This window comes from Phoenix dactylifera, chromosome 11 (assembly GCF_009389715.1).
Source record: "Phoenix dactylifera cultivar Barhee BC4 chromosome 11, palm_55x_up_171113_PBpolish2nd_filt_p, whole genome shotgun sequence".
Taxonomy (NCBI): Eukaryota; Viridiplantae; Streptophyta; class Magnoliopsida; order Arecales; family Arecaceae; genus Phoenix; species Phoenix dactylifera.
The window spans coordinates 3,504,081-3,575,231 of NC_052402.1; the positions used below are offsets into that span (position 1 = coordinate 3,504,081).

Here is a 71,151-nt window from a genome sequence, read left to right on the forward strand (position 1 = left end):
GGGTAAATGTCAAGTGTCACCTACTTCGCATAGTACGAGTTAGATTTATCCTAATCACCAATCAATGCTTTCAGAGTGATCTATTAAGAATAATAAGTCTGAACATGAAGATATTCTCTAGCATACCTTTTTCCTATTTCACTGTTTTCTTTCTTAAGGTTATCTTTTTAACATCTGCAGTTTCATACAAAGCTCCGTATTCTCTTTTGAGATGTAAAAAACCCAAGAGCATGAGAAAATTAAAATGTCTGCACTTTCTTTTGTCTTCCTTTTTTTGTTTGAAATGATCATCATTCGATCCACTTCCATTTTCTTCTCCCACATTGAAAATTCTCATGAGAACAAGAGTCTTAATAATGTATCATGGAAGCTAGAGAGTGATCAAACCCATTAATTGGGAACGGAGAAGGAAACTCCCAAGTCTCGAGGAGCATGAACTCGTGGACTTCTAGGGAGCAGCTCCTCAAGAAATTAAGGCCTCTTTATGCCTTCATTTTTTTATCGATAAACTAAAGAAGGCAATGAGAAATATTGCGCTGCGGGAGTAGTGCAAAACTAATTTATTATATCCCTCGCTCCCTCACTAACTCTCCTGTTCTCTCTCCAGGAGTGACCTCCTTTGAAGTAGATTTGGAGAACAAGAAGGTGGTTGTGATGGGGGACATCACTCCTTTCGAGGTCTTGGAGAGTGTTTCCCGGGTCAAGTTTGCAGAGCTATGGGTGGCTCCTCAGTCATCTAAAAGTCAACTGCTTGACGAAGGCACCAACACAAAGTCTACCAGTTCTCACTGACAGATCATTTACTTTCATGGAACCTTGCACTTGGTCTTCTTCTCACATATCTTGTCCTGTGTCTTCTGTCTTGTTACCAAGCTTGGTTGCTTTATTTCAACCAGGGGTTTCCTTGGTGATGAAGCTAAATTTTCACATAGTTTCCCTCTTTCTTTATTTGGGAAGTGGAAAAATTCCATTGTTGGGCATCACTTTTTCGCTATAAATATCATCCGATGTGTTGTTTTGTTTTGTAGGAGGCATCTATCATTGTTGCAAGGCATATGGGATACCATGTGTCAATATTTTGAACCAGCTCTAAATAGGGGAGCCTCTGGTATAGGGCTTTGGCATGTAACTTTGGGACCATCAAACTTTTTACGTTGAGGCCTATCCCAGAAAATGGAGAAATGGTCTTCGCAAAGAGTAGTTTTGTGAGTTAAAATGGATAAATTTTGAGACATCAGGTTAGTTTGATTCCTGATTCAGCCTGGCCTGGCAAGGTGAAGGGCAGGACCCAGTCTTGCTGCTATAGGCTCTGAACCCCACTTTAAGAGAAAGATAGCCTTGCTTCTTTTATGGATAGGCCCGAGCCTGGCCTGGTTGGTTCATATTGGGCTTTGTTGGAAGGCAGATCTCACAGCTAATCTTATTCTTCTAGGGCTCTACCAAGCTTAATAGAATAAAGGCAATGTAAGTGGTTACTAGCAAGATATATGCCATACCATATCGAGCCAGATGGTATGAAATATGAGGCACTCTACTTTTGCTTGGGCATGTGGGCGCCGCACCCTTCTTTCCACCACAAATGGAATAAATTGATCTGATATACATATATAATGTAATGGTAGCCATCTAGGGCTATATAGTACTCAGCGATGCACACCATGTATGTCCACAAGCCATGATGTCTGTATGGTTAGACGATTCCTTTGAATCGCCGTACATTAATTTGACCTAGACATCGTGTAATTAGTGGAACTTGTGGATCCAATATTCAGTACAGCCCATGTTGCCTACTACGCACAAAAAAACATTTCATGCATTGAAGCTAGCACGAGCCCAAGTTATACAACATCAACTCTTGCCGCCTAGTTAACACACAATTAATCTCCCATGTTTCCGTGGGTCAAATGGTGTCATGTAGACACTTTATAGTAGAGTCTTTCTTATTTCTTGTTCTTATGCCTTCAAAGCATTCCCTTCTTCTTCCTAGACAAGGTAATATTCTTTTTCGTGTTCCCTTAAAAACTTTGATCATACAAATAAAAGCATGGTAGGTCCGCACAGAATAATCCTGTACGTTTCATGCTAGAAGTCGAGAGAGGCCCATGCAACTTTGAGATTCATGCAGTACATGAATTCACTATATCATTCACCACTTCTGAGTATAATAGAAAGAAGAAAAAAAATAGCTGTTTACATTAAAAAATGAGAAAACTAAGGATCTAAAAAGTTTGCACGTCGAGACACAAACAGTACCTGCACTGTTGAAAATAAGACTGCGCCATATCTTTGAAAATCTTATTGTATACGGCTTCAAAGCATCTTGTAGCTATCATGCAAAGACATATGCGTATATGACACGTTTTCTTCGGGGAGAGAGAGAGAGAGAGAGAGAGAGAGAGAGAGATGAGGCCATATGACACGGAACATATTAATGGGCTGAGAATGAATGCAATTTTAGTCACGACCATCGCATTCCAACGACCAATGGGCCAAATCCGAGACCACACGTCCTGTGGTCCACGGAGCACCTTTTCTGCAACGGCATGGCCCCATTCCTTCGACTGGTTCATGGGCTTGCCTCCTTCCGAGCCCGCGTGGTTTGGTCCCCAAAGAAGCCATCCCTCTCAACGCAAGAGTTTTCAAAGGCTCCAGTCACGAGGGTTGGCAAGCATTTAAATCGTTAATGCTGGATAATTTATAGTGCGAAAAGTTTGTAGATGGCATATCTGAGGTCAGAACAGTCGAAAAACGATTCTCGACTTGCTCTTCAAAGAAGTTTGGGGGAGGCTAAAAGATATCATCAGCATCGACATCATATAATTTTGACTCCATCCGTTTGCTGACAAGGCCAGGATATCGATGGAAGTTACATCGAATCTTGTTGACTAATTTAACTTTTTTTTTTCCACTTTTAACAGCATATGCATGGTCAGTTTACCATGGCATTTGAATTGATTTTTTTATAATCTATTCTAAGAATAATTTGGAGGTGTTTTGGTTTGATTCTCATAGGCTACTTGTGTAGATGCATGATACTGCTTTAAGATTAATTCCATAACTACTTCAAGATTTCACCTGAAACTTGATCAGTATATTGTCCGAATGAGTGATCATGAGTGATTACAGTTAACGATGAGTTATTAAACTGAAGAGAGACAGAAATTTGTGATCTCAAAGAGTATCCAAAAGTCCTTGGGCAATCTACCGTGGCCCCAAAACCCCTTGCAAGTTCCAAGTCTTTACTCTTTACCATGTTTTTGGACGTTGTTTCCTTTTCACTGCCTCAACGAAGGGAAAGTAGACGCATGCATGATCGCTGCTTTGGATCAGTCTCGTGCATGGTTGAGCGGTCTGAACGGCAAAGCCATCAGGCTTTATTGCTAGAAAGGGTTGCCTTTGGACGCATCTTAAAAAGGTCAAAACTAGAACACGTCCATAAAGGTTTTTGAACACGAATAGTTTCTACTTCAGGCTTTATTGCTAGAAAGGGTTGCCTTTGGACGCATCTTAAAAAGGTCAAAACTAGAACACGTCCATAAAGGTTTTTGAACACGAATAGTTCCTACTTCAGGCTTTATTGCTAGAAAGGGTTGCCTTTGGACGCATCTTAAAAAGGTCACACCTAGAACACGTCCATAAAGGCTTTTGAACACGAATAGTTCCTACTTCACTTTTTCTATGGCTGCCTTTTAGGGGCAACGAAACTAACCCTCTCCTTGTTCCTTTCGATTGAAAGTGATGATCATTATCTTCAACTCAAAGCTCGATACCCTCAAATAAGTTCCTTGATGCCCTCATCCAACGTTTAGTTCCACACGATATATAGCAGACCGAAGCATCATCCTCAAATTAGCAATTAAGATACCATTTTGAGTTAATTAATGACCTAAAAACTAAATTGATCATGAGTACTAATAAAAGTACAACAGCAGATTCTATAATTAGTACCTTGGGATCTTAAAATTAGACCTCAAAGAGTTCTCTTTTGCTTAGTGAGGACCATTTCAAGTTGACCGTGATTTAGGAGTCATGCTATCTCAGCATTTTAGTTAACGAAAATCATATCAATTCGGTTCGTTGTAGCTTATTTTCTCGGCTTCTTGGCCTGCAATTGACCCAATTGAGTATTTAAAAGTAAGATACAGATCTTTATTAATAAATTTGGGTGTCTTTTATCTCGTTTATTGTTCGAGAAATTGGGATATGAATATGATCAATCGTCCTAATGTGGAGAGTAGATCACGAGCATATTTGGTTGGAGAGAATTGGACTCTAGAATGAAAATGGAAATGAGTGACTCTTATTCCGGTTATTTGGTTAGAGGGAGTCTCATTTCCATTTCGATTCCAGAGGAGAATAGAAATGCTTCAAACTTTCAAAATCCAATCCCTATTTTTTTCTAGTATTCAAATTTAATTCAGATTCTGATCACAAAATAAATAAGTCTAAGGATATGGTTATTCCGATTTCCATTCTAATCCATTTCGATTCAGATTTTGATTTCGATCGATCACTTGCGCATGTCTGCCAAATTTAGAAAAAAAAGCTAATCATTAATTATGTGGTCAAAATTTGTTAAGGGATATTTGTTGGCTGCTAAAAGTTCCTAACTTTGGTAGCGTCTTTTCTAGGTCTCTCCGATGCACTTGCACCCTATCAAATAAAACAAGACTCTCAATTACCATGAAGTATTGGTGACTATGAAACAAAGCCGTAACTGCTGGGATCGAAATCGTAATTAGATTAATGCTTAATAATCCAATAGTCCGGTAGGCTCCAACTCTCATTACCGTCACCATAATAGCATGGATAAATTCTTTTCTGAAACAAATAAAACCTCCAATCCCTTTAAATAGCATCGGACACCCCAGCCTCCCACCATCATCTCTCGCGCGCGCGCGTGCATCTGCTCGCGATGCACAGCAACGCAAGGATCGTAGGGAATGGAGAGCAAACTGTGGTGTTCTCGCATGGCTATGGAGGGAGCCAGTCGATTTGGGACGACGTGGTCCCGCACCTGTCCCAAAGGTATCAACTCCTGCTCTTCGACTGGAACTTTTCCGGTACCGCCGACAACTCCGGCAAGGCCTTGGAGCTGGCCAAGTACTCCTCCTTCACTGCCTTCGCCGATGACCTCATCTCTCTCATCGACGAGATGAACCTCAACGGCGTCATCTTTATTGGCCACTCCATGTCCGGCATGATCGGTTGTATCGCCTCCGTTAAAAGGCCCGATCTCTTCAGCCACCTCGTGCTCATTGGAGCGTCGCCCAGGTATCGATCACCTTCATCCATGCTTTATTTGCTTTGCTCGCAAGCGCCAACCTTGCTTTCTTAATTAAAACTGTTTCTCATTTTCTTTGGTAAACAACTCTCTTTCCCCTAAATTGCTTCGGTTCTCTTTCATTTCCGTGCTCGAGAACACTGTGGGTTGGGTCTGGTCTGGATCCAGGTCCAGATCCCGTATGAATTGTACCCAACTCAGACTCGTTTGGAGCTTTTTGATCGACAAAATCATATGCTGTCAGTATAACTGCTGCTGCTGCTGCTGCTGCTGCTGCTGGTGGTAAACGTTGCTCGAATGGTTCAATTCATGAACTATTTGGCAACAGTACTCGGGAACGATGGCACATGCAAGAACGGTGCTTGAACGGGGTTGTCAGATGCATATATAGACTGCTTCCAGGAAGGAACAAAATATACGCTACATGCATGGGGGTATGCAAATGGAGCCAATAAATATGCAGTTAATAACAGAATTAGAGAACAAGAAAATATTACTTGGAACTTAAGAAGCCAAAGGAACAACTATTTTGTGACTGCTTACATGGATTCGGATGGATCCGGATGATAAATGGCCGCCGCAAGGCTTCCCGGGGATTTTTCTCTCTGAGATGTCACTGACAGGCCCTTACTATATATCTTCCTTCTAAAGTGAAGGAATTTTAAGGCAGCAGCCTGAGATGTTAAACAACCTTTAACTCCATCTTTAGGGGATAAATCCACTCTCGACAACAGTAAGACTCCACCTTTTTTCCCTTTTTTTTCTTAGCTGGCACCTGGGCTCTAACCAATTCCGTCCACACGTACGTGTTGCCGAGGCTCGGAGAGGGAACGGGTTTGGATGCTTTAGAAATAAGTGGCGGAAATTGTACTGTTCTCTTCAGGTTATCGTCCGTCATCAGCTATTCACTGGTGCGAACACATTCAGCATCACGGCATCGTTCGATGAAGAATCGCTGCGTATTAATTCACGGAGTTCATTTCTTGCAGGTACTTGAATTCGGAAGATTACGAAGGAGGATTTGAGAGAACGGAGGTGGAAAACATGTTCACCAATATCGAGTCTAATTTCCAGTCATGGGCTGAAAGCTTCGTCAGACTCGTCATCGGAGCAAATGATCACATCTTCATCGAGAAATTCAGGAGAAGCTTTCTGAAAATGAGGCCCGATATCGCGCTGTGCGCTGCGAGGATGATCTTCCTGAGTGATCTGAGGGATGTCTTGGAGGAGGTTGAGGTGGCTTGCACCATAATCCAAGGCACCAATGACGTGGTCGTGCCCACCTCCGTCGCCCATTTTATGCAGCAGGAGATGAAGGGAAAGGCGACGGTGGAGACCATAGACTCGGCCGGGCATTTTCCGCAGCTCACCGCCCACCGGATGCTACTTGAAGTTCTTGACAGGGTCTTGGCAGGAACGAAGGGACCGTAAAAACGTGGCAAGGCTTTCGATGAAGGAAGATGCTGTGAATTCTTGTGTCCTGGGGATGGGGTGATGACAGTGATGTGGGGATAGAACCTCATCCCAGTAGCTCGTTGTAATGTTTCGAATTTGAGCATGCGAATATTGTAAATTTCATGTCACTTGGATAAACTTATTGTGTCGTTTGTCGGGTTGCAAAATTGGCTATGACATGAATTACGAATCAAAGCAGCTCGGTTTTGAATCATATCGTTTGCTGTCGTAAAATACATCATAATTTGCGTAGTCGAGATCAATTAAAGTTTATTGGGACGGATGAACTATAAGAGGGTGACCGGTGAGTTGCCATGATAAATTATATAGCTGAAACCAGCTGAGTGCATAAGCTGGATATGGCCCGACCCAAAATCTGGATATGAAGGACAACTTCACAAAACATATTTAGGCTAGCCAGGTCTGCGCGCACCAGTCCTCGCATTTTGTAATAACTCAGGATCTCACTCAAAATGGCTAGCCAAAAAGTATTATTTGAGCTTTTTGATCCTATATACTATACCCAAAATTTATCCAGCGAATAATTGATATGAGACTAAATACCTGCCCATATGAGTCCTTACATATTAAGCAAAAATTTGATTGCAAATCGTATATGAAGCCATGTAAATCCGATCAGAAGAATTGATCGGCCTTATAAGTCCAACATAAATAACGAATTTTATATCTTCACTTTTTAGCATTTCCAACGTTCATGATTCATGTAGGCGTTTTCCTTCACCAAAGAAACGCATGAAATTGTCTTGTTCTAGATATATAAGACACCAGCCCCATCTCAGACTACAGGATACTGCAGTCTTCACAAGATCTCTAGCTACAATGACGTCGGTTTTTAAAACTTTTTTTCCCCAAAAATCATTAGACACTGTCACTAGGTCCCCATTATATTGTTTTAATATACTCGCGTAACCAAATCGAGATACGTGACAAGTTTCCAAGTCCCATCCTGGTTGGAACCAATCTAAATGATTGCCGAGATTGCAGATAAAATTGCATCAAGATGGAATTGCATGTGTAATATAATGCGTTTGAAATATGCATCAAGGTACCAATGCAAGTTTTTTTTAGTTTGTTATCGCTTATTTCTTTAGAAACCTACATGTTTAGAATCTCCTTTAACAATCAACACGAGTCTGACACGTTCATGCGCAAAAGTTCAAAACTCGCTTCTATGTTCAGGTCAGATTATGATATAGAGCAAATACCAAATAGAATCCGCTAAAACTTAATATGCCACCAAATCTAATAAAATTCCATTTCTCCAATTACACATTATAAATCTCCTTAGGAAATGTTTGTTTTCTAACTAGTGGTGGATCTAAAGCAGTGTTTCTAATAATGATAGGAGATAGATCTCAAACACTGTAACTTTGTGAGGCTGATCATTTTGTATGGTTTTGCTTCTAAATATCACTGCCAACAAAGTTCAGAACTTAAAGAATACTCTGGTGCATACGGCTCTCACCATTATAGAGTTTAGAAAAGGTTGGATATATACACAACCTTATTCTCATATGCTGAAAAGCTATTTTTGTATTTTGAATCCGTGGCACCAAAGCCCAGATCTGTTTGGAACCTCCTCTACAATACGTCGCCTAAAATGGTATTAATAAATATGCTGAATATTGTAACACACGCTCAAGGACTAATGACAAACAATAAATGAAGAAAAATAAAACCAATTCAAGAACTGACAACTGGTGGCAGAAGTATTGTTAGCTAACTAGTGTCTCGTGGAGTGTGCAGGTAGCTAATTATAGTTAAATCAGCTAAAGTAGACAGTAGCATAAACTGCCAAAGCAACAAAAGTCTCCTTAAAAATGCTAGAAACTTTGGAAAGTGATCTAAACAAATATTCAGGTGCTTCTCACACAGGAGGTTATACATATTAATTACTTTTTCAATTGTTTGTACTAATGGATACATTAGCCAGATTCTCCTGTTCAAAACTTCAATAAACGTGGATACCTTTATGTTCGCCATTGTCGCTGACCAAGGAAACAAGAAAATATTTTTTTATAATATAAATAATAATCATTATTTTAATTTATTATTTTTAAATAAAATATTAAATGTTGTGAAATCTAATTCATGCTAGATTTTTTGATTGCGTGGTCAAAAAATAAAAAAAATTCTTACCTAATAAAAAGTGAACAGAAAGATAGCACCTGTGATTTTTCTGTTATCACTCATTTTTTAGTTATGTCACAAAGATTATCACAGCAACTGATTTAATACATAAATTTCAAAAGCTATTTTTTGAAGGCAATAAAGCCATTATAACCGCTGTTATAAGTTTATAACGGCCATTTGTAAAATCAAAAAAAATAAATAAATAGTCATTCCACCGGTCCCTGACCAAAATACCCCTAACCTTGGACAAAGCTTGAGAGGAATGCACCGTGGCGTTTTAACCGCTAACCATGCGAGGGCAAGCACTCCTCGCTCGCCTCCACTTCCTCAAACCCTCTTATCCTCGATTCTCCCCGATCCCCCTGTCTAATCCCAAAACCCTCATCCAGAATCCCAATTCCCTCTCGTCTTTCCATCACCGCGGTGCCCTCCGCCCCTCTCGCCCCTTCGCGGCCATGGCAGGCGCTGCGGACGATTTCGTCAAGGGCACAGTCTTCCCCAATGGTGTCGCCGTTATCACCCTTGATCGCCCCAAAGCCCTCAACGCCATGAACCTCGGTCTCCTTCTACGCCCTTTCTCTGTTCTTCTTATTATTTTCCCCATCTTTTCTTTGTTTCTTTTCGCGAGTTTTTCTCGAATCTTGGTTACCTTGTTCCTTGATTCCATGCTGGAACTTAGATTCCCTGTTTATTTCTAGAGTTCACGGCTTCTTGTTTCATTGCTATGGGAATAGAAGCAGATCGAGTGAACCAGTTGATTCTTTGTATCTTCAAGAATCGAACTTCTTGCCAAGAAAGTAGAAATTTAGCCCCTCGCCCAGAATATCTAGTTGTTTTTTGTTTTCGTTACAATTTATTTTTGTCTTTTTTTCTTTTTAATAAAGACGTCTGGTTCCGTCAAAGCTGGATCAACATCAAGGCACCAGTTGAATCGCTGGTAGTTTTGCAGGAAGAAATTGAAGTTAATGTGATCCAAAAAGTCGAGCTGGGGTTTCAGAATCCCATTTCCTCTCCGAATTATTTAGCTTAACAACAATCGAAATATGATGACCTAGTTTTCCATCTGAAAAGTTAACATGCTTCCAATCTTTCAGAAGATACATCTATAATGATGGCTTGACTTTAATCACATGATTTACTCATTCATTAGTCTTCTTTTTTTGTAAAGTATCTTGGATAGATTTCATCAATCATATGCTTATGTAATCTTAGTGTACTGACCCATAATTGAAACGGTAGTGCAGAGATGGACATAAGATACAAAGGCTATCTTGACGAGTGGGAAAGTAATCCAAGTGTCAAATGTGTCCTTGTGGAGAGCAGCTCGCCTCGTGCCTTTTCAGCAGGTTTTCCTCCCTTTTCATTGCAATAACCACTAACAGGCTGATGTTCCCCCTCCCCTCTTTTTCTCAGTATACCATGAAATCATCAGCCTTTCAAGATTTCTTTATGCATTTCGCTTTACTTATCCATTTTATGGGGTCTTCAGTATGGCCTGAGGTTGAATTATGGCCCATGCAGGAATGGATATTAAGGGTGTTGTAGCTGAAATTCAAAAGGACAAAACTACACCACTCGTGAAAAAGGTCTTTCTGTAGGCATAAAGTATGTCTTGTGTTGCGAATGCCATGCATGGTTGCATAATATGCATGCTTTACTATGACATTTTATTTGTAGTGGTGCTTAAAATTTGCTTTATCATATAAGATTTTTAGAATAATATGCAGGTAATATTGTGAATCAGGTTACTATTTGATGCAAAATGCCAGAACTAATTCAGGTCTAACATTTCAAGCAGAATGCTAAGCTTTTAGAATTGTCATTGTTTTGACCATAAATCACATTAAAAAACCTTCTTGACTTATTTTTGCATGCCTTCAATATTGTACACCTGAGACACTTATTTTAGTAATTGATGCTATTTTTGGAAACTTTTTTGTAGAGATAGGAGTCTTAAAATATAAGCCTGAAGCATCGTGTCATCAACTGAACTAATATTTACAATTATGATAAAATGGTGGATTTAAGTGGCCTTTTAAATTGATGACATTCAAGTTTTCTTTTTATTGGCATCTAAGTTTCAAAATCATTTTGATCCATCATTAATTTCCCTGTTTTGCCTTCAATATCTTTGCCACTAAATATGCACATTGAGTTCTTGTTCAATTGAAGGAATTTCTTTGTTTTAGTACTTAGGGTGGGCAGCATAAAAATGCAGGGCTCTATGATGCCCGGCTTTCTCATTACAATTTGATGTACTTCTTCTCTCTAATAAATATAAACACTCTCCTTTATCAAATCTTCAGGTTTAGTCCTTAAGATCACCTCTGCCTTAATCCACCTGTAACAGAATTTGGGAATTAAGCAGTCAGGGAACTGTAACATGACATGACAATTGGAGACCTGTCTATCTAATTTTCTTGGGACAATTTGATGTATATCTTCTCTCTTATAAAGTATAAAGTATAAACACTCTTTCTTACCAAATATTCAATTTTAGTACATAAGATTACCTTCACTTAATTCATCTATATTGGAATTTGAAAACAACAGCTTATATATAATGTTTAGCTGGCATGTCCGTTAATTAGGTCACGTAAAGGTTTGTCAGAGCAGGTGGTGTTCCCTTTCAGATTTTCATATTTAATTGTATGCTTGAACATTTTGAATCTTTGATTCTTTGAATTAACACTAATGCTTGCTTTTGATTTAACAGCACTTTCTTAGAATTTGACCCCCTCTATCTCTTTTCCATGTTCAATTGTTTGTATGTGTATTTTGCTCATTTTAATTAACACTTTTGCTTGCTTTGATTAAGTAGCACTTTCTTAGAAACATGTAGTCATAAAAAGGTTGGCCCGATGCATGAGGCTCCCACCGTTTTGGAGTCTAGGGAGAGAAATATGTGCAGCCTTACCCCCGCATGTGGAGAGGCTATTTCCGTGTTTTGAACCCACGACCTCAAGGTCACAATAGCAACCTTAATGTTGCTCTTGGGTTCACCCTCTAAAACCTGCAGAGTCATGCATGAACTGAAGGTGTCAATATGCTGCGTTGGGATAAGATCTATTTGAGTCAAGCTAGGGACTCCAAGCAACATGCCATTTCCTGACTGCATAGCATCAGAGACAATTGGACATTTATTTTTAGACTTGGTGTTAGGGATGCCTGGCTGGATGGCATGTCTAACTTTGACCCAGGATATCTATCTTATGTGCTATGTGAAAATTCAATTTCATAATGATAACAGCACCTAATTTTAGACATGGCATCTCAGCAACTTGAAATTGCGAATCAAAGTAGATCATGATCTAGATGAAAAGAATAATATTGGATCGGATCCCTTACCAGAGTTGCTATGATCATGGAAGAGCCCCAATTGAAATTAGAAACAAAAGGTTACCTTGGCTTAAGAGTCCTAATGCTAGTCGGACTTGGATTTATGAATTATGGCCTAATACCATGGAATCATGAAATGATCGAAATAAGAGGTATAAAGAATACCATCTGTTGAGAGTAATGACAGGAAAAAATTAAAATTTTAATTTTTATGGGGGTATTTTTGAGGAAGAGGTATAATTTAATTATTATAGGGCATTTTTTAGGAAAAGGATATTCTGAGAATGCCAAAGTTTTCACTAGGAACATTAGCACACTTATATAGTTCTCAAAGTTTGTTTCTTTATCTGCAAGAGTCCTTACTGACTCAAAAGTTGGAAGTTCTACATGATTGATGAAGTTTATAAAGAGTAAAGAGTCCACAAAGGGTCTGTTGCATGCTGAAAAGTTTTTTGAAGAAAAGAAGGCAGTGAGCCGGCTGTTACCTCTCCATATCTCCTTATTTCTTCTCCTTTTTCTTATTCTGTATTAGTTCTCTACTGTTTTTGTTCTCTACATCATTCTCTGTTAATTGTTCAGTGCTATTATTTCATAGATTGTTGGCAGATTTCAGTTTTATTTCGATACCTTTGCTATAATGAACCACTGCGTTGAAATACCTGTTGGGTTTGACATGTTAGGACCTTCCTTGTAATATCAATAAGGATTTCAGTATTATTTTCTCTGATGTTTGATTGTTCGGATATGAAAGTTACTGCTGCCTGTTTAAATTTGTGTATTAATTCTGGAAATCTGATTATAAGTTTATAGTGAACGAGTCAATTGAACCCTAAAAAACCCCAGATCTTGATATCTCCTATCCTCCTTCACACATGAAACCTAGAGTAGGGTTATTTGATCTTTCACCTAGAAAACTAAAATTAGTTTTCTGCTGCCCTGTTATGATGTCTTGGACAGCAGGCAGTGAAGCTGCTTTAAGACCACAACTATCCTATTTCATACAATACAGGCCAACCCTAAGTGGTGCTGCATATGCCAGGTGATTCCGCTGCATCCAATAGGTTATAGGTTACAGCACTAAAAGAAGAAACTTCCTTAGTGGGCTTGCAGAACTATAAATGCAAACCTTTCAACTAGTTTGATATGCTAATACAATTTTGGAATTGAATTTATTTTACTCTAAATAACATCCTTTAAATCTACTCAGTTAGAATTTCAAAAATGTGTAGACAACTAACAAAAATTATATAGTTGCTTTTTTTTCAAGGACTAGCCAAATAGCAGTAGTGGCCATGTATAGTCATAAAATGGTTTCTATCTGACCTTGTGAACTTTGGATATTGCATATATTGCATACAATTACTGTAGAACTTTGCAAATCTTTGTTGATATCATACTATCCAAGGTTCGCAGTCTCGATACCAAACTACGTACTCGTAGGAGATCGATAACTGTACCATACCAATACCGTACTGAACTGTAACTATACACAAAAAAATATATTTTTGTTTGTAAAAGTTTTAATGTTTTTAAGCCTCCTTTATCTAGTTTTGAGGGAAAATAGGATTTTGTGAGTTTTTGATGTTTAAATGAAATATATTTAGTTTTTTTTATGTTAAATGCCTAAAGAATGTGTAACTATTAATTTAACTAAGTATGACATTGAAAATATATAATATTTATATTAAGAAATCGGAAACACAACGTACATGCATTTGTTCGATTCGAAGTTTGAGTTCGTAGTCGGGTCCTAAGACTTGAATGACTATCAGAATAATATGATACATGCTTCAAATCTGAAATATCTTTACATGCTATTGAAATTTCATGATTTTTTTTGCATTGGTAATATTTTTAATATTTTTAATAAAAATAATAGTTAATTTAAATAAAATATTAAAAATAAATTTTAATTATGTCTAATGTAGCATCTGATAGGAGGTACCATGTATATTTTTTTCAGTTCATGTTAAGCACCAATAGCCTAATTAATCTAGGAATTACTTTAAAGTTGGGTTTTATTCGTGAAGCAATTAGTATGCCAAAGATCAATCATATTGTTGTCAGCAGATAACATGCGAGATTGCGAGCATAATAGAAAGTTTTGGATTCTAACAAGTTTTTTTTTATTTTTTCTATTATTTTTATATGAAAATATATTTTACTAAAAATAAAATAAATATCAAAAAGTAAAAAAAAAATATATCATTGTGTAGATTTGACTAAGATCTTTGGCATGATTTCTCTATTTTTTAAATTTCTCCATATTTTTGGGTTGTAATAGAAAAATGGAATAGAAAAGTAGTTGGATTGGAGGAATAGCTTAAACTTCTACTCTCTCCATCTTTTTCTCCTCTCCTTCTCTCTTTCTCTCTTACCTTGAAATAGAGGGAAAAATTAAGGTTCCAGATCCCTTCTCCCCTAATTTTTGAGATCTTGAACTGGTATAGGGCTCTTACCGGGCCAAACTGCTCAAAATTGAGCAATTCTAGGTAGTTCAGCCTGATAAGGATCGATAAGTACCAATTCGGGTAAAATCCTTTATTGAGACCATGAATCGTCCATGGTTGGTATGGTACGATATGACCGAACTGGGTGGTTCGATATGATATTGCATGCCTTGATACTATCACTCCACTTGTGATTATGATAACTTTATCCATATTGTCATTAACTACTGATATATACAGCACCGTGTAGGTCCAAAAGGATCGGAGCATGTGTTTGAATCTATTGTAAGCATCACATGTTGTCTATCTTCTTTTTTCTGCTTCATTTATGGTACATCTTTGTTAAATCTTTCATCATTCAACAGGATCAAATGTGACCCTCAATTCAGTTGCTTGGATCAACTATGGCGGTAACTTTTTGCCTGTTGTTCCTTCTATATTGCCTTGTTTCACATGATAGTGAAGGGGCACGGGTTTGGTGGACCACATGGCTTGCAGTCCACCAAATCCGGCTACTACTGGAATCCAAGTTTTCCAATTAATTCATGACAGCAAACGACTATAGAAATGGAAATCTTTGACATTTCTTTAGGAATTGCTGCTTCGCCCCCCTTCGATCAGTTCCTCCAACCGCCTCTAGCATGGTTGAAAAATTATTGGCACCAGCCGTAACATTCTCTACTATTTTCTCCACTACCACTTCTCTTTTACGTCTTACCACTACCACCAATTCCCTCCATTAGGGATCTCCACTATCCTCAACTCTACCTGCCTCTCTTTCTACACCCACCACTAGCAGTTTTTCGGTGCTCCATTCTTACTTGACCATTGGAAAGGTTTGCTTCAGCTTGCCTCTCTGGGGAAGTGTCAGATTCTTCCTGTTGAGCCTCCAATATCGAAGTGCCATGGGGTATCTGAAACATTGTTGGAGTTCATAAGCAGCGGCAACAACACTGGGATCTTCCTTGTGCTTGTTGGCTTCACGGTGCACCTGCTTGTCCCCTGCTCTTGAGAGTGCTCCCTTAAGAGCCATGCCATGCGTTCCTTGGCCCACCTTCAGCCACTGCTTGGAAATTATAGGTTGCTTGTGGCAGAGGCAGCTGGTTGGCGAGGGAGGGGGAAGGACGAGGTGTCTGTGGGCCGAGGAGAAAGGTGAGGCAAGGTGGTCTAGGGGCTTCTTATTATGCATGTGACAAGTAGAGCCCGGGGGAGGAACTAGATGGAGAATGAGGGTGATGCAGCACTTCCTGAGGCAAAAAGATAAGTGACAATTTTTTTATAATTTTTTCCTCAGTTCAGAAAAGGAAATGGTTTAGATTTCATTTCCATAGCTGCTTGCTGCTGTGGATAAGTGGAAGAGATGGGATCTTAGTATTAGCTGGAAACAGTAGACTGCAAACTGCGCAGTCCAGTGGATCTGTGCCTATAGCTAGGCTTTCTAAAATAAATCATTGGTTTGTTCTGATGGTAATGGAAACAAATCACCCAAATGGTGTAATTGTTGGAGACTAGGTGTGGTTGATCACCTCTATAGAGTACCCAGGCGGTTTCTTATCATCTGCCGTTGAAAGGGACATGACATCTTATAGGAAGAATAAGATTGGGGTTTTGGATTGCTTTATAATGAAGTTGCTTATAGGGTGTGAAGTGTGAACCATTTTTTTGATCTTGGCTATTTTTGATATTGTCCTTCTTACTGTTTCTCTTATGTACTTTTTCATTTTTTTGACGCAAGACAATTCATGAGAAAAAATATGATCAATTTGATGCGAGTATCAAGAGGTTTGTAGCACTACAACTTAATCTTCTTTATGGTTTTCATGACATGTTGAGAAGGTCAGCATAGTTCTACATAACTGATGAACACCATTTTGCATACATCAGCACATAACTTCTAGGCAATTAATGTTACCCTGCCTGTATTTTTTTTTTTTTTTTGTATTTTGTGCCCTTGTCTGTAAAATACCATGCATTCTTTTCCTTGCTTCTGTTGTCATGATAATGTCATGCTTACTGGAAAAGAGAAGAAACTCCTTGTGGATAAATGCTTTATTTTTTTAGGAAAATTTCTTTTGCCACCACTGATGTTAAATTGCTCCCAAGCATGACCATAGGAAGATTAGAAATATGATCAGCTTATCAAATATGAGTTTTCCTCATGTTTTACTTGCATTTGTCTTGTATAAAGACTGTATATAGTTTGATCCTGCCTAAAGTTGTTATTTGGATGTTGAAAGATGACTGCTTTCAAAAAGTTGTTCAGAGCTTCACAGATATCTCTCTTCTTTTGCTAGATCTGTAATAGGCAACTGACATGACACTAGACTTTAGATGTCATGTGCATGAAACTTCTTGTTTTGCACACGTATCTTCTTGATTTTTTTTAACAATTAATATAACTATATTTTGGATCCATGTAATAGATAATAGTTGATTTAAGTCCTTATTCAGTTGAACTGTGCTATTCTTCTTTAAGCTTACGCCATGATTCTGTTGTAGGTTTTCGCTGCGGAATATTCTCTGATATGTAAAATTTTTGGATATCAAAAGCCTTACATTTGTTTCATGGATGGTGTCGCAATGGGGTTTGGGATTGGGCTGTCTGGACATGGCCACTACCGAATTGTCACTGAGGTGCATATCTTTCTTCAAGACAGGGATGTTGTTAAGTGATATCTTCGACTTTTCTGTATGTATGCTTGTACGAAAATTGATTTTAATCCTCTACTTGATTTTATATGGTTTCGTGCCAGAGAACACTACTTGCCATGCCGGAAAATGGAATTGGCTTGTTCCCAGATGTTGGCTTTGCTTATATAGCTGCAGAGAGTCCGGGAGAAGGGGCAGTCGGTATGTCCTTTCAAAAAATTCCTTCACATTCATCACTCAACTGATCTTCATAACCGCACATCAACTTGCTTGATTTCTCAAATTATGCATCATAATTTAAACCCCCCAAAAAAATCTTACTGAATCTTGTGATAGATATTTGGTTTCTGGCGTATAGACAAGGTGGGGTCCTCCTTATCTTTGGTATTCATTGAATTGTATGTCAAGCATTAGTCTATATTCTTCTGTGTGTCATCACGATGGTCAAAATGCTGCAGTATGTGGGGGATAGATATCGATTTTGATTTTTTTTTTTTGAAGGTTTGCTTGCATTAATTTTCATGAGAGAAATACTACTTTCACTTTTACTTTCTACCCTTGAAGGTAGTTTGACCTTCCAGTTTTTTGTTAAGGTCATATAGTATAGTGCGTATTGTTGTTGTCTTCTATTATAGAGCATCAAAGAAATGATAATATGTTGTTGCTTGTTTCCAAGCATAGTTCGCCGTACTGGCCCGAACCGGCAGTACGGAATGTACTATACCGTACCAATTCGAAATCAGTATCCGGTACGGATGGCGTGCTGACACTTGGTATGTCAGAAAAAATTTCGTACCGTATTATACCGATACTGTGCTAGTATGGCACTGGTATGAGGTCCGGTATTAAGACGGCGAACTTTGCTTCCAAGTAACAATAACTTACGATATTAGGGCAGTAAGTCAAGGAAGAGGCACAAAAAATAAAAGTATCTAGAAACTACTTCTGACCATGAATTGCCATACTTTATCTTGCTTACCTTGCATGCGCAACAGCGTCCCTGTAACTCAAACGATCTTGAATAGTCTTTTCTCAGAGATCAGAAGATCTTGTAAACCATAACCAGAACTTTTAACCATTACATCTTATTCATACTTAACTGTATATATAGTTAGCATGAAGTAATCACATCAGCCAATACTTGAAAATAAATAATCAAATAATGAACCACATGGATTGGCTTTCATTTCTAAGGAATCCTAGGGTTCTTTGTCCTTTAAAACATGCAGGCTAGTATACATGCAGGAAAAAGATGTTAAAGAAAACCATTGGAAGAAGAAATGGGTAGATGTATCAAAAATCATAAACTTATTATTCTAATCAAGGAAGGCGGAACCGTCTCAAACTGCCCGGTTCGGGGCGTACCGAGCCATACCAGCGGTCGACCAAGACGGTTCCAACAATAAAATCGAGAAACCGGCGAGGGAGGGGGAGAGGGAGAAGGAAAGAGAGGAAGAGGGGGGAGAGAGAAGAAGAAAGCCCTCCCTCCCCCCTCTCTCAGCTTGTTTCGGTGGCCACCGCTCACTGCCGCCCTATCCCTCTCTCTTCCTCCCTCCCTCTCTCTCTCTTTTTCTTTCTTTCCTTCTCCCTCTCCCCCTCCCTCTGCCTCTCTCTCCGATGCGCTCTCGCGCTTTCTCCCTCTATTCCTCTCTCTCTCCCTCTTCCTTTTCCTCCTTCCCTCCCCTTTTCTCTCTCTCTTTTCCTGTCTCTCCTTCTTACTCTCCCCCTCCTTTGTTGGTTTCCCTGTCGGTTCACGCCATAATGACATGGCACAAAGGCATGCCGTACCATCCCGCTGGCCTACCAACACGGTGTTGGTTCCGGTACTGTAGACCTTGGCTTTAATACTGTGTAAAATTGCAACATTATCATTTTGTAAACAAAAGGCATCTTTTTTTCTTTTTTCTTTTTTTCTTTTGGTTATGTGTGTGTGTGTAAGGTGGTGGGGGAGGGCTAGGGGGTGGGGGGAATGAAGAAGAGGTGCACAGCTTGCCGGACTTGTTCAACGCCCAATACTAATTTATTGGCACGGTTAATTGAGCAGAGGAGAATAAGAGTTAATGGTGAAACTGATCTAAGTACATCAAATTTAAATATCTGCAATGCAAGGACAGCTGCAGAACCATCTAGGGTTTAAACCACTACTCTATTGGGTGCCTTTGTTCTCTAATAACCTTGATGCATAATTTGTGTTTTGGAGTCATCAGTATGCTGCATAATTTGTGAACTAATGCAATGTTTGTTAGCAAGTATAGCTTCATAGATTTATTAAGCATGATGTTTTTTAGAAGCTTGTTTGTTTTGGTGCCAGTTCATGGGTATATCATTGTTCTCAAACATGTAACCTTATTCATAAAGTTTTTCTTTAGCCCAACATTTTAACCCTTGCAGCACTGCTAACTCTTGAAATTTTTATTTTCATGCCATCTATCCTGCTCTGATCCTATTAATTTTTTTCTTCACTCTATCCTTGTGTAAACAGGATTTGAAATGAAACAGATAACTATTTTTGAGGATTTCTTGATTATCAATTTTAGCAAGACTTTGTTTTTCACCTGCATATTATTGTTTTAGTAAGGTTTAACATTTCATATTTCTACAGATTTTATGACCCTTAACTTCAAAATTTTATATATCAACTTAAATCCTTTTTCCTCGTTTCCATCTTTTGTATGTGTGCATGCATGTGGCCTGACTATAAATCTTTTTAAAGGCCTTTCTGTCCTCTTTGTTGACTCATTAGACAATTATGAGCTTATAACCTTGCTAGAACTGGCCTCAGATCTTTGCTGGACTTGTCCTTAGCATTTTAATTTGCCACAACTCTCTCCTAAACCTTTGCCTCCTATCTTTCTGTCATGTACTTGTCATTACCCTTTTCTTCTTGCTTTTATAAAGCCAACTTTTGACATCTGTGTGCCACTAAGCTTATGCTTTGACAGTCTTTATTGTCCAACAGTATCAACCATGCAACAATGTTGGCCCTTGCATACAAAATCATTTTGATGGAAGTAAATCCATAAAGATGAAGAGAGCTGCTTTAGTGATGTGATGTAGACATTTTACATGTACTGCTGTTTGTGCACATGTATGTGCATTCTTGAGAGGAAATTGCTTGAGACGACATTCATATACCATGTATATAGTATCTCCAAAATTATTAAGAGGTGGTCTGCAATCTTTTGTTAACAAGAAAACACATTACGTTATGCCATCTTTATTCTTTGATACATAAAAGAAATTGTGTCAATAACAGAATGTGAGCACAATACAAATGCATCTTATTTATTTATATTGTTGTTTGTAAAAATAAAACCTTGGGTACCTAAAGTGGGTGAGGGTGCAATGCGGGGAAGCGGGTCTCCTGAAAATATTATGAATAAGAAAACACTTACAAAGCAGGTGCAGGGACTGGTTTCTGGATAGATTTTGAAGTGGGTGCCTCATTCTAAGTGGAAGCTTCCTGCTCCTAAGGATAAAACTATCTTTTTTGAGTTAAAAAGGATTGACCTTTGGCATTTCAACTTTGTTTCTATGATGACATCGACAGTATCCAGAGCTCCTATCTTGCTTATTAGTATCACTTTTTAGGTGTTCAAAAATCTTGGGTTATCCAGAAATCTATATTCTATACATCCATGTGTCTTGATGCTGCCCTTTAAAGTTAGATAAGGTATACTGATCTATGCTGATCTATGCTAATATTAGAATCAATCTCCCAGGAGCCATTCTAGGGGCCAGATCCCAGACCTTATAACCATCCATCTCTAGTTGCTAAAACTACAACTCAAAATAGATATACCCAAAATTGTTTACTTGCGAGGGAGCTATATGAATAGAAAGAATATTTTAGTCATACTGGGATTACTCAGCCATCCATAGTTCTCTCATGCACATCGCATGTGTCAGACTCTAGTAATGTAAACTGCAAGGTGGTGCATTTTAAGCTATTGGAGGAGTTGAAATGTGCAACGCATCATCCTCTTCGATTAAGAACATGCTAATTGGGATTTCATACTTCATTGCTAGAACTTTTATTGCTTTTGGTTGGACGTTTCAGAGTTGAAGGCATTTTTCTCAGTGGTTATCTTTTAACAGGTTTATTTGAATGTCTTGTTAATTTATCTTATTTTAAGTCTGATATTCAAGAGTCTAAATGCTGTGCAACAAAGTTGATAACTCGATATCATGAGTATTATTCTATTTTGGCGCAGGCAAAATCAAGAAGACATCTATCGATTATTTTCACTCAACATTCTGTATATACTCTTCTATGCTAAAATCTTTTTTTTGAAAGTATTTGCTGTATTTTTTTTGAAAGTGTTGGCGATGCCTTCTGTTGTACTCCATTCCATATTTAGTCATACTTGTTAACTTCTTTCTGTGTTATATTATAAATGTCTATTTACTTATTACAGTCAAATGTTCTGTTATATTTATAGAGTAACATAATCAAGGAGGGGGAGAGCTTTAATCCCTTGTAACAAAAGTAAAGTTGCATTGCCTATTTTTTACGTTGTGATCTTCTAAGGTTGGTTTTCTTTTTATTCCTTTTTTTGTTTGTTTGCTAAACTCTAGAAGTTCCTTTGCAGGGGCTTACCTTGGAATGACTGGGAAAAGGATTTCATCTCCTGCTGATGCATTATATGTGGGCTTGGGAACTCATTATGTGCCTTCTGGAAACTTAGGATCCCTTAAGGGAGCACTTCTATCAATCAACTTGTATATTTCTGATCATTCTTTATTTGTATCTTGTGCTGAACTTTTATCAGAAACTATATCTTCTTGTGCTTCAACACCTGAGGAACTTGAAAAGAGTTCTTGTGCTGCTATTCCTTCATTTCCATGGAGATCCAGTATATGATTAATTTTGAAATTTACACTTGGTGGGTTGACTTTTGTGAGTAAAAATTTGCTTTCTTATGTTATAATTAATTGGTTATTATGATTTGAGATAGTTGGTGAAGCTAGCGCAATCAATAAAATACATATCTTTACATTTCTTATTATGTAGATCATATTTGATACGAAGTGGTTATTTGGGCAAACTTATTTCCATTGAGCTGGAAAACAAAGCACAAAGTGCTTGCTTTGTGCCTTTGTGCTATTTATTTATGGCTCTTTCAGTTTATTGATCGTGACAATGATTCTATATGTAATTTGTTTTGTTTGTTTGTTAATGATCATCAAATGCTGTTCGAGAATTTAGTCAACAAATTAACCTTGACTTTGAATCTGGAATTTAATGGATACCCAATTTCTTAGTCAATATTATTGAATTTATTAATTTAATCAACAGACTGTCCCATCAATATGGTGTCGATTTTAAGGATCAATGTGTTGTCTAAGTTTGAGGATGTTCTAGGACCAGCTCTCAACATGATGTCAGTCCTCTTGATTGGTGTTAGATCTTGGTTAAGGCATATTTGGAGTGGATTAGTGTCTGCTAAAACTTGGTTAAGGCATATTCGGACTGGATAAATGTCTGCTAGGGGACCTAGAAGGCCTGTTAGGCAGGAAACCTACTCTCTTGGCTATGGAGGTTGAGGTCATGTCACCAAACAACCACCTTCCAATATTTTCTAGACTTGGAAGAGTCTAGGTAAAGAATAAAGAAGGCCCCACATACTTTACTATACTGAAGTAACAGAACCAACCCCATTAATCTGATGAGGCAGAAATTATGAACTGAAGAATCAGGATTTTGAACTTTAGACAACCTCCCTCCCTCCCTCCCTCCTGTAGAATAACACAAACACAAGAAAAGTCCTTCATCTTCCCTTTATTATTTTTCTTATTTCATTCATTTTACTCATTACTCGCCCTTCTTCTAATCTTTCTTGATAAAAAAATGTACTGATCTTTCATGCAATGCATTGGATTTTTTTCCCAAAAAAATTCCAGCAAGCGCTTGATTTCAATTATTTTTTTTAATTTCACAAACCCTTAAAAATCTCAATTTAAACCGTAGATTCCTCAACCTAAGTTAAATAGTAGTCATTTGTTACCTATTTCTCAAAAAAATATTGCCTTGCTAGTTCAGTTTTATTGAAAACTTGGGTCTTAACCTGAAATTCCAGCACCTTGTAGGTCTCAGTTCTTTTCCTAAACCCTCAAACAAAGGTCTCTTCCTAGGTCTGTCCTGCATCAAAGGTTTTCTTAATTTTTCTCATTCTACCAAAAATGTTACATCATGATCAATCTTAGGTATTGCTAGTGTGTTGAAATCAAGGATTGCCGAACTGGTACCGAATGCTGTACCGGTCGGCGCCCGGTCCGGTTTGAACCGGACGGAACCATCCGGCCAGTTCGGTTTGCCCCGAACCGGGCGGTACGGCTTGGTTCGGCAATCCTTGGTTGAAATATAATTACGAAACCTTGATCTTGATCATGTCATGGGCTTGTTTAGATACTCATAATGTTTGATTTAAAATGGTTGCAAATGTATGTGAATTAATACATGAGAATGTTCTAGTATTTTTGAAAAATTTGTAGTTTTTTCTCAACAGAAGTTCTTTGGTACCTCTGCAGTGCAGCGTAAATAGATGCTACCGTGCAAAATTGTGTCATACATTTGTTTATTAGATTTGTGAAGATTTATTTAGTTCAACTGTTTTTTTTTTAATTTTTTGGACACTGCTTTTAAATTGGGTAATGAGTACAGCTTGAATTATAGATTATGGACATGCTTTATGTTTCACAAATGCGTTTCAGGATCATACCTTGTTTCATATTTCACCAAATTCCCATTGAATGTTAGGTTGTCTTGACTTGCATATTTTGCACATGCAGCTCTGATGACCCTCACAAAGATGTCGTGTCATTACTAGCACAATATAAGAAGGAACCTGAATCAGAGGCTCAACTGAAGTTGCTTTTACCTCACATAGTATCATCTTTTGGTGGACGTAAATCAGTCTCCAAAATCATAGAAGAGTTGGAGAAGTCTCGGTCGAATACTGATGTTGCAGGTATACCTTTCTACCATATACTTTTAAAGAAAGGAATGCTTGATATTGGAAAACCAACTTCTGCCAGTGATGCTGAGTTGCTGTGCTGTGGGACATATAGTTCTTGTTGGTTTTCCAATTCTGCTGTACTGCCATAGCCCACTACTATGATACTTTTAGTAGTACTGATAGTTGTCATGCCCTTTAAGGGACAAAACTGGGGAAGATAGTGAGATATTGCCTAGGTAGGCAACACATCTCTTTGTTAATTGTATAAATTCTAAATTTCTTTCTCCAAGCTGCTATTTCGATGTTATGAAAGTATTCCTATGTGATGGCGGACCACCACAGGGAGAAGAGAGAAAGAGGAAGAAGAAAGGAAAGAGGAGGAAGAAGAGGTTATAGAGATGCAGGAAGAAGATGTTATAAAGACGCAGGAAGAAGAGAAGAGGAAAAAGAAGAAGCAGAAAAGAGGCTAGGGTTTTTTATTCAATCATTCAATTTCCTAATTCATGAGCGGGGTGGTCTTTATATAGGCCTTACATCAGGTCAAACAATTGACGACATACCAAACTTGGATCTTCAATCAATTGACTAAGTCAGCCGATTGATTACATACCAAAATCGATCCAATGACTCAACAGCTAACCCAATTGACTTCAATAACAAATAACTGACCAAATTGATTTGACTAAACAAAAACAAATGACCAAATTGATTCGATGACTTCAATAACAAACAATTGACCAAATTGACTTGACTAAACAAAAACAAATGACCAAATTGACTCGATCAAATAAAAGCAAAATGCTGAAAATAAAAAATGATGCAAATTAGATTAGACCCAATTCGGGGCCCGACTCAATCTGGTGGCTCAAGAGTATCTCCCAGCCACAATGATGCGAATCTCTAGTGTGGCCACAATCGAGTCGCTCTGATGTCTCCATGAACTCCCGGGTGGAAAAAACTCGACCCCGTCGAGTGCAGGTTTGGTCGGCTATCATACTGCTCCAGAAAGTTAGGGTCAAGGCATTGCAACTCGGCTCTGAAAATTCACGTTACATCAGACTTTGGTCGGCTTTCCACCGGACAAGATAACATTGGTATCCACCGTTCCTGGTTGACATAACCTACTTATCCAATATATGTTCTATTTGTTCTCTGCGTGCATGAAATTTTGGAGGTGAGGCTCAACAATAGGTACCAGGTTAGGGTGATCAATAAGGGTAGATGTGTCAACAAAGAGGTCAGAATGAATAATTGTTGTCTTTTTGTAGGAGATTAAATCTTTAATATTAAATGTCGCACTAATCCCATAGTCCTCAGAAAGATTCACAACATAAGCATTCGAACTGATTGTCATAGGACTTTGAACGGTCCCACACTATGAGCTTGCAATTTCGTAAACGTTTTCGAAGAAAGTCGTTCAATCCTAATTCTTATCATGACGTAACCTCCTTCACTTAGCTCTTTATAACGTCTTGTGTAAATCAGCAATGGATTTATATTTTAAGTTATCAGAGTAAATGCATTTGCTAATTTCTTGATGCAATGAATGTGGGTGCGATGCGAATGATTGTGTAGACTCGGACACTCTATACTAATGAGACATGGAGATCAGGTCTATGGGCTGCCTAGGTTTGTAATCATGCACCATTTCAAATGGACTCATGCCTATGGACTTAGTAACCGAACTATCATATGCAAACTTAACTGTCGGTAACATTAAATCACGGGTCCTAGCATGTTCGTTCGGGTTGAGCCTATGACGTGAAAAGTTAGGTAGACATGCTTCAGGAACTAAATCAATTGCGTGTTGGATATCACGCATCGGAGGAAGTGCATCCGGAAGATTATCAGGGACTACAGAATGAAACTCCTCTGAAAACTACTATAGGGGAATGCTCAAGGTTGGATTTCACATTGATATCTTTAGCCATAAGTGCCAACACAGGTGACTGGCTTTCGATATCTTTGACTACCTTTTTCAAAGTAGTGATATGAAGTGGTTTGGTTGTACTTAGGTCAATAGTTTTCCTTTGAGAATCATTCTGAACAAATTCTAATCCGGTGGATTCGTCTTGAAAGTCTTCGTCTTCAAAATCTTCTACATAATCTTTTATATTTGGTTCATAGACTTCTTCGATATATTCGGCCTGTTGGTTTCCAGCTTCTGGTTCAGTATTCAGGTAGGTTTTAGTGGAACATTGGGACGCTATGTGGCCGAATTGTTGACACCTAGAACATTGGGTTTGGTTCCTAGGGGGTATGGGAAAGGACTATAAGTGGTGCAGCCAAACCGATTTTAGGTTGGGTTGCAACGGAGGTTGGCAGTTTAGGGGTCCTAAAGTTTCGCATGAACTCACGGACCTCTTGTCTGATTTCTTTCCTTTCAGCTCGTATGGCAGCGAACTGGTCCTTGAGGAATTTCAGAATTTTGGAGTCCATGGTAGCTAAGGGGACTTTAAGTTGATCGGCTTGGTACTCCTTATCACTACGAGTTGACATGCAATGTTAACACAATGTATGATGATGTGAGATGCAATGTCAATAATGAAACCCTAATAAATATGTAGGACAACCTATCAATGCAACCTACTATGATTTCAGAGATCAACAAGCTTTCACAAATTAACTTAAAATATACATGTTGCTGATTTTAACTTCGGTTATTTTAGAGTTAGGGTATGAGATTAATCAAGTTAAGAAATTAGGTTGCAATCAAGAATTACGGTTGTTCTGATCCTAAAGTAATCTGATCGTAGGATGTTGAAAAACGTTTTGTTGCTAGGGTGTGCTAATTTAATAACAAAATTTTTAAAAGGTGAATAGGACGGGTTTGGTGGTAGATGTTCTAGGTTCTGAATTTTTGACAGCAAAGTAAATTTTCAAAAATATGGCTATCATGCAAGAGAACTAGAACATAATTAAATGAACAAGCTCAAGAAAAGTGAAAACCTTATTACCTGTCGTGAAGCAGACAACCAGAATTGTTCGCTCGAATCGGGCTGGGGCGACGATCAGAGACACGGTTGCAGCTGATGGACCCTTCAATTGGCTTCAACTTGGGTCTGATCACAACAAATTGGCAAACCTGATCTCAACAACTCGTTGGTTCTGAAAAATTTTGGGGGCCTTGATGATAGGGCCTGATTGAGTAGAAGGGATTGATCAGATCTAATGGGCCTGCAATTTGCGGGCCTAATGAAAAATGAAAGGATGGCTAGGTGGGGTGGTGGCATGTTGGGCCGGAAATTGAGGAGGGTGCGGATGAGATGGGCGTGGGTGGTGGCTGTGGACCGGGTTGGACTGGGTCTGTTGGACCCAAACACCGGATGCGAAGAGGCCTTGGGGATGGGCATGTTGTAAAGCCAAAACACCTGAGGAAAATGAGGGAGAAGGGAACTCGTGGGTTGGAGAAGAGGGGTGGGGGTGTGGGAGTGCGGTGGAGCACGGATTGAGCAGGAGATGTGGCCGACAAAGGAGCAGCAGAGGGAGAGGAGATGAGGGGGAAGAGGGGAGGTGGAGGGGCAGTGGGCTCGTGAGAGGGCTCGGAGGAGGAAGCGAGGAGGAGCAACGGCTGACGGGGCGGGGGAGGCCGAAGATGCAATGAAAGGGGGGGCGAAGGGGTGGAGCTCAACGGCGGCAAAGGAAGAGGGCGGAGGTGGTGGTGGTTCTCGGGCGGAAGGCGACGGTGGATGGCGGTGGCATTTGGGGCAACGGGCGGTGGCAAGCGGGCCGGGAAGCGGGACCAGCCGGGGATGAATACGGCGAAGGCGGAGGCGATCGATGGCGGAGCGGCGCTGCGGACGCAGCGAACGGTGGCGGTGAACCGAAAGAAGGAAGAAGAACAAGTATTTTTCTTTTCTTTTTTCTAACTCGGATCCGTTAGGATTCGGGTTATCGGGTTGGACCCGATCCGATGCCCGTTACGGTCCGTCATGTGCAAGTCATGTGCATTCTTTTTTTTTCAGAGATCCGGGTTACCGGGATGTGGGTTAACGGGTTTGACTCTTACCTGTTAATCCGATTGTCTTCAACCTCTCAATGAGTTAGGGAGGATGCTCCGACCTCTGTGGGGCTCCGTGGATGTTGGCAGCCGGTCACGGCTCCGGGATGGAATAGTCAACGGGCGGCGGCCGGTTACGGCAGCGAGCGATTCTTCTCCGAGCGGTGCGGCACGCGCGTAGAGGCGACAAACCGGGTTTTTCCGATTCTTCACGGGCGGCGTTGGCCGGCGCGGTCGATCCGGCGGTGGCGGCACGAGGGTGAGGGTGGCTTCGGCTGTGATGGCGGGTGGGACGAATTGAGGAAGGGGGGGCTTAAAGGGAGGAAGGGGAGAGGGGGGGTTTCTGTGGTGCAGCCTGTAGAGTCGGGGAGGGTTGGAAGCTTTTGGAAGGGGGTGAGTGGGGGTGCAAGAAGAGAAACGGCACCCACGGCCCTCGTTCCTTCTCTCTTGCTCTACTTTTGATGCGATGGGGCTTGGGAGAAGACACCCAAAACCTTCTGAGCCCACCACGTGAAGAAGGAAGAAGAAACTGGATCATGGCTTTGGCAGCAGGGGCAAAGCCGAGCTGCTCTGATACCAAGCTGATGGCGGACCACTACAGGGAGAAGAGAGAAAGAGAAAGAAGAAGGGGAGGAGGAAGAAGAGGTTATAGAGACGTAGAAAGAAGAGGTTATAGAGATGCAGGAAGAAGAGAAGAGGAGGAAGAAGCAGAAAGAAGGCTAGAATTTTTTATTCAATCATCAATTTTCTAATTCATAAGCGGGGTGGCCTTTATATAGGCCTTACATCAGTTCAAACAATTGACGACATGCCAAACTTGGATCCTCAATCAATTGACTAAGTCAACCGATTGATTACATACCAAAATCGATCCAATAACTCAACAGCTAACCCAATTGACTTCAATAACAAACAATTTACCAAATTGACTTGACTAAACAAAAGCAAATGACCAAATTGACTCAATCAAACAATAGCAAAATGTTGAAAATAAAAAATGACGCAAACTAGATTGGACTCAATTCGGGGTTCGACTCAATCTGATGGCTCAAGAGCATCTCCCAACCACAATGATGCCAATATCTGGTGTGGCCGCAATCGAGTCACTCTGATGTCCCCATCACTATGTTAGCTATCAGAATAGTGTGGCGGAGGGATGATGTATTTTTTAGTATTAGATCATATATCTCATATTTATGGAAGAAGGATTTCTTTTGGTGGTATCATGGCCTAGAGAAAGGATCGTTGTACCAGTTGCCCATGCTATGCCCACACCAATACAACAGAGAGGGGGGGGGGAGGGAGAACGGGAGAGAGGAAAAGAGAGAGTGGGCGAGGGAGGTAGAGGGAGAGGGAGGAAGGGGGAGAGGGAGGAAGGGAGAGAGAAGGCCAACGGAGCCAGCCTAACATAGCAGAGAGGGCGGGGGAGAGGGAGAACGGAAGAGAGGAAAAGCGAGAGAGAAGGAGGGGAGGGAGAGGGAGGAAGGGAAGGTGGCGGGCAGACAGCCGACAAGGGGCAACGGAGGGGCGTGGAGGGGTTGTACCCTCCTGTTTTCTTGTTTCGTTCGAAACAAAAATTTCGGAGGCCTTTTTTTTTAATTTGGAAGAATCTAAGTGAAGTCGGTAACCACCTTGTCAACTTCACATAATTTTTTTCAAAATTAAAAGCCTTTTTATTTTGACAAAATTAAGTAAAGTCGGTAAGGGGTTGCCAATTTCACTTAAAACTTGTCAAAATAAAAAAAAAAAAGGCTCCACTCTGGAATTCTTGTTTTGTACGAAACAGGAAAAATGAAGGGTGGAGCCTATCTAATGCCCCTCCACGCCCCCTTCCGGCAATCCGCCGGCCATCCATGACCCTTCCTTTCCCACCCGCTGCCACTCCCTCCCTCCCCATTTTCCTTTCTCTTTTCCTCTCTTTTCTTCTCCCTCTCCCCCTTCTTCGCCGGTTTCTTAATTTGAAGGCTGAAATCATCTTGGTCCGCCACCAATATTGCTCAATATGCACTGAACCGAGTGGTTCGAGACGGTTCCATCAATATTGGCCTAGAGCATCATAGCTTTCAATTATATAAATCAATGTTGCATTCACATGTTCAAACTTCTTCTAGAAATGGTGATCTGTGTCTGATGACCCAGGACTTCACAAAAAAAGCTGGCTAGAAATTGTAACTTGGAGTTCTTGGCCCTGCTTAGGCACCCAAGATCTCTCTAACACACGCACGCACGCACGCACGTGCAAACATGATGTAGAACTAAATACATGCCTGTGCAGGTCCTCACATTGCACGTAACTATGTACACAAAGGTACAATTTTATGTTGATGAAATCAGAAATTAGTAATGTGAAGCTCATGCATTCTTGATAATATTGCAGGTCTGTATAATTGGTTGTATAACATGGTATAATGGCTGTAGTTGTTCAAAATCCTTCAAAGTTGATCCATGATGTTTGGTGAAGCACTTGGAACCTCTTTTTGCATATATCGCTATCTCTTATGGCCAACTTTTCCTTCTGGCCTTAGAAAACCCTCATATTGTTGTCCTCTGATGGGCAACATTGTTCATAGTGTTCTGGCCATTTTCTATGTCAAAGAGAATCAGGTTGTACAAATTGTTATTGTTTTTTTAAAAATATGCAGTTCTTTGGATTGATTTTGCTTCTTTTGGGAGCAGTAGCACAATGGGCAAATGATGTGCTTCTTGGACTTGGGAAAGGTGCACCATTTTCTCTCTGCTTAACGCAAAAGCATTTCTCGGAAGTTGCATCTGCACATGGAAATGATGAACATCACTTATCAAAAGTAAGATCTTAGATGCCAATTTTTGGCAGTTGGAAATTAGAGTGTATCTTTTGCTTTTCTCCTTTTTTTTGATCCCAAAATATAAAGACTGCTGATTGTGATGGCATTGAGCATGCAGCTCTGTGGTGTAATGAAGGTCGAATACCGCATCGCCTTGAGATCCTCACTTCGAAATGATTTTGCTGAAGGTGTACGTGCAGTTTTGGTGGACAAGGACCTGGTATTTCTGATCCCAGACAAACCTTTTCTTGCATTTATGAAGAGAATAATTTCATGTTTAACTGTTCTTTAAAAAGGATTGATGTGAGACTCTGATTTTCCTTTTTCAAACTTAAGTATCTGTTTGGCTATCATCTTAGCTCGAACTGTCTATACGTGAGTGATAAGTTATCAAAACAATTCATCATTTTCATCTCTTACTATTGTCCATTGTTAAACTTTGATAGTATATATCCTGTTCGGTTCATTAATTGGTTTGTCTTATTAGCATAAGCTTAACTAGGTATTCCATCATAGTTTTCTACCCGCCAATCAAACATCATCTCTAAATACTTAATACAAATTTTACACCTAGGAAAAGAAAGAAGAAAACTAGAATTTCTGGGATGTAGTTCTAGCCTTCCACCATTCCAGCAATATTGTATTAAAGACAAAGAAATATGTGAAAATTAACAAATTTCAGTATTACGACATGTATAAGGAGTACATGTAATATGTGGAGATGGACTCTCGAGAGGAGAGGATATCTAATCCCCTTGATACCAAAATCAATAATAGGGTGTTCGCAACGAAGATTCACACTATTGATCATCTATATAACTAAAATGTCTAGAAGACAAAAAATCACATATGTTGGTGGTTTCTAATCTATGCATCATATGGATACAAATATTGATGGTTTTCATGGTGCTAGTATGTGCTAAAATACATAAAAAAGTATTTTATTAGGAGTCCATCTTATTGATTATGAACTACACATGTTAGAACATATATAGATTGAAAGTTAATATAGAATTTAATGCTTAGATTATAACAAAATTTTGTCTCATTTTTGCATCCACTTGATACATTGTTAAAAGATCGCCAAAATATATGATGTTGATTTAAAGGCATTAACTAGTATAGATCATGATCAATGGTATTTTGATGCCACATCTTTTGGTTTTAGAATCGAAAGTAGTTACTCTCTCCTCTCAGGAGATATATAGTTGGTGTTTTTACTCCGGTTGTCACTTGTTTTCACATCTTGAATGTGCGTGAATGCAAATGCAATTATGTCAATTGACGTGTGGACATACTTCTTTCTGTCACACACACACACTGAGAGAGAGAGAGAAAGAGAGACTCCTTGGAACATAATTATCTTGATTTGTTTTAACATTCTTTTTCTTCTTTGCAGATATTTCTTTGTGTTTACCCTTTTCCCTTGTTTTTCAGATTGGTGTATTGTAGAGATTATGTTCTCCCCTTAATTAGCCCACGATTCCATTTTTGCAGAATCCAAAGTGGAGCCCTTCAAAACTGGAGGATGTCGACAGGTCTGAAGTTGAATCAGTTTTTGAGCCTTTACCCCCTGAAGATGAACTGTTTGTTTGATGGTGTAGTTGCACTCATCATGAAGGAATGAGAAAGATCAGCAGTGTTTTTTTTTTTTTCCTGACTGATTTCGTCTTGTTATTTATGTTGAAAAGGGACCACTAATTTGCCACTTTCACTTAAAGCGCCAGACTATGTTTAGAAGAATAAACCAGGTGGACTTTATGTTCTCAACCTAATTAAATTACAGCCCGGACTAAGCCTTCTTTATAACGGAACATCATGGCACTCACAGATGGGTCATTGGATTTGGTTAAATGGCTTGTTGGGCTATATTTCTTTTAGTTTGGCACCATGAACCTCGCCTGTATCGCCATTATTTCCATTATCATCTGAGAGAGAGTGCGGTGCTAGTAAAAAATTTATTTATTTATTTATTTTTAATATCCAAGAAGAATGAAGATGGAAACCTTTTATTTTTTTAATTATTTGTAAAATTTTAGGGTTTTTAGTAGCAAATATTTTATTGCTTTTGAGAGAGAGAGTAAAAACAAGATTAAGGGATATTAGAAGATATTTGCAAATGCTATCTTCAACATTAATCGTTGCATAATATTTCCTTAATTTGTATAGAAATGCTTTCTTGAACATTAATCTTAAAATCGATGGGCTCAGTTTTATATACGAACGATTCAGTCATAGATCAGATGACTTCAAATATCCCTACTCTGCTTTCTCAAATTTAGTTATTTAGGATCTGAACAAGCTTCGTATTCCGTGTTAGCTACTTGTTGAGAGGCAAATTTGGTTGCTGAGTCGTTTGCTTCTCTCTCCTTTCGGTGTGTTGGTGAGGGTTCTGATCCTTTTGTGGTTTTATGTTTGTCTGTGTGTTGGCGGGGGCTCTGGCTTTTTTTTTGTTTTTTGGGCGCGCGCGCGTGCATGCCCATGCCCACGCAGGAATCAGTTTTCCTAGGGGCTGCTCTTTCCCGGCATTAGCTGTTTAGTGCGCCTGTTCTCACATTTATTCGGCCCCTGTCCGAATGCAATACATGTGAAGGGTGATATTTATTGGAGCGTACATGTGTCTTTAATATTGATTTACGAAGACCACGGATTTTGTTTGTATATGGTAAAGCTACTTTATATAAGTTTACAAAGGTATGGTTGAAATTTTTTTATTTATGAATAATTAAAATTTCTTATCACAATGGTTTCCATCTTACGTGTAGCTTTGCATATAAATCTTCACCACTCTTCCTAAAAGAAATTTAAAAAATGGAGTATCTATCTATTTCTGAAGGCTTTACCGATGCAATCCTCTACCCATCCTCCATATTTCTTGTGTCTCACGTGCATAGCACGTTGGTTTTCTTTAATTAGCAAAAGTGGCGATCCAATCCGAACCCATCTAAGAGCTGATATTCCTTCTTCATTTATTTATTTTTTTTTATTTTATTTTATTAAAATTTATTTATTTATTTATTTATTCATCCATTTATATATTTATTTATTTATTTTTCTTCTGCTTTTCTTTTTTTTTTCTCTTCTTCTTTTCTTTTTCTTTCCTTTTCTTTTTTTTCTTCCTTTTTCCTTTTTCTTCTTTCTTCTCCTTTTTTTTTCTCCTCCGCAAGGCCAACAGCGCTGGAAGGGAGCCGAGCCATGGCAACCGCAGAAGGGGACTAGGCAGCAGCCCGCAACGGTTGGTCAACAGAGAACTCTTCTCCTTCTGCGAGGATGGCGGCACCGAAAAGGAGCTGAGCCGCGGCAGACGCAGGAGGAGGCCGAGCCATGGCCAGCGCTAGCAGCGGGACGCAGAAGGGCGCCCCCTTCTTCTTCCTCTTCTTCGGCTCCTCTCCACCGTGGGGGCGGGGGGCTTCCCGGGGGCGTGGAAGAGGGCGGGGCCGTGGCGGCCACGGAAGGGGGCCAGGTCGTGGCTGGCGGCAGCCGCTGCTGGCTGTTGCGACCGACCCCTTTTTCTTCTTCTTCTTCAGTGGGAATGGAAGATCAGTAGGGGCGGGATCATTTTTTGTCTCATAATGAAATATTGAAATATAACTGGACCGGTTGTTAAACAACCAATCAACATGAATTAAAAGTTAGAGCCTAGTCAAAAACTAGACGATTAGTTTTTTCTAATTAAAAATTCTTATCACAATGGTTTCCATCTTACGTGTAGCTTTGCATATAAATCTTCACCACCCTTCCTAAAAAAATTTTAAAAATGAGCGGATCGCGGTTTTCTTTAATTGAAATATTGAAAACCGCGAGAGCTGGTATCGCGGTTTTCTTTAATTAACATAAGCGGCGACCCGATCCGAACCCATCTAAGGGCAAAGGCATGGAGAAACCTTGCTTCTTGTCAGAAAAAGAGCGGATTGGAAGTGCGACAGAAGCAAGCAAACCACCCAAAGATAAGGGTATGTTATGATGAAATTAATGCATGACAGACAGCAGAGAGCACTCCATGAAAGCAGCAGCAACAAGGGGAAAGGGGTTTATTTTACTAACGATCAGGAGCAGAGCTCCTTCCGATGAGACGGCACGACATCTCGCTAGAAGCTTTCACATGAAGCCTTAGAGAGAGATGATGATCATGCTTCCTCTTCCACTTGGTCTCCCTGGACCCCGCAGTAGGCCTTGAGCACGTCTTCTGCTTTCAGAGCTGCCTCCGATGTGCGGAAACGGAAGTAGTCCGCGAACTCGAACGGCTTGAAGAGAGCCGGGTGGTGCTGATCAACCAGCTCCTTGGGGGCTTGGACCACGTACCCTTCCTTGGGAGCGGCTGCAAGGATGGTGGAGTATCTCGTCCCTTCACCATTCAGCACCACTCGATGCTTGACGGACTGCAAACTTCCGTTGGTCCATGCCTTTTGGCAGACAAAAAACAAAACAAAACGAAATAAAACAAAATAAAATAGGGTCGACCTGCTTATCTTTGCTTGTTCAGCTTTGAAATATATATATATATACACATATATAGTCTAAAGCTAGCTACTTGATCGTGGGCATCTTATCGAGGGAAATTAAGGAAAATCGATCGGCGCACCTCAAAGGAATCAGCCAGCATGAGTATGAAAGAGTTAGGGCTGACGCGGATCCAATCACCATTCTTGATCTGCACCTCAAGCCCGTTTATTTCATCCTGGGAAATAATGGTCAGTAGGTGAGGATCCTTGTGGATCGGAAAGACCTCCATCTCTTGCTGTTGACCGGGTTCATTGCTGTATGACGACAATCGCAGACTGTAAGCTGTGGATTCGACGAGAGAGCCATGGTACTTCTCTACGCCCAACCCCTCCAGCACCATCTTTTGGATCATCCGACCCAACTCCTCTAGTCCCTCTGCGTAGGACTTCATCGTCTCACTGGCCAAACAGAGACAATCAATTATAAAGTCGGCATATTTTTTGGTAAATCAACAATAAAGTCGGCTTTACAAACCTAAGATAGTGATAAAAGATATATATATATATATATATATATATATATATATATATATATATATAAAGAAAAGGGTAACAGGGCATCTCAATGTATAAGCCTCCTGCCAGTTTTGGAAGATAAAAATGTATAAGCCTTCGCATGTAGAAAGATAATTTTCATATTTTGAACTTACGAAACTAAAGTTAAAATAAATTTATCTTTTTCATTGCACCAAAGCCCACTTTCCATGATACGTACGCACAGACACACTCCTTTTTTGTAAACAAAAATTATCTAAAAAGAGATGATTGCATTGGCAAACAACATAGCCAAGCGCAAGATCTTTCTTTCCTTTTCTAAGAATAGTAGTGAGATCACAATCAACCATTTAATAGAAATAATGGATTTATTACTCATGGCAAACACTAGTTATCAACTGGAAAATATATTCAAAGATTTGAATACATATTTAACCTCTTTCCAGTAGCGGAGTGGTGCAATTTTTGGACCATATATAGTCATATTCCACGATACAGAGGGGAACTAAACTCGTGGTATATATGTTTAATTAGCTTGAATACGGTTGGTTGCCATTTTAATATGTCTGGTCCTTGTACACGATTTTATTTCTCTTCTTTCCTTTTCTTCAGAGAGAGAGAAAGTCCATGCAGGCATCTTATAGATTTGTATTTCTTATTTTTAGTTTTTTTTTTTTTTTTGAAATGAACGAGGGCGTTGACCCGTTATTATTTATTACATGGTATTTAATTATATGCAGGATGGAGAAATAGGATTCTGAGAATACTATATACAGGAGCCTTGAGATCTTCATTTATGAGAACTGCAGGATCTACCCCAACGGTGTGAGATAGTGCGTGATGTGCCTACGTCTGGGGGTGGTATACTATAGGTCAAGGATTATTAAAGAATAGAGGAACAATCTCTATTCTTTGATGAACCTCCATTTCTTATACACAGTTACGAATAGGTGATCAAGATACATAAAGTGGCTATCAAAATTAAGGATCTGCAGGTATCAAAATTCAGTCAACAGAGAAGAAACATGAAATGATAGGATACCAAAAGCTTGCATTTCCTTGGGGCCACATAAGGTTGGTGAAGCTCTGGATGCCCTCTGGTGTGGCATCCAGCATGGCCACGCTGTCCAGCGCCTTAAAAGTGGTATGGCTTAAGTAGCCAGGGCTCCGCGACTTGGTCTCGGCAGGGAGGCTGAGCACCTCCCTCGCTGCAGCTCCGAAGACCGCCTCGCGAAGCTGCTGGTTGACCCCATCATAGATGACCTCGAAACAGCCGTAGGACCGCAGCGCCTGGAGGACCTGGGCTCTCGCAGCTTCCCATTCCGGGGTCCCTGTATGCTTCTCTCGCAGCCCTGAGAGGTCTATTTGGGGTAGTTGGAGCTGAGCCATGTCTCGCTGCTTCTTGGCAGTAAGTATGCTACCTTTCAAAGTAGAGATGGGTCTTTAGTATCTCTTGTTGTTGCTCTCCTCCTCCTTCACTGTTATATACACAGCGAACCCATGCATGGACGCCAGCTGTCAAGACTTGCATACCCTTTTTCCTTTTTTCCTTTTTTACACGGAGAAAAATTACTTGCTCCCGGTTTTTCCGATTCTTGTCCTTATATCTTTCCCCTATCCCTATGATGATGATATTAACGAATGGATGCTATAAACTAAGTAATAGCAGCAGTTATATTTATTATGGAGTCTATCATACATTATACGTAGAAAAAAATTTAAATAAGACCCATGTTATGTATAGTACGGAGAATTCATCTAAATAATTTTTTTCAAACTCAAATTTTTGTACCATTTATGAAATTTTTATCTAATGAGTTGCGAGTTGCACAAATAATTTTGTACAAATAATTCATTAATAGTTGTGTTTATTACGGTGGTGAAAAGTGGCACCTCTCACTGCCGTTATATACACAGTTCTACGAAAACAACGGCGGGTATTCATGAATATTCAAACTAACAGGCAAGATCTTGGTATAATTGGATCCACCTTCCATATTTTATGCAAAGGAGTGTTGATTTTTTTTTTGCATAATAAATTTCCTTTATATATTAATTGTATATAATAATCTTTTCCATATTTGAAGCGGTTAGTTTCAATAAAAATATTTATCTAAAAATCAGTTCTACAACTGAAATTGCTTATTTGGAGACCTTTTTGGAAAACAAATTATATATATATATATATCTAAAATCTTTATATTCAGAAAGAAGTTTTATAAGAAAAACTTGCTCCGAATATGAAAAGGAAAAATGGGGAAGAAAAATTAAAAAAAGCCCTACCAGAAGGTTGAGAATCCCAAAGAATTCGAGTCTGAGATACGTCCTCCCGTCTCTCTTCACGTGGCCACGGCTGCCCACATGACGGACAACTGTTCTCGTTTCAGACAACCCACGGCACCGCAGTTCCAAATTTGAAGTTTTGGCAGCACCTCGATCACGCCGTTTACCCACTAAAATCACCGAGTAACGAGTCACCGATGCTTTTCTGCTAGCTTTTCCGAGTAAAGTTTGCACTTTACTCCGTTTCCCATCGTTCGAATTCTTTAAATGTTGTTGGAACCAACATTCCGGGAACACATTCTTAATTTGATTATTGGGCGGTGTCTTATCAGACAACTACCAAGGAAGCCGCGCTTTGCAGCGATTTTTTAGTTCTTTTTTGTTAAAAAAATCATGGAGCAATACTCGTGGAATTTTTTTTTGAAAAAAATAATAATTTATGTATACATCTAAAAGCTTTATATTCAAAACGAATTTTTATGAAAAAAATCTTACACCGAGAATATGCTAGTTTGCAAATTCTAGAAAGCCGAACCCATATCAGTTCTAAAAGATCGGTTTAGGATACCAGTTTAAGTCCGCGTCGACTTAGCCATACTGGCCTAAGTTGATTTTTACAGGAATACTATTTCGAGTTTTAATAAATTTGCCATATTATGCATATCTGATACACTTCGGAACTAACCTATGTTGAACTTAATCATGGGCTGGCTATTCAAAACTTGCCATGTGGATGACTCAAAAAGCATGCGGAGAATTCTTTATATTTTAAATTTTCACCATAGCTAGCAACAACTCGACTATATCACTAACTGTTTTCCAACAAAGCACAATACTTAAGTACATCTCACGATCGAAAAATGCCCAGGCAACATATCTAAAAGCTTTATATATATATATATATATATATATTTGCTTTGAAAAAAGAAAAGCTTTATATTCATGATGAAGTTTTGTAAGAAAAACCTTCCTCGAAAAATCAAAAGAAGATGAAGGCTCTGCCTGAAAAGTCGAGAATCCCAAAGAGTTCTAAGATACGTCCTCGTGTCTCTTCACCTGGCCATGACTCTCCGCGTCAGGCAACTGCTCTCGTTTCTCACCACCCATAGCGGAACTATTCCAAATTTCGAGTTCCAACAGCTCCTCGATCGCGCCGTGGGCCCACTAAAATGACAGAGTAATGAGTGTAGTATGTGGATGGTTCATCAAATAAACCAGTACGTAGATGCCCTCGTGGCCCACCAACTCTCTGATTGATCTTCCTCAAAACTAACCTACTCTGGTGGTTTTTTTTTTTTTTTTTAATCTTTAGCAACGCTTATAAGCATCGGCTAAAGTACCGCCGACGCTACTCTAAGCGTCGCCAAAGCGTCGGCGATACCAGAATGGTAAAAGTTTTTGCTGACGCAGGACGAAAACGTCGGCAAAAATCGGAATTTGCCGACGCTTATGTAGCGTCGGCGATAACCCGACGGAAAATTTCCTCACGGTTTTCCTCCTGGTTTTCCCCGACGCTTTAGTGCGTCGAAAAGGGCCGACGCTTTAAAGCGTTGGCATATAAGCGTTTGAAGCGTCGGCATAAGCGTGCCGGTGCTGTGCCACGACATCTTTTACCGACGCTTAAAAGCATCGGAAATTATTTTTTTTTAAAAAAATAAAAATACCAATTCATATTATAAAACACACATTACAAAACATATATTATAACAATATAAACCTGTATTACATTGATACATTGACACAAACACTGAGATCATTCGAAATATGAATATTGTCATATCTGATTAAAAATTTGCTCAATAAGTTTCAAATTACAATGTACTCTGAAAAAAATTTTCTCCATGTTTTAACCAATATGATTGAGTTGAATCTCCACAAGAAGGGCATGCAATACGCCCTTAGTGCTCCAACCGGATAAATTAGCATATGCAGGAAAATCATTGATTGTCCAGATAAGAGTTGCATGCAATTTGAATGTTTGGCCAGTGAAAGCATCTAATGCATCAATATCCTGCTATAACTTTTTTAATTCATCTATTAAAGGCAGCAGAAAAATATCTATATCATTACCTGGGCTTTTATCACCGAGAATAACCATTGACAGAATGAGTGAAGACTGTTTCATACACATCCATGGTGGCAAATTATATGGAACCAAAACTATTGGCCAAGTGTTGTATGTAGAACTCATCGTTCGAAATGGATTAAATCCATCAGTTGCCGAACCCAGCCTAACACTGCGAACATCAAAAGCAAATTCGTGATGCCTATCATCAAATGCTTTCCATGCTAAACTATCTGCTGGATGTCTTAACATTTCATCCCTTGTACGTCCTTCATCATGCCATCTCATTAAGGAAACCATCTTTGATGATGCATACATCCTTTTCAATCTAGGTATGAGAGGAAAATACCTCAAAACTTTAACCGGAATTTTTTTAGATTGTGCAGCATCCACTTTATTCGACAAATCATGCTCGTCTTCATTTTGTTTTTTCCATCGTGAAGATCCACATGTTTGGCACGAATCTTCATTAATATTTTCACCACGGTATAAAATACAGTCATTTGGACAACTGTGTATCTTCTCATATCCAAGATTCAAGTCTTTTACTAGTTTTTTGGCTTCATAAGAAGTTGACAGCAAAATAACACCTTCTGTAAATGCATCTTTTAATAATTGAAGAAGCATAGTAAAAGACTTCCCAGACCATCCATTCAAATATTTCAAATGGAATCAATGCACCATAAAAGAAATCTTCATAAAATTCTTACAACTCGGATATAGTTCTTTATCACAATCTTTCAGCAAATTATGATACCGAGTTATGTTATCTTCCGTGTCTATAGGTTCCTCAACATGTATAAATTCAATAACGGTATGCTCATCATCTATTGGAGCTCCTTCTTGCTCTCCACTAAAATCTGTTAAATTTCTAATATTATGTTCAAGAGCATCTCTGAGTAAGCCCCTCATATCATCTTCTACAAAAGGATTTTTGTCTATGCTATTAGATCCAATACTAGCAGTGTGTTCTATAATTAAGGGTTCGTTAGATGAAAATGACAATTTAGACTCTCCATGAGATATCCATTCTGTATAACCCTTCAGAAAACCATTCCATACCAAATATTCTTCAACAGTTTGTGGAGCGATAGCAAAATAATTTACACATTTTTGACATGGACAAAATATATTCCCATTCATTTCAGATTTTTCAAAAGCAAATTTAACGAAATTCTGAACTCCATTCAAATATTCGGCACTGGATTTCGACTTATTTATCCAACTTTTGTCCATTCTATTAAAATATTGATTGAACTGCAACTGAAATTCTGAACTCCATTCAAATATTCTGACCATGACTCTCCGCGTGTCAGGCAACTATCTCGTTTCTCACCACCCATAGCATAACCATTCCAAATTTCAAGTTCCAGCAGCTCCTCGATCGCGCCGTGTGCCCACTAAGATCAGAGAGTAATGAGTGTAGTATGTGGATGGTTCATCAAAGAAATTAGTACGTAGATGCCCTCATGGCCCACCAGCTCTCTGATTGATCTTCCCCTTTAATAGCTCCTAAAATTGACACGGCCAAACAAACTCACAGAAAATAATACATAATTTTCAATATTATTTTTAATATACTTGATGGGGGGTAAAAAAGATTGTCCTACCCCAGAGTGGGACCACCTTATTCCGGCCAAACAGATCTTAGCGCCGAGCAGGCCAGATCTTTGGACCTTATCGAAGGCCGAGCTGACCTCGGCCTCTTCCCACAAATCAAGTTGTTGCCACTACCTGCAACAATCTTATTTGATGACATAATGACGTCCCAGGCTTAAGCTCGGGGCGCCCTGCAGTACCGATCAAGAGCCGAAGAGGCCTCATCGGGCGTAGGCATCTACAATGACGTCCCGGGCCTAAGCTCGGGGTGCCATGCAGTGTCGACCAAGAGCCCAAGAGGCTCCGTCGACCGTTTGCAGGTATCTTTGACAGCGCGCCTCGATCCGAGCTCCGAACGCCAAGTATCCTCGACGACGCGCTCCGACCCGAGCTCGGGGTGCCAGGAATCTGCAACGACACCATCGACAGCAGGCAATGGCGCCCCGATCTGAGTGGGGGCGCCTGCGGAGCTAACTAAGAGCCGAGGAGGCTGGGCCAACGTCAAAGTCCGTCGAGCCGACCTCACCAAACATATGTCACGGCTCCCAAATCGGCCCAACCTCATTGCTCACCAAGCTGACTTCACTAAGTATATGCTGCAGCCTCCAAGGGAGCCCGACCTCGCCCACGGCCGGATCCACCCGCGCGCCTACGCCCGCATACACGGCCGTACATTACAACATCACCGTGCCATGCTTTAGTTGCCGGCCATTCTACGACATGTCGACCAGGGGCCATACTTTGCTGCCAAAGGTCATACCCTACCACCTCTATCAACGCCATGCCGTTCACAAGAACGGCCGATACCGTGTGCCTCAAGCAAGCCTTGGTTGCACGCCACCTCGCCAAGACCATCTCCTTCCATGATGATGGGTCATACCTCTGCCACCTGGGCACCTCTGCGAGGACTATAAATAGCCTACATCAGATAACGCTTAGAACTTTTTGGACCAACTAAGGTGCACTCTAACTTAAGCATCGGAGAATCTTCACCGGAATCCACCGGTGAGGCTTTGTGCAGGTGCGCCAGTACACGGGAGGCATCATCCTTTTTTTGACCCGCCCTGTGGCTCCTCCGGCGTGGTCACCCTCATGCCACATTTCAACCACAATAATACAAATAAGAGCAAAAGAGCAATGCTAATGGTAACTAAGAAAATCGCTTTAAAAGGTCACTCAACCGTCCACCATTCATGTTGCGGGCACAATGCCAATACCGAGCGAGCAAGACCAGCCGAGTGCCTTGTGGAGTCACCTTTAAAAGTCACTACAGCATTTTTTTTGCCGCACTAGCTGACATAGGTTTGATACTAAAGTTTCTCTTTATTATTAATCCAGAACTTTCCAAAACCATTTAGGCCACTGAGTGTGCATGATGACCGTCGTCAATTTTGTTTTGAAACCGACACTGTTTACTTTATTTCCCACCGTTCTAATTCTTTAAGATATTCTGGGTTGGGAGGAGTTGAGTTCTAAAATAAAATGAGCAACTCCGGTTGCCGTTAAATTCTGAACTGAGACTGGGATGCTGCTCGGCTTACTCCGAAGTCGGTGATAACTGAAGTAAATGAGGTTGGATAAGATCAATGTGATAAAGAACCAGTCACCTTCGAGACCAACCTGCAAGAAATCTACTTGCCAGAAAGTTTTCGGTGGGGACCATTCAATGCTTAAGTCAGAATAATAGAGCAACAGTGTGAAAGGCAGAGTGCAAGGATGTGGAGCGGGCTCTGGCAGCAGTAGAGCTGTTGTGCTGGACGAAGGATGGGAGGGAGGCGCCGGTGGAGCTTGCTTTTCCCTTTCCTTTTTTTTAAATTAGAGTAAATTATAAAAACCTCCCTTAGATTAGGAGTAAATTATATTTACACCCAATAGTATGAAAAATCTATGCTTACCCCTTTAAGGTTTATTTTTATCCAATACTTTAGCCCATAACTTAACTGAACATTAGTCAAACTGTTAACTTTTAATGGAACCCAAGTACTATGTCAAAAAGAAATTTAAAATGACCAAAATAACTTTACTATAGTCTTCCTAAAGTTTATGTTTATTATACTTACACCCAATATTTTGTAAAATCTATAGTTATGCCCAGTTAAATTGATAGCAGTAGTTAAACCATTTATCTATTATAGAAAGTCAAAATTACCTAATAAATAAGGCTCTTCTTTCACTTTCTGATTCCTCGATCTCTTCGAAGTCTTCTGTCTTTAAGAGTCTTCTTCTTTTTGAGATTGAGTGGTTAGGATTTTTTTCTCGCTTCACCATACACCATGAACGTTCTTTTCCAGCAAACGATTGACAACAAGCTTCCTTCGTAACCAACATCCTGTGACGAGCATCCTTAATTTTTGACCAGCATTCGGCAATGAGTGTTCTTTTTTATCATGTTTTGTTCTCGCTTCCCAGCCCACCATGTCACAGAAATTAAGGATGCGAATGTTTCATTTGCTAATTCTGAGTTCTCTTTATCCAATACCGTAGACATTATTTCTTAACATTGTCGCTTTGGATGGAATTTCTATATCTACGTATAGAATTATGATAGTTCTAGCAGCCTATCATCAAAAAGATCCAAATCAGTATATACGTGAGAACTCTTCTTTTTGGAGGATATATCAGTTACGACTCCATGGCCTAGCTTGGACCATGAACAAGTTAGCTCAAGTGACAAAACTTTTAATATTAGTTCCCTGCAACAGAAAATTTTAGAGACATTCACTTGTCTAAGATATCTAGGTTGCTTTTTTTTAGCACATAATTTTTTTTCTTATGGCCAACTTTTCCTTCTAGCCTTAGAAAACCCTCATATAGTTGTCCTCTGATGGGCAACATTGTTCATAGTGTTTCTGGCCACTTCCTATTTCAAAGAGAATCAGGTTGTACAAATTGTTATTGTTTTTTTAAAAATATGCAGTTCCTTGGATTGATTTTGCTTCTTTTGGGAGCAGTAGCACAATGGGCAAATGATGCTCTTCTAGGACTTGGGAAAGGTGCACCATTTTCTCCCTGCTTGCCGCTAAAGCATTTCCCGGAAGTTGCATCTGCACATGGAAATGATGAACATCATTTATCAAAAGTAAGATCTTAGATGCCAATTTTTGGCAGTTGGAAATTAGAGTGTATCTTTTGCTTTTCTCCTCTTTTTTTTATCCCAAAATATAAATTAAGACTGCTGATTGTGATGGCATTGAGCATGCAGCTCTGTGGTGTAATGAAGGTTGAATATCGCATGGCCTTGAGATCCTCACTTCGAAATGATTTTGCTGAAGGTGTACGGGCAGTTTTGGTGGACAAGGACCTGGTATTTCTGATCCCAGACAAACCTTTTCTTGCATTTATGAAGAGAATAATTTCATGTTTAACTGTTCTTTAAAAAGGATTGATGTGAGACTCTGATTTTCCTTTTTCAAACTTAAGTATATCTGTTTGGCTATCATCTTAGCTCGAACTGTCTATACGTGAGTGATAAGTTATCAAAACAATTCATCATTTTCATCTCTTACTATTGTCCATTGTTAAACTTTGATAGTATATATCCTGTTCAGTTCATTAATTGGTTTGTCTTTTTAGCATAAGCTTAACTAGGTATTCCATCATACTTTTCTACCCGCCAATCAAACATCATCTCTAAATACTTAATACATATTTTACACTTAGGAAAAGAAAGAAGAAAACTAGACTTTCTGGGATGTAGTTCTAGCCTTCCACCATTCCAGCAATATTGTATTAAAAACAAAGAAATATGTGAAAATTAACAAATTTCAGTATTACGACATGTATAAGGAGTACATGTAATATGTGGAGATGGACTCTCGAGAGGAGAGGATATCTAATCCCCTTGATACCAAAATCAATAATAGGGTGTTCGCAATGAAGATTCACACTACTGATCATCTATATAACTAAAATGTCTAGGAAACAAAAAATCACATATGTTGGTGGTTTCTAATCTATGCATCATGTGGATACAAATATTGATGGTTTTCATGGTGCTAGTATGTGCTAAAATACATAAAAAAGTATTTTATTAGGAGTCCATCTTATTGATTATGAACTACACATGTTAGAACATATGTAGATTGAAAGTTAATATAGAATTTAATGCTAAGATTATAACAAAATATTGTCTCATTTTTGCATCCACTTGATACATTGTTAAAAGATCGCCAAAATATATGATGTTGATTTAAAGGCATTAACTAGTATAGATCATGATCAATGGTATTTTGATGCCACATCTTTTGGTTTTAGAATCGAAAGTAGTTACTCTCTCCTCTCAGGAGATATATAGTTTGCATTTTTACTCCATTAAATCAATACAGGGTTGTTACTTGTTTTCACATCTTGAATGTGCGTGAATGCAAATGCAATTATGTGACGTGTGGACATACTTCTTTATATCAGAGAGAGAGAGAGAGAGAGAGAGAGAGAGAGATTGGAACATAATTATCTTGATTTGTTTGAACATTCTTTTTCTTCTTTCGGACATTGTTTTTCTTCTTTGCAGATATTTCTTTGTGTTTATCCTTTTCCCTTGTTTTTCAGATGGGTGTATTGTAGAGATTATGTTCTCCCCTTAATTAGCCCACGATTCCATTTTCTTCTTTCGGACATAATTATCTTGATTTGTTTGAACATTCTTTTTCTTCTTTCGGACATTGTTTTTCTTCTTTGCAGATATTTCTTTGTGTTTATCCTTTTCCCTTGTTTTTCAGATGGGTGTATTGTAGAGATTATGTTCTCCCCTTAATTAGCCCACGATTCCATTTTGGTCAGAGCCTAATGTCTTTCATCGTGGGGCAATGCTTTTCAATCTGGTATCCTTTTTGCAGAATCCAAAGTGGAGCCCTTCAAAACTGGAGGATGTCGACAGGTCTGAAGTTGAATCAGTTTTTGAGCCTTTACCCCCTGAAGATGAACTGTTTGTTTGATGGTGTAGTTGCACTCATCATGAAGGAATGAGAAAGATCAGCAGTGTTTTTTTTTTTCCTGACTGATTTCGTCTTGTTATTTATGTTGAAAAGGGACCACTAATTTGCCACTTTCACTTAAAGCGCCAGACTATGTTTAGAAGAATAAACCAGGCGGACTTTATGTTCTCCACCTAATTAAATTACAGCCCGGACCAAGCCTTCTTTATAACGGAACATCATGGCACTCACAGATGGGTCATTGGATTTGGTTAAATGGCTTGTTGGGCTATATTTCTTTTAGTTTGGCACTATTAATCATGTGACTCATGTCATATAACGGGACATCAGGGCACTCACAGCTGTATCTTTGGATTTTGTTTTTTATTGTTGGCTTATATTTCTTCTAGTTTGGCACTCTGCACCTCGCCTGTATCACCATTATATCCATTATTTCATCTGAGAGAGAGAGAGTGCGGTGCAAGTAAATAGTAATGATTTGTGAATGGGCCACCTAGCACTAGCAGGTGCTGTTGAGCTTTGAAAAATTTTAGTTTTTTTTTTTTGAGAAAATTAATTTTTCATCTTTTTTTGGACTCCAGTATAACAATAAATCTCTTGATTAGTCTTATAACAACCAGTCCAATAACTTCAGTAGGTTTAACTTTTTTTTTTTTCTAAAAAAAAAAAAGCTGAGATGCACCCGTTTATACGGAGGTGCCCTGTCCTCCTACGGCCACTACCGCCTTATCTCTGCCACTCGGGCCCACCTTAAACACCCTTCCCCTCTCTCCTCATCTTCTGCCACCTGCGGCCCCTCACCCTTCCACCCACACCCCCCATCCCCCCATCGTCACTACCTCGCCGCCATCTCTCTCCTCATTGCCATCGCCCATTATGCCTTCCTATCCCCCGCCGCTGCCGACGGCCGCTCTCCCGCCCACCACCTCGCCTTCTTCTTCCCCTTTTTCCCTGTGTTCTCTGTTCTTCCGGCGGCTCTTGAGACGAAGGAAGGGGAAAGCCCGGTCTCACGATGCCTCGTGCTCCCCTATTTTTGGTGGCTTCCGTGTGCCTGCATCTCCACCGCCGTCGACCGCTCCCAGATTTGAGGAGGAGAAACCGCATCCCAGTCTGGCAGACGAGCCACCCCCCGTGTGCTCCGTCGCCGCCCGCGAGAGGATCTGGAGGAGAGGTCTCCGGCCGTTCCACTGTCGCCGTCCGGAGAGGATCCGGAGGAGAAAGGGTCTCGGCCGCGCTCCACCAGCCACGTCGCCTAGCCACCGCCGGCCTCGGCACTCTTCCGGCGCCGCCGGCCTCGCCGGAGGAGAAGAAAGGAGGGAGGAGAAAGAAGAAAGAAGAATAAGCTTCACGGAAAAGAGAAGAAAAAAGAAACGAAAAAGAAAGAAAAAATAGAAAAAGGAAAAAAATTTTATATATATATATATATATATATATATATATATATATATATATATATATATATATATGAATGAACTAATAAGATAATAAATAAATATATTTTGATAAATAAAATAATAAATAAATAACGATCCTGCACTCTTCCGGCACCGGAAGAAAAGAAAAAAAAATAAAATTAGCTCACCGTTGCAATAATATAGTATGGCTAAGGCTGCAAATGGGTCGGGTCGACTCGAGATCCGATCCGGCCCGACTCGTGTAGACCCGATACGGTTCGAATTTTAGGATCCGCGGGTCCGGGTCGGGTCCTAAAATTGGATCCGAATCATTTTATGGGTCGGGTCTGGGTTTACCGAACGGACCGGACTCGACCCCATCCGAATAGACTCGAAGAAAAAAAGAGAGAGGAGAAAAAAAAAAAGAGAATTTTTTTTTTTTATGGGTCGTGGTATTATTGATCCGTTTGGATCCTCTCTCTCGATCTATTATATTGTTGATACCTCTGGTGTCTCAGTAGCTTCCTTTTTTTTTTTTTTTTTTTTTCCTTCTATTTTTTTGTTTCTGTTTTTTTTCAACTTTTGCAGGGGTGAAGTGGGGGAACACTCAACTGAATATGGGTCATGTGCCAGTTTTCTGCAATGGTCTGGGATTTTTTTAGTCTTCGTGAGAGGGGAGCTGGGAGACACCAAGTTCCGTCCAATCAATCATATGGACAAAAAATAGTGTGATATGAAATTTGGCTTGCAGACCGGTCCGGGGCCATCTATTCTGGCTGGAGGTCAATTGCAAGTCTTTCGAGTCATGGGTCACCCAGCACCTCATAATTATGATGTGACCAAATTAGATTTGTCCAAATTCTTTCCTAAAAGCATAAAAAAATTGGACCCGCTTCGACCCCGAACCCGACCGGACTCGGATCCGGACCCGATCCAAACCCGACTCAGACCCGACCCGACCCGACCCGATCTTCAACCGGGTCGGGTCTGGATCTAAAATTAGGATCCGAACAAAAAATCGGATCAGATCGGGGTTACCCAGGACCCGACCCGACCCGACCCATTTGCACCCCTAAGTATGGCACACATTTAAGTAAGCTTGGCATGCAGTTAATCAATGTTTGAATACTTAAACACACAATTAAATCATTCCGAAACACGGTTAAGTTTTTTCTGCAAACAGTTAAGTTAAGATGGCTCAATGTTGCAAAAAGTTTGAAATCAGTTAACTTTTTTTTGAGTAATTAACTTTTAACTTAATGTTTGCAGCGAAAATTTAACTGTGTGCATAGAGAAAATTTAACTGTGCACGGAGAAGACTGTATGCAAAAAAGATTTAAGATTTAACTATGTGCAGAGAAGACTTAACTATGTTTCGAGATGTTTTAACTGTGTACTATCATTAGGGCTGTCAACGGGCCGAGCTGCTCGGGCTCGGCTCGGGCCCGGCTCGGTAAAAGCCCGGCTCGGGCTCGGCTCGTTAGTCAAACGAGCCCGAGCCCGAGCTCAAAATGAGCCCCGTTTAAATCCGAGCCTGAGCCCGAGCTCGAGCCCGAGCAGCTCACGAGCCCAAACGAGCCCAACCAATAACCCATTTCCTCTCTCCACCGACCACCTCCTCTCTCTTTTTATTTTTTTTCTTCTCCTTCCTTCTGGGTTTTTCCAGAAACTTCCCGGCTCCCGCTGTCTCGCACCCGTGTCAGTGTGGCGGTGTCCCTCCCCTGAGTCCCCTCTCGCCTTCCTCCTCCGCCGACCGCCGCCGATGCCTCGCTGCCTCCTTCCGCCGCCTGGGAAAGAAGCACGCGAGGCGCCTCCCCCTCTTTCTTCTCCCGTTCTCCGTTTCTCCCCCTCCCTTTTCCTCTCTTTGCCGAATCAGGGAAGGAGAAGCCCTCCTCCACCGGCGTCGGGCGAATCAGGGAAGGAGCCGAGGAGGGGATGAGAAGCCCTCCTCCACCGGCGAATCAGGGAAGGAGCCGAGGAGTCCTTCGCACGGGAGGGTCGGGCCACGGCCGGCGGCGCCCGCGGCCGAGCCCGCGGCTTCCTCGGCCGTGCCTGCGGCCGACGCCCGTGCCGGCGGTGCAGGTGCTCGCGGCCGAAGCCGGCGGCCGCCGCACGCGATGAGGTGAGTCTATTCTTCTCTCTCTTTTTTTTTTCTTTTTTTCTTTCTTTCCTTCTTTCTTCTCTTCTTCTTCTTCTTTTCTCTCTCCTTCGTTCTTCTCTCCGACGACGAACCGTCGGGACTCGGAACCGAGCTCGGCTGCTCGTTGTTCTCTCCGACGGGCGACGGAGATGGGGGCAGGGATGGGGATGGGGATGGGGATGGCCGGCTTGAGGCTTCTGGGTTCTTCTCTCCGACAGGCGACGGAGATGGGGCGCCGGCCGCCGGGGCATGCTCGGGCTCGGGCAAACGAGCCTCACGAGCTCGAGCCCGAGCCGGGGCTGTGCTAGGCGAGCCCGAGCCCGAGCCCAGTACAGGGCTCGGTACCGAGCCCGAGCCCGAGCCCGAGCCTAGATTTTGTTGGAACGAGCCGAGCCGAGCCTGCTGTGGCTCGGGCTCGGCTCGGCTCGTTGACAGCCCTAACTATCATGCTAGATTAAGTATGTTCCAAACTTACTTAACTGTGTGCCGAGAAGATTTAATTGTGTGCTAGTCTAGGTTAAGTATATTTAAAGCTTACTTAACTATATGCCGAGAAGATTTAATTGTATACCAGGCTAGATTAAGTGTTCAAACATTGATTAACTACGTGTAGAGAAGATTTAACTATGTGCAAAGAAGACTTAATCGTATTTCGAGATAATTTAATTGTGTGCCAAGCTAGATTAAGTGCGTTCCAAACTTACTTAACTGTATGCCGAGAAGATTTAACTGTGTAACAGACAAGATTAAGTGTTCAAATATTGATTAACTGCGTGCCAAGCTTACTTAAATGCGTGCCATGCTATATTACCTGTGTACCAAACTTACTAACCTAATTATAATGGTGAGTTAACTGTGTTCAAGCTTACTAACCTAATTACAATGGTGAGTTAACTTTAATTTTTTATTTTTCTCTTTATTTTTCTTTAATTCCTTTTTTTTCTTTTTTTCTTTTCTTCTAGTGCCAGAAGAGTGTCAGGTCGTTGTTAATTTATTTAGTTACTTATTATTTTATTCCATTATATATATATATATATATATTCATTTCATCTTGTTTTTTTTTCTTTTTTTTTCCCTCTCTTCTTCCCAAAGCTTCTTCTTACTTCTTCTTTCTTCTCCTCCTGCGAGGCCGACGGTGCTGAAAGAGTGTCGGGTTGTTATTTATTTATTTATTATATTTATTTCCTTAAATTATATTTATTTATTATCTTATTTATTTATTTATTTATTCATTCATTGATATATTTATTTATTTATTTATTTTTTCTTCCTTTTTCTTTTTTTTTCTTTTTCTTTCCTTTTCGATTTTTTTCTTTTCTTTTATTTTCTTTTTTCTTCTCCTCTTCCCGAAGCTTTTTCTTCTTTCTTCTTTCTTCTCCTCCCTCATTTCTTCTCCTCCCGTGGCCAGCGGTGCCGAAAGAGTACCGAGGCCGGCGGTGGCTCAGCGACGTGGCCGGTGGAGTGCGGCCGAGACCCTTTCTCCTCCAGATCCTTTTGCGGGTGCCTATGGTGGAACGGCCGGAGAACTCTTCTCCGGATCCTCTCGCGGGCGGCGACGGAGCACACAGGTGGTGGCTCCTTCTCCGCCAGACTGCGGTGCGGGTTCTCCCCCTCCTCAAATCTGGGAGCATAATATTTCATTAATTTGTATAGAAATGCTTTCTTTAACATTATTAATCTTTAAATCGACGGTCTCAGTTTTATATACAAACGATTCAGTCATAGTTCGGATGGCTTCAAATATCTCTACTCTGCTTTCTCAAATTTAGTTATTTAGGATCTGAACAAGGTTCGTATTCCGTGTTAGCAGGGGGGGGGGGGGGGGGGGGGGGGGCGGGGGTGATATTAGCTATTTATTGCGCCTGTTCTCGCATTTATTCGGCCCGTCCGAATGCAATACATGTTAAGGGTGATATTATTGGAGCGTACATGTGTCTTCAATATTCATTTACGAAGACCACAGTTTTTGTTTGTATATGGTAAAGCTACTTTATATAAGTTTACTAAGATATGGTTGAAAATTTTTTATTTATGAATAATTTAAAATTCTTATCACGATGGTTTCCATCTTACGCGTAGCTTTGCATATAAATCTTCACCACTATTCCTAGAAAAAATTTAAAAAAATGGATCATCCATATTTCTTCCGTCTCACGTGCATAGCACGTTCCGAGTCCTGGTATCACGGTTTTCTTTTTTTAGGATAAGTGGCTACCCGAGCCGAACCCATCTAAGAGCAAAGCCATGGAGAAACTTTGCTTATTGTCAGAAAAAGAGAGGATTGGAAGTGCGACAGGAGCAAGCAAAGCACCCAAAGACAAGGGTATGTTTTGATGAAGTGCACGACAGACAGCAGAGAGCATTCAATGAAATTAAGCAGCAGCAATACAAGGGGCCGGAAAAGGGTTTATTTTACTGACGATCAGGAGCAGAGCTCCTTCCGATAAGACGGCACGACATCTCGCTTGAAGCTTTCAAATGAAGCCTTAGAGAGAGATAATGATGATCATGCTTCCTCTTCCATTTGGTCTCCTTGGAACCCGCAGTAGGCCTTGAGCACGTCTTCTGCTTTCAGAGCGGCCTTCGATGCGAGGAAATAACGGAAGTAGTCCGCGTACTCGAACGGCTTGAAGAGAGCCGGGTGGTGCTGATCAACCAGCTCCTCGGGGGCTTGGACCACGTACCCTTCCTTGGGAGAGGCTCCAAAGATGGTGGAGTATCTCGTCTCATCACCACTCAGCACCTGATACCGCTTGGATCAATTTGCAATCCAATGGAAGTGGGAGAAAAGATAAGATAAATTTCTTGTGCAAGGAGGAAGATAACTTTCATTCAAATACTTGGATGCCTTCTCATTACAATTCATGACTATTTATAGGCAAGTCATGGGTAACATGAAAAGACAAAAGAAAATGAAAGATCAAAAGTCACCTTAATATGGGTAACTCACACAATAAAAGACATCAAAACCAACTAAATTCTCTTAGGGAATTTAAAAGGTCAAAAGACACCTGCCTCTTGAAAATGGCATGCAAGTTGTCTGATGTTCATGCACCTGCATCAGCACCACTCGATGATGGACGGACTGCAACCTTCCGTTGGTCCATGCCTTTTGGCAGACAAAAAACAAAATAAAATAGGGTCGACCTGCTTATCTTTGCTTGTTCAGCTTTGAAATATAACTATACATATATATATATAGTCTAAAGCTGGCTACTTGATCGTGGGCATCTTATATATCTTATTGAAGGGGGAAAGGAAATTAATCGGCGCACCTCAAAGGAATCGGCCAGCATGACTATGAAAGAGTTAGGGCAGACCGTAAGATGTGGATTCGACGAGAGAGTCATGGTACTTCTCTACGCCCAACCCCTCCAGCACCATCTTTTGGATCATCCGACCCAACTCCTTTAGAACCTCTACGTAGGACCTCATCGTTTCACTGGCCAAACAGAGACAAACAATAAAGTCGGCATTTTTTTGGTAAACCAACAATAAAGTCGGCTTTACTAGCCTAAGATTGTGTTTATATATATATATATATATATATATATATTTATGCACAAAAAGAAAAGGGTAACAGGGCATATCAAATTCTCAATGTATAAGCCTCTGCTAGCTAGTTTTGGAGATGGCTAGATGTATGCAATCTTATCTTTACATGCAGAAAGATAATTTTAATATTTTGAACTTATGACACTATAATTAAAATAAATTTAACCACTTTTCAGTGGTGGCGTGCTGCAATTTTTGGACCATATATAGTCATATTCCACGATACAGGGGGGGACTAAACTTGTGGTATATATATTTAGCTTGCATACGGTTGGTTACCATTTTATATCTGGTCCTTGTACACGATTTTATTTCTCTTCTTCTCTTTTCTTCTGAGAGAAAGTCCATGCAAGTATTTTATAGATTTGTATTTCTTATTTATAGTTTTTTTTTTTTGAAATGAAAACAAGGGTGTTCCCCCATTATTATTTATTACATGGTATTTAATTATATGCAGGATGGAGAAATAGGACTGTGAGAATACTATATAGAGGAGCCCTGAGATCTTCATTTATGAGAATTGCAGGATCTACCCCCCAGCGGTGTGAGACAGTGCGTGATGTGCCTACGTTCGGGGGTGGTTTACTATAGAGGAGAAATCTCTGTTCTTTGATGAACCTCCATATCTTATACACAGTTATGAATAGGTCAAGGATTAAAGATATATAAAATGGCTATCTAAATTAAGGGTCGGGTATGAAAATTCAGTCACCAGAGATTCAACATGAAAGGATAGGATACCAAAAGCTTGCATTTCCTTGGGGCCACATAAGGTTGGGGAAGCTCTGGATGCCCTCTGGTGTGGCATCCAGCATGGCCACGCTGTCCAGCGCCTTAAAAGCGCCAAAGCTTGAGTAGCCAGGGCTCCGCGACTTGGTCTCGGCAGGGAGGCTGATCACCTCCCTCGCTGCAGCTCCGAAGACCGCCTCGCGAAGCTGCTGGGTGAACCCATCATAGATGACCTCGAAACAGCCGTAGGACCGCAGCGCCTGGAGGACCTGGGCTCTCGCAGCTTCCCATTCCGGGGTCCCTGTATGCTTCTCTCGCAGCCCCGAGAGGTCTATTCGGGGTAGTTGGAGCTGAGCCATGTCTCGCTGCTTCTTGGCAGTAAGGATGCTACCTTTCAAAGTAGAGTATCTCTTGTTGTTGCTCTCCCGGCCCCTTCTTCACTGTTATACACACAGCGAACCCATGCGTGGAGGCCAGCCGCAAAGACTTGCATATATATCCTTTTTCCTTTTTTCTTTTTTACACGGAGAAAAATTACTTGCTCCCACTTTTTCCGATTCTTGTCCTGGTATCTTTCCTCTTTGATGGTGATATTAAGGAATGGATGATATAAACTAAGTAATAGCAGCAGTTATATTTATTATGGAGTCTATCATACATTATACATAGGAATAATTTTTAATAAGACCTGTTACTTTCACCAAAAAAAAAAAAAGGACCTGTTATGTAAAGTACGGAGAATTCATCTAAATATTTTTTTTTTTTAAAACTCTAATCTTTGCACCATTTGTGAATTTTTTTATCTAATGAATTGCGAGTTGCACAAATAATTTAGTTATTTTTATTCATTAACAACTATGGTGAAAAGTGGAACCTCTTGTTGTCATTATGTAGTTTTGCAAAAACAACAGTTGGTAATGTTATTCATGAAGATGCAGAGTAACAAGCTAGATCTTGGTATTATTGGATCTACATTCTATATTACGCAAAGAAGTGCTGAATTTTTTTTTTCATATTACATTTTTTTATATATTAATTTTATATAAAGATCTTTTCCAAATTTGAAGTGGTTAGTTTCAATAAAAATATTCATCTAAAAATCAGTTGTGTAACTGAAATTGCTTATTTGGAGGCCTTTTTGGAAAACAAATAAATTATATATATATATATATATTCAGAAAGAAGTTTTATAAGAAAAACCTTACGCCAAAAATGAAAAGAAAAAGAATGGGGAAGAAAAATGAAAAAAAGCCCTACCTGAAAGTTGAGAATTCTAAAGAATTCGAGTCTCAGATACGTCCTCTTGTCTCTCTTCACGTGGCCCGCCCACGTGATGGACAGCTGTTCTCGTTTCTGACTACCCACGTTACCGAAGTTCCAAATTTTAAAATCACAGAATAATGAGTGCAGCATGTGGATGGTTTATCAAAGAAGTTAGTATGTACATGCCCTCATGGCCCACCAACCCTCCGGTTGATCTTTCTCTCTATAAGATCCTAAATTAACACCTTGCTCAAAAAATGAAAAGAAAAAAAGAGGCAAGAAAAAAAAAGCCGTACTGAAAATTGAGAATTCCATAAAATCGAGCATGTGAAACATACAGGAGTCTCACGAACTTGCCGCTTCAGATGGCAATTATATGTCTATATCTATGTTTATGCCTATGAGTTTTAGCTGTAGATTGTAGATTTGGCCGGTTTAATTTTTTTTCGAGTGAAAATATTAAGCAGTCTTCTAGCAAATAAAAGCAAGCAGCTTACGCACGTACATCAGAAAGTGCTTTTTACCAAACAACTTTTTTCATCCAAAAGTACTTTTGGAGGACCAAAAAATGCTTTTTGGCCCTTCCAAAACTCTCTCAAACAGGACTTCGACTACTGTACTCTGTACAAGGATAAAAAGCTGTATCTATTGCTTATTATGATACATTCAAGAAATAATGACCTTCAAGGAATATATGTCAAGTGTCACCTACATCGCATAGTACGAGTTAGATTTTTCCTAATCACCAATTAATGCTTTCAGAGTGATCTATTAAGAATAATAAGTCTAAACATGAATATATTCTCCACCATACCTTTTTCCTATTTCACTGTTTTCTTTCTTAAGGTTATCTTTTTTAACATATGCAGTTTAAGCTCCGTATTCTCCTTAGAGATGTAAAAAGCCCAAGAGCATAAGAAAATTTAAACTATCTGCACTTTCTTTTATCTTCTTTTTTTTTTTGTTTGAAATAATCATCCTTCGATCCACTTCCATTTTCTTCTCCCACATCGAAAATTCTTATGAAAACAAGAATCTTAGGCCTTGTTTCGAAGAGCTATTAGCAATAGAGCTTTTGGAAGTAGAGCTGTTGGAAGCAGAGCTTTCTGAAGTAGATATTTTATAACAAGCTGTTTACTATTTCAATATGTGAAAATTAACAAATTTCAATATACAACATGTATAAGGAGTACATGTAATATGTGGAGATGGACTCTCAAGAGGAGAGGATATCTAATCCCCTTGATACCAAAATCAATAATAGGGCATTCAAATTGAAGATTCACACTATTGATCATCTATATAACTAAAATGTCTAGAAAACAAAAAATCACATATGTTGGTGGTTTCTAATCTATGCATAATGTGGATACAAATATTGATGGTTTTCGTTGTGCTAGGATGTGCTAAAATACATAATAAAGTATTTTATTAGGAGTCCATCTTATTGATTTAACTACCCATGTTAGAACATATATAGATTGAAAGTTAATATAGATTTTAATGCTTAGATTATAACACATATTGTCTCATTTTTGTATCCACTTGATACATTGTTTAAAGATCACCAAAATATAAGAAGTTGATTTAAAGGCATTTACTAGTATAGATCATGATCAATGGTATTTGGATGCCACATCTTTTGGTTTTATAATCGAGAGTAGGTATTCTCTCCTCCCGGGAGATATATAGTTTGTGTTCCCGTTGTCACTTGTTTTCACATCTTGAATGTGCGTGAATGCAAATGCAATTATGTCAATTGACGTGTGGACATACTTCTTTCTGTCACACAGAGAGAGAGAGAGAGAGAGAGAGAGAGAGAGAGAGAGAGACTCCTTGGAACATAATTATCTTGATTTGTTTTAACATTCTTTTTCTTCTTTGCAGATATTTCTTTGTGTTTACCCTTTTGCCTTGTTTTTCAGATTGGTGTATTGTAGAGATTATGTTCTCCCCTTGATTAGCCCACGATTCCATTTTTTGCAGAATACAAAGTGGAGCCCTTCAAAACTGGAGGATGTCGACAGGTCTGAAGTTGAATCAGTTTTTGAGCCTTTACCCCCTGAAGATGAACTGGCTGTTTGATGGTGTAGTTGCACTCATCATGAAGGAATGAGAAAGATCAGCAGTGTTTTTTTTCTTCCCCTGATTGATTTCGTCTTGTTATTTATGTTGAAAAGGGACCACTAATTTGCCACTTTCACTTAAAGCGCCAGACCATATTTAGAAGAATAAACCAGGTGGACTTTATGTTCTCAACCTAATTAAATTACTGCCCGGACTAAGCCTTCTTTATAACGGAACGTCATGGCACTCACAGAGATGTATCATTGGATTTTGTTAAATGGTTTGTTGGCCTATATTTTCTTCTAGTTTGGCACCATGCACCTCGCCTGTATCACCATTATTTCCATTATTTCATCTGAGAGAGTGTGCGGTGCTAGTAAAAAAATTAAGATTTTTTTTTTTGGCTTTTTAATATCCAAGAAGAATGAAGATGGAGACCTTTTATTTTTTAAATTATTTGTAAAATTTTAGGGTTTTTAGTAGCAAATATTATATTGCTTTTGAGAGAGAGAGAGAGAGTAAAAACAAGATTAAGGGATATTAGAAGATATTTGCAAATGCTATCTTCAACATTAATCGTTGCATAATATTTCATTAATTTGTATAGAAATGCTTTCTTGAACATTAATGTTAAAATCGATGGGCTCAGTTTTATATACGAACGATTCAGTCATAGATCAGATGACCTCAAATATCTCTACTCTGCTTTCTCAAATTTAGTTATTTAGGATCTGAACAAGCTTCGTATTCCGTGTTAGCTACTCGTTGAGAGGCAAATTTGGTTGCTGACTCGTCTGCTTCGCTCTCCTTTCGGTGTGTTGGTGAGGGTTCTGATCCTTTTGTGGTTTTATGTTTATCTGTGTGTTGGAGGGGGCTGTGGCTCTTTTTTTTTTTTTGGGCGCGCGCGCGCGCATGCCCACGCCCACGCAGGAATCTGTTTTCCTAGGGGCTACTCTTTCCCGGCATTAGCTGTTTGGTGCGCCTGTTCTCACATTTATTCGGCCCGTCTGAATGCAATACATGTGAAGGGTGATATTTATTGGAGCGTACATGTGTCTTTAATATTGATTTACGAAGACCCCGGTTTTTGTTTGTATATGGTAAAGCTACTTTACATAAGTTTACTAAGATATGGTTGAATTTTTTTTTCTTATGAATAATTAAAATTTCTTATCACAATGGTTTCCATCTTACGTGTAGCTTTGCATATAAATCTTCACCACTCTTCCTAAATTTTTTTTTAAAAATGGATTATCTATCTATTTCTGAAGGCTCTACCCATGCAATCCTCTACCGATCGTCCATATTTCTTGTGTCTCACATGCATAGCACGTTCCGAGAGCTAGTATCGCGGTTTTCTTTAATTAGCATAAGTGGCGACCCGATCCGAACCCATCTAAGAGCAATGCCATGGAGAAACTTCGCTTCTTGTCAGAAAAAGAAAGGATTGGAAGTGCGATAGAAGCAAGCAAAGCACCCAAAGATAAGGGTATGTTTCGATGAAGTGCATGACAGACAGCAGAGAGCATTCAAAGAAATTAAGCAGCAGCAACAAGGGGCCGGAAAAGGGTTTATTTGACTAACGATCAGGAGCAGAGCTCCTGCCGATGAGACGGCACGACATCTCGCTAGAAGCTTTCACATGAAGCCTTAGAGAGAGATGATGATCATGCTTCCTCTTCCACTTGGTCCCCCTGGACCCCGCAGTAGGCCTTGAGCACGTCTTCTGCTTTCAGAGCTGCCTCCGATGTGCGGAAACGGAAGTACTCCGCGAAATCGAACGGCTTGAAGAGAGCCGGGTGGTGCTGATCAACCAGCTTCTTGGGGGCTTGGACCACGTACCCTTCCTTGGGAGCGGCTGCAAGGATGGTGGAGTGTCTCATCTCATCACCATTCAGCACCACTCGATGCTTGACGGACTGCAACCTTCCGTTGGTCCATGCCTTTTGGCAGACAAAAAACAAAACAAAACAAAATAAAACAAAATAAAATAGGGTCGACCTGCTTAGCTTTGCTTGTTAAGCTTTGAAATATAACTATATATATATATATATATATATTCTAAAGCTAGCTACGTGATCGCGGGCATCTTATATATCTTATTGAAGGGGGAAAGGAAAATCGGCGCACCTCAAAGGAATCGGCCGGCATGACTATGAAAGAGTTAGGGCTGGCGCGGATCCAATCACCATTCTTGATCTGCACCTCAAGCCCGCTTATTTCATCCTGGAAAATAATGGTCAGTAGGTTTGGATCCTTGTGGCTTGGAAAGGCCTCCATCTTTTGCTGTTGACCCGGTTCATTGCTGTATGACGACAATCGCAGAGTGTAATGTGTGGATTCGACGAGAGAGTCATGGTACTCCTCTACGCCCAACCCCTCCAGCACCATCTTTTGGATCATCCGACCCAACTCCTTTAGTCCCTCTACGTAGCACTTAATCGTCTCACTGGCCAAACAGAGACAAACAATCAAGTCGGGGAGAGAGGACTACCCGTTGCATTCCAGAGTTTGTTATCCTTTAATTTTTTTTGGGTGCATTCGGACCCGCTATCTATGATACGTCCGTTTCAGCAAAAAAAAAAAAAACAAAAACAAAAAAGATTATCGTTGCACCAAAGCCCGCTTTCCATGATACGTACACACAGACACTCTCCTTTTCTGTAAACTAAAAAGAGATGATTGCATTGTTAAACAACGAAATCAAGCGCAAGATCTTTCTTTCCTTTGCTAAGAATAGTTGTGAGCTCACAACCAACCATTTATTAGAAATAATGGATTTATTACTCATGACAAACACTGGTTATCAACTGGAAAATATATTCAAAGATTTGAATACATATTTAACCTCTTTTCAGTGGCGGAGTGGTGCAACTTTTGGACCATATATAGCTATATTCCACGATACAGAGGGGAACTAAACTCGTGGTATATATGTTTAGCTTGTATACGCGGTTGGTTACCATTTTATGTATGGTCCTTCTATACGATTTTATTTCTCTTCTTCTCTTTTCTTCTGAGAGAAAGTCCATGCAAGCATTTTATAGATTTGTATTTCTTATTTATAGTTTTTTTTTGGAAATGAAAACGAGGGTGTTCCCCGTTATTATTTATTACATGTTATTTAATTATATGGAGGATGGAGAAATAAGATTCTGAGAATACTATATACAGGAGCTTTGAGCTCTTTATTTATGAGAACTGTAGGATCTACCCCGACGGTGGGAGATACTGCGTGATGTGACTACTTCCGGGGGTGGTTTACTATGGAGGAGAAATCTCTATTCTGATGAACCTCTATTTCCTATACACAGTTATGAATAGGTCAGGAATTAAAGATATATAAAATGGCTATCTAAATTAAGGATCAGGTATCAAAATTCAGTCAACAGAGATTAAACATGAAATGATAGGATACCAAAAGCTTGCATTTCCTTGGGGCCACATAAGGTTGGTGAAGCTCTGGATGCCCTCTGGTGTGGCATCCAGGATGGAGCTGTCCACTGCCTTAAAAGTGGCATGGCCTAAGTAGCCAGGGCTCTGCGACTTGGTCTCGGCAGGGAGGCTGTGCACCTCCCTCGCTGCATTTCTGAAGACCGCCTCGCGAAGCTGCTGGTTGACCCCATCATAGATGACCTCGAAACAGCCGTAGGACCGCAGCGCCTGGAGGACCTGGGCTCTCGCAGCTTCCCATTCCGGGGTCCCTGTATGCTTCTCTCGCAGCCCTGAGAGGTCTATTTGGGGTAGTTGGAGCTGAGCCATGTCTCGCTGCTTCTTGGCAGTAAGTATGCTACCTTTCAAAGTAGAGATGGGTCTTTAGTATCTCTTGTTGTTGCTCTCCTCCTCCTTCACTGTTATATACACAACGAACCCATGCATGGACGCCAGCTGTCAAGACTTGCATATACCCTTTTTCCTTTTTGTTCTTTTTTACCCGGAGAAAAATTACTTGCTCCCGGTTTTTCCAATTCTTGTCCTTAAATCTTTCCCCTGTGATGATGATATTAAGGAATGGATGCTATAAACTAAGTAATAGCAGCAGTTATATTTATTATGGAGTCTATCATACATTATACGTAGAAAAAATTTTAAATAAGACCCATGTTATGTATAGTACGGAGAATTCATCTAAATAATTTTTTTCAAGCTCAAATTTTTGTACCATTTATGAAATTTTTATCTAATGAATTGCGAGTTGCACAAATAATTTTGTACAAATAATTCATTAACAGTTATGTTTATTACGGTGGTGAAAAGTGGCACCTCTCACTGCCATGACATATATAGTTCTGTGAAAACAACAGCTAATAATGGTATTCATGAATATCCAGACTAACAGGCAAGATCTTGGTATTATTGGTTCCACCTTCTATATTTTATGCAAAGGAGTGTTGAATTTTTTTTTTTTTTGGCATAATAAATTTACTTTATATATTAATTGTATATAATGATCTTTTCCATATTTGAAGCGGTTAGTTTCAATAAAAATAATTATCTAAAAATCAGTTCTATAACTGAAATTGCTTATTTGGAGACCTTTTTGGAAAACAAATTATATATATATATATTCAGAAAGAAGTTTTATAAGAAAAACTTGCTCCGCATATGAAAAGGAAAAATGGGAAAGAAATTAAAAAAGCCCTACCGGAAAGTTGAGAATCGCAAAGTAGCCGAGTCACAGACACGTCCTCCTGTCTCTGTTCACGTGGCCACGGCTGCCCACATGTCAGACAACTGTTCTCGTTTCAGACTACCCATGGCACCGCAGTTCCAAATTTCAAGTTGCGGCAGCACCTCGATCACGCCGTTTACCCACTAAAATCACCGAGTAACGAATCACCGATGCTTTTCTAATTGCTTTTCTGAGTAAAGTTTGCACTTACTCCGTTTCCCACCGTTGGAATTTTTTAAATGTTGGAACCAACGTGCCGGGAATACATTCTTTGATTATTGGGCTGTCTAATCAGCAGCGATTTTTTAATTCTTTTTTGTTAAAAAATCATGGAGCAACACACGTGAAAGTTTTTTTTGAAAAAAAATATTAATTTATGTATACATCTAAAGGCTTTACATTCAAAACGAGTTTTTATAAGAAAAACCTTATACCAAGAACGTGCTAAGTTTGCAAAATCTAGAAGGTCAGCTTAGGATGCTGGTTCTAAATCTGCGCCGATTTATCTATATTGGCCTAAGTTGATTATTGCAAGAATACTAGTTCGAGTTTAAATCGATTTGCCATATTATGCATATCTGACACGCCTCGAAATCAATCTATGCTGAACTTAGCCACGGGCTGGCTATTCAAAGCTTGCCATATGGGCGACTCAAAAAGCATACAGAGAGTTCTTTATATCTCAAACTCTCTTCCTAGCTGGCAACAACTTAGCTATATTGCTAACTATTTTCCAACAAAACACAATACTTACGTAAATCTCACGATCGAAAAATGCAGGTGTGATTCACAGGCGAGATATACGGTTTGTTATCTTATCAATCAATATATAGCTTCATACTAATCGACAACGGGCTCTGATCTTAACCTATATATATATATATATATATATATATATATATATATATATATATATATATATATATATATATATATATTGTATTTTCGGGGGTCCTCTAGCTAAGAACTCTTTTGATTCTCTTGCGCTGTCTCTCTACACCTTTAGGGCCTTCTGCTGTTTTCTGATAGGTGTGTCTAACTTAGGTATCGAAGGGTTTCTTATCGGACATGCTTCGCAGAGTATACTTTTTTTATTTTTGTTATCAAGCGTAACAGCCTAACAAAGTATCACAACGAAGACGTATTCTATCCGATTTTTCTGATTCAGACAGTAGATAACTTGGGATCTTCAATAATCCTCACCAACTCGGTGTCGGACCGGCTTATAATGGCAACATATCTAAAAGCATTATATTCATAATGAAGTTTTGTAAGAAAAACCTTGCTCGAAAAATCAAAAGAAGATGAAGAGCCCTACCTGAAAAGTCGAGAATTCCAAAGAGTTCTCAGATACGTCCTCTTGTGTCTCTTCACGGCCATAACCGTCCGCGTCAGGCAAATGCGCTCGTTTCTCACCACCCATAGCGGAACCATTCCAAATTTCAAGTTCCAACGGCTCCTCGATCGCGCCGTGTGCCCACTAAAATCACAGAGTAACCAGCGTACTATGTGAGTGGTTCATCAAAGAAATTAGTATGTAGATGCCCTCATGGCCCACCAACTCTCTGATTGATCTTCCTCTCTATTACCTCCTAAATTGACCGGCAAATAAACTCACAGAAAATAATACATAGTTTTCAATATTAAGAAGAGCAAAAGAGCACTAAGAAAAATCGTGGAGTCACCTTTTCAAGTCACTACAGCATTTTGATTGCCGCACTTGTTGATATAGATTTGATGCTAAAGTTTCCCTTTATTATTAATCCTGAACTGTCTAAAACCATTTAGGCCACCGAGTTTGCGTATGATGACCACCATCAATTCTTCTTTTTTCTTCTTTTTTTTTTTGAAACCGATACACTTTACTTCATTTCCCACCGTTCGAATTCTTTAAATGTTAGAATCGATATACAGTGAACGCATTCTTCTATTATTGGGCTACGTCTTGTCAGCTAACTACCAGGAAACCCGCGCTTTATGGAGGATTTTTTAATTTTTCTTAAAAAAATCATGGAGCAATACTCGTGCTCCATATGCAAAGTTAATAATTGTTTTGCATGTACCGATGACTTATTTGTCGTTTCCACGAGGGTGTTTTTGGAAATAAAGTAATTTATGTACTCTAGAAGCCTCTTCTTCGTACAAGTTTTATAAGCAAAATCTTGTATGGAGCATGCTCTATAAATTTTATTTTTTTAATAGTAAAGCTTTTGCATTATTTTTGCTTGACCTAGATTAATAGGCCGAATAACATCAATATTATGTGTTCTTATTCTTCTTTTATTTTTTTTCTTCTTGCTGCGTTATTTTCCTTGCCCTGTCCAACACCTAACTCCGAAAAAAAAAAAAAAGCACAAAAAAGAGGAAAAGTCCTACCGAAAGTTGAGTACCGTGACCATGACTATCCACATGATAGCCAACATTCTCATTTCTAGCAAACCAACCCGTCAACCTAACTTGCACGCGGCAAGTTTGAATTTGATATAAACAGGTTTCAATTATAACGACTGAACCTATTTAGACCTATTTATTAAATGGGTTGAATTTAGGTTCAAATCTTTGACCTGTTTGACCCGTTTTAACCCGTTTAATAATTAGGTCGGATCATTATCCAGCCTATTTAAGCTATATAAAACCTATTTAACCTATTTGAAATATGCTTAATATGTTTCTAACATATTTAACCTGACTCGCTTAACTTGCTTAGCTTGTTGAAATCTATTTAACCCATAAAAAATCTGATTAACTCGTTTAACCTAACTTGACTTGTTTAATTAATAAATGAGTTCTATGGGTCAGGTCGGGTTATCTATTTAATAAATATGTCGGATTCAGATCTGAAATTTTAACTTATTTACTGAACAGGTTGGGTTTAGGTTGAAGAATTTTTGATCCGACATGCATCTGACCCAACCGGTATGTGATCTGACTCGACACGATTGCCGCCCCTACTTATGAACCATGGCGCAGCAATTCAAAATTTTAAATTTTTGAGAGTTGTGTCTGACTTAGGCATCGAAAGGTTCCTTGTCGGACACACTCCGGAAAGTAGACTTCTTTATTTTTATTATTTCAGGTTGGAGCCAGCATCGAAACACCGCCCAAAGCTGTTTATTCGCCGTCCAATGCTGACTTGTGCATGTTCAACATTGGGATCACCGTCAATCGAGCGCAGTAGTCTAACGGAGCATTACCATGGAGGTGTGCAGTGATCCTCTCTGATCTTTGTTTATCCAGACAGTAGATGAGCTGGGATCTCCAATAACCCTCATCAACTCGACGTTTAAGTCGGACTGATTTCTAATGGCAACATATCTAAAAGCTTTATATTCATAATGAAGTTTTGTAAAACAACCTTGCCCAATGAAGAGCCCTACCTGAAAAGTCGAGAATTCCAAAGAGGTCTCAGATACGTCCTCTTTGTCTCTCTTTCACCTGGCCATGACTCTCCGCGTGTCAGGCAACTGCTCTCGTTTCTCACCACCCGCAGCATAACCATTCCAAATTTCAAGTTCCAGCAGCTCCTCGATCGCGCCGTGTGCCCACTAAAATCAGAGAGTACTGAGTTTAGTATGTGGATGGTTCATCAAAGAAATTAGTATGCAGATGCCCTCATGGCCCACCAACTCTCTGATTGATCTTCCTCTCTAATGGCTCCTAAAATTGACACGGGCAAACAAACTCACAGAAAATAATAATAATATTTTTAATATACTTGATGATTTTGGGTGGGGGGGGGGGGGGGGCAAAATGGATCGTCCTACCCCAACGTCGAAGGCCTAGCTGACCTCGGCCTCTTCCCACAAATCAAGTCGATGCCACAATTTGCAGCAACCTTCTTTGATGACATAATGACGTCCCAAACTTAAGCCCGGGGGTCCCTGCAGTGCCGACCAAAAGCCGAAGAGGCTCTGTCAGCCGCAGGCATCCACAATAACGTTCCAGGCCTCAGCTCGGGGCGCCTTGCAGTTATCAGAGCCGAAGACGGCTCTTGTCCGATGGTGGAAAAAGTGTGAGACCCAATAATCCCACATCGGAAAGATTCGTTTCAGAGCCTGGACATATGAGGCAGATGTCTCCTAATCCTGCAGACGCATTTTGGATGAAAAACAAAATCGGGGAGGTGTCTGAGCGGTGCGTGCGGGCCCCGGAACCGGACAATATCTAGCAGGAGAGCCCCGTGTTCCCCCCTCATGTGGCCCCCACGTGGGCACTGGGTGCCACACGTGCCCCGCGGAGGCAGGGGCGTGACATCGGGCCCTCTCCGGGTCCGATCTCCCCTCCATGGGAGAAGAAAGAAGGGAAGGAAGAAAAAGAAGAAGAGAGGAAGAGGAAGAAAAATAAAATAAAATAAAAATATTTACCGGCGGTCGATCCGCGGGCGCCGACCTCCACCGCGGGTCGTCGGCCGTGGGACGCGAGATGCCGATGCGTCCACGGGCACGGCCGCGGGCACGATCGTGGGCGCTGTCGGCCGTTGCTCGTCCCTCCCGAGCCTCCTTGCCTCATGGGAGAAGAGGAGAAGAAGAGGGGGAGGAGAAGAAAAGGAAAGAAGGAAGAAGGAGAAGAAGTTTCGGGAAAGAAAAAGAAGAAGAGAAGGAAAAGAAAAAGAAAAGACAAGAAAGAAAAGGAAAAGAAGAGAAAAAAAAAAACAGAGAGACCCTTAACGGGTCCGGCCTAACGGGTCAGATCCGGGTTCGGGTCCGAACCTGTTAGGCCCAAATAAAAGAAAAGAAAAATGGGTTTAACCAAATTTGACTAAATCCGAGCCCAATCAAATTGGGCTAAGTCCGAACGAACCCAAACTGTAAATTGGGTTAAATCCGAACCAAATTAAGCCCAATTGAGTTGGGTCTGAACCTAATTAAGCTAAGTTAGTCTCAGCAGACCCAATTGAATATGAATCAAGCCCAATTCAAACCCAGTTTAACTAAATTGAGACCAAATTGACTTCAGGCTGACCCTGACTCAAGCCCAAATGAGCCATATTGACCCTGGACCAAAATTAAACCTAATTGGACTTGGAATTGAGCCTAATAACCTGATCAGAATACCAAATTGGCCCGAAAGGGCTAGACCCAATCAGGAACCGGGCCCAATTCTTTATTAAAGACCCAATTGACCTACGTGAACCCAATCGAGCCCAATGGCACCAAATTGGGTAAATTGGACTTGAGATCCAAGCAAATAAATTTATATTATGATAAATTAAAAAATTATGAAATAAATAGGGATTAATGTGACCCCTATGTGATTAATTTAGGTGATCAAGGATTTGTCACCCGGATGTAAGAAATTGGGAAACAAATTGCAGTAAGTAACCCTGGCACAATCTTATTGATTTCAAATTATTGTTTAATTGTAAGTATGAAATTATGAATTTGTATTTGATATGATATATTTTCTCAAAATTAGGATCAAATATATGATTGCATATGATTCATGAATTTGATTAAAGAGCATCCTTCATAAATATTTAATGGTGTATGAGTTATGAAATTATGATTATGTTAGACTGCATGAAAAATGATATTTGAGGCATGTTCATGCATTTTAAATTATATGATGCCATTTATCATTTTCCAACCTATTTATGATGATTATGATTTATGAAGAAAAAAGAATAATGATTTATGAAATCTCAGATTGTTATGACGGCCCTCATCAGCGGGTTATAATAGCTCGGCATACGGTCCTCGCCAGCGGGTTATAATAGCTTGGTGTAGACCCTGCCAATGGGGAATAATAGTTGGCAAAGATTATGGCCCTCGCCAGCGGGTTATAATAGCTCGGCATATGGCCCTGCCAACAGGTAATAGTAGTTGGTAAATATTACGGCCCTGTCATGGATAATAATAGCGACCATAGCTGCACTACCATCTAAGAGCATGATTTTCGAAACATGAATAATGGCAAGTACGGATTTCAAAACATGAATAATGGCGATTATGGATTTTAAAGCATGAATAATGGCGATTATGGATTTTAAAGCATGAATAATGGCAAGTACAGAATTCAAAGCATGAATAATGGCAAGTACGGATTTCAAAGCATGAAATATGGCAAGAATTTTATATGATGCATATTCATATTTATGAACTTTCATTGATGGAACATGCATTGCTTTATAACCTAATTTGTGTATATCATCTATAAAATGATTTATTTTGCCATAACTGTTAGCTTCTTAAACACTGCATTGGCATAATTATGCTTGATCCAATAGTACTTGGTTACTTACTAAGCTGTGTTACTCATATCTTTTTCCTTTTTTTTTCCTACAGATGAATAAGCCTACTAGGAGCAGGGAACTTGGTGTTATTCAGGGTTGGGGTAACTGAAAATGTTATGTAATAATCAAATTTTAGAAGCTCTGTACTGTTCCAACTTCATGAATAATGTTATGACATTAGTAAATGAAACTATTTATTTTTTTGTTATGAAATTTTAAGTGGCTTCGTGTTATTGTGTGCATAAGATTGCAATAGCACGGCCGTGTCATGATCCGGATTCGGGGCATGACAGCAGTATCAACCAAGAGCCCAAGAAATCTCGTCGACCGTTTGCAGGTATCTTCGACGATGCGCTCCGACTCGAGATCGGGGCGCCAAGTATCCTCGACGATGCGCCCCAACCCAACCTCGGGGCGCCAGGTATCTACAACGACACCATCGACAGCAGGCAATGGCGCCCCGATCTGAGTGGAGGCGCCCTGCGGAGCCAACTAAGAGCCGAGGAGGCTGGGCCGACCTCAGAGTTCGCCGAGCCGACCTCACCAAAGATATGTCGCAGCCCTCAAGTTGGCCCGACCTCAGTTGGTGCGGACACCAGTGCCAGGTCAGCCGGTCGCCACAGGATCCAGCCAGCTCAGCGGGTTCCAGCCGATTCAGCCAGCCTGATTTTATTTTAGATTGATTTATTTTATGTTGATTGGGTTTATTTGCATATTGTCATTTGGGTTTATTTGCATATTGTCATTTTAGGAGCTTTTTGGAATTATTTTATTTGTAGGGGTTATTTGTTATTTTGTGACCCTATATATATGGGTCCATCCTGATGTTTAGGGTTTAATGAATTAATGCATGAAAATTAGTCTTCTTCTTCTTTCTCCTCCTCTTCTCCTCTTTCCCTTCTTCTTCCCCTCTTCTTCTCCTCTTTTCTCTCTGTATTTCAATCCGTACTTCCGTCCTGCATCAGCTTTGGTATCAGAGCCTCGGCTTTGCCCCTGTTGCCAAAGCCCCGATCTAGTTTATTGGAGCAACAAAACATCTTGACCTGTCAGACTTCCTGCCATCCGATAAAGGGTTCCGATCCTTTCTTCTTTCGAAGCAGAACTCCCGCACCCTGCTTCCGTGTGTGCGAGTCCTCCCTCTCGAGTCTCACCAGAGGAGAAAGAAAAAAAAAAGGAAATCCTTTCTTCCCTCTCTCGGTTCTCGCACAAGAAACAGGGGCAAACCCCTTCGCCAGGTCTACCCACCCGTCGTCACATCCGCGCCTACCGCCGCCACCAGTCCCCGCCACCGTCGGACGTCCTCGCCCTCGCCGCCGCCACCGCCCAGTGAGGGCCCGAGCCCGCCGTCGGAGGAGCCATATTCCCACGGAAACGTCGTTGCCCGGGTTCCCGTGCCTGTCGACACCACCAGTGGCTACTGTTTTCAGCCGCCCTTCATCTGCCGCCGCAACTCCTTCCCTACAGTCGTTGCCGCGAAGTCCGGCCGCCGCCACAGGGCAAGTAAACCGCCCCTCAACTCAAGGCGGAACCCAAACCCAGTAGGGTTGAAAAAAAAAAAAAAAGAGCATCGGGCGTGAAACGGGTTAGCGGAGCGAGTTGTGCCCGTTAACCCGGACACTACCGGATCTCTATTATTAAAAAAAAAAAAGAGAGCAAAAAGAAAAAAAAAAAAACTATTCACCTTTCTTCCCCGAGAACTCCACCGCAGCGCCGCCTCCCCGCCGACGAACACCGCCGCCGAGCATCCCACCCGAGCTCCTCCGCCCGTGCCGCTCCGCCTTCGCCGCCTCCGCCCGTGCCGCTCCGCCTTCACCGCCTCCGCCCGTGCCGCCTCCTGCCGCCGCCGAGATCCGCCATCGCCTGAGCCCCATCTTCTCCCTCCCCACCGAGCCGCGCCGCCTTGCCGTCACCGTCCCCGCCGCTCCCGCAACCGCTCGATTGCCACCACCGCTGCCTCCTTCCCCTCCTTGCTTCACCGCTGCCCCCTCTGATCGCACGCCGCAAAACCACCGCCTCCACCACCACTTCACCGCCTTCCCTCCCCCACTCACCCCACTCCCTCCCTCTTTTATTTCATCGTGGGATGTTGAAACCCTCTTCACCACCACCTCAGGCTCATTTCGCCCC

At 40.3% G+C, this 71,151-nt stretch overlaps 5 protein-coding genes across 7 annotated transcripts in view; 3 read left to right on the forward strand and 2 right to left on the reverse strand.

Moving 5' to 3' along the window:
* Nucleotides 1-1,027, forward strand: part of LOC103720850 (protein SODIUM POTASSIUM ROOT DEFECTIVE 2-like) — a 2,899-nt gene extending 1,872 nt beyond the window's left edge. Inside the window, exon 3 of the mRNA XM_008810797.3 lies at nt 608-1,027. Coding sequence (XP_008809019.2) covers nt 608-792 — 185 coding nt within the window. The 3' untranslated portion in view covers nt 793-1,027. The remainder of the gene's footprint in view (nt 1-607) is intronic.
* Nucleotides 1,028-4,843: 3,816 nt separating this feature from the next.
* On the forward strand, nt 4,844-6,942 carry LOC103721634 (strigolactone esterase D14). Its single transcript, XM_008811916.3, has 2 exons — nt 4,844-5,274; nt 6,274-6,942. Exons 1-2 carry the CDS (start codon nt 4,916-4,918, stop codon nt 6,713-6,715), a joined length of 801 nt encoding a protein of 266 aa, XP_008810138.2. The 5' UTR covers nt 4,844-4,915; the 3' UTR covers nt 6,716-6,942.
* A 2,205-nt stretch (nt 6,943-9,147) lies between these two features.
* On the forward strand, nt 9,148-47,095 carry LOC103720861 (3-hydroxyisobutyryl-CoA hydrolase-like protein 3, mitochondrial). Of its 3 annotated transcripts, none has more exons than XM_039131291.1 (10): nt 9,148-9,451; nt 10,138-10,239; nt 10,415-10,479; nt 17,182-17,316; nt 17,436-17,532; nt 21,924-22,053; nt 24,124-24,302; nt 44,990-45,117; nt 45,241-45,342; nt 46,874-47,095. In XM_039131291.1, exons 1-10 carry the CDS (start codon nt 9,184-9,186, stop codon nt 46,970-46,972), a joined length of 1,305 nt encoding a protein of 434 aa, XP_038987219.1. In that variant the 5' UTR covers nt 9,148-9,183; the 3' UTR covers nt 46,973-47,095. The 3 variants fall into 3 exon arrangements, with proteins under 3 accessions (XP_038987219.1, XP_038987218.1, XP_038987220.1); XM_039131290.1 differs by lacking the exons at nt 44,990-45,117; nt 45,241-45,342; nt 46,874-47,095 and adding exons at nt 30,967-31,094; nt 31,213-31,314; nt 32,592-32,922; XM_039131292.1 differs by lacking the exons at nt 9,148-9,451; nt 10,138-10,239; nt 10,415-10,479; ... (1 more) ...; nt 45,241-45,342; nt 46,874-47,095 and adding exons at nt 15,069-15,092; nt 30,967-31,094; nt 31,213-31,314; nt 32,592-32,922.
* A 5,917-nt stretch (nt 47,096-53,012) lies between these two features.
* On the reverse strand, nt 53,013-55,149 carry LOC120112505 (probable 2-oxoglutarate-dependent dioxygenase AOP1.2). The gene is made up of 3 exons (XM_039132055.1): nt 54,814-55,149; nt 53,574-53,615; nt 53,013-53,249 (listed from the first exon to the last, which is right to left on the reverse strand). The coding sequence occupies exons 1-3, from the start codon at nt 55,147-55,149 to the stop codon at nt 53,013-53,015; spliced, it is 615 nt and encodes a 204-aa protein (XP_038987983.1).
* Nucleotides 55,150-59,787: 4,638 nt separating this feature from the next.
* On the reverse strand, nt 59,788-61,931 carry LOC103720888 (probable 2-oxoglutarate-dependent dioxygenase AOP1). Its single transcript, XM_008810847.3, has 3 exons — nt 61,539-61,931; nt 60,251-60,569; nt 59,788-60,063 (listed from the first exon to the last, which is right to left on the reverse strand). The coding sequence occupies exons 1-3, from the start codon at nt 61,880-61,882 to the stop codon at nt 59,788-59,790; spliced, it is 939 nt and encodes a 312-aa protein (XP_008809069.2). The 5' UTR covers nt 61,883-61,931.
* Nucleotides 61,932-71,151: the final 9,220 nt, after the last annotated feature.

Bases quoted from the DNA above. Each gene is read 5' to 3' on its own strand.
- LOC103721634 (XM_008811916.3), top strand. From the start codon at position 4,916: ATGCACAGCAACGCAAGGATCGTAGGGAATGGAGAGCAAACTGTGGTG. The intron at 5,275-6,273 runs GTATCGATCACC...CATTTCTTGCAG, and splicing joins CTCATTGGAGCGTCGCCCAG to GTACTTGAATTCGGAAGATT.
- LOC103720861 (XM_039131291.1), top strand. From the start codon at position 9,184: ATGCGAGGGCAAGCACTCCTCGCTCGCCTCCACTTCCTCAAACCCTCT. The intron at 10,480-17,181 runs GTCTTTCTGTAG...ATTCTGTTGTAG, and splicing joins CTACACCACTCGTGAAAAAG to GTTTTCGCTGCGGAATATTC. The intron at 17,317-17,435 runs GTGCATATCTTT...GTTTCGTGCCAG, and splicing joins ACTACCGAATTGTCACTGAG to AGAACACTACTTGCCATGCC.
- LOC120112505 (XM_039132055.1), bottom strand. From the start codon at position 55,149: ATGGCTCAGCTCCAACTACCCCGAATAGACCTCTCGGGGCTGCGAGAG. The intron at 53,616-54,813 runs GCAAGCTTTTGG...GTCTGCCAAAAG, and splicing joins TTATGTGGCCCCAAGGAAAT to GCATGGACCAACGGAAGGTT. The intron at 53,250-53,573 runs GTGCTGATGCAG...AAGCGGTATCAG, and splicing joins AGTCCGTCCATCATCGAGTG to GTGCTGAGTGGTGATGAGAC.
- LOC103720888 (XM_008810847.3), bottom strand. From the start codon at position 61,882: ATGGCTCAGCTCCAACTACCCCAAATAGACCTCTCAGGGCTGCGAGAG. The intron at 60,570-61,538 runs GTATCCTATCAT...CTGTTTGGCCAG, and splicing joins CAAGGAAATGCAAGCTTTTG to TGAGACGATTAAGTGCTACG. The intron at 60,064-60,250 runs GTGCGCCGATTT...GTCTGCCAAAAG, and splicing joins TGCCGGCCGATTCCTTTGAG to GCATGGACCAACGGAAGGTT.